Raw genomic sequence first — 60,948 nt, forward strand, 5'->3', positions numbered from 1 at the left:
GAGTTAGGAGTCTCTCATGTTCTATCTCCCTTTCTGATATTTCCCACTCATTTTTTCTCCTTTCCCCTTTATTCCCTTTCACTATTTTTTATATTCCCCAAATGAATGAGACCATTAGAAACAACAAATACCCACCATTTGCAAGATTTCATTCTTTTTTGATAGCTGAGTAATATTCCATTGTGTATATAAATATATAAACATCAATTGATGGACACTTGGGCTGCTTCCATATCTTGGCTATTGTAAATAATGACGCACATATCCCTTTGAATTAGTGTTCCTGTATTCTTTAGGTAAATACCCAGCACTGTACTTACTAGGTTGTAAGGTAGCTCTATTTTTTACTTTATGAGGAACCTCCACACTGTTTCTCAGAGTGGCTGTAACAGTTTGCATTCCCACCAACAATATAAGAGGGTTCCCCTTTCTCCGCATCCTCATCAACATCTGTTGTTTCCGGAGTTGTTAATTTTATCCATTCTGAGAGGTGAGAGGTGATATTGTAGTTTTGACTTGTATTTTCCTCATGATGAGTGATATTGAGCATCTTTTCATGTATCTGTTGGCCATCTGGACGTCTTCCTTGGAGAAATGTCTGTTCATGGCTTCAGCTCATTTTTTAATTTGGATTATTTGTGCTGTTATTTTTTTGTTGTTGAGTTTTAGAAGTTCTTTATATATTTTGGATACTAGCCCTTTATTGGATATGTCATTTGCAAATATCTTCTCCCATTTCATAGGTTCTTTTAGTTTTTATTGTTTCCTTAACTGTGCAGAAGCTTTTTATTTTGGTGTAGTTTCAGTAGTTTATTTTTGCTTTTGTTTCCCTTACCTCAGGAGACATATCATGAAAGAAGCTGCTACAGCCAATGTCAAAGAAGTTACTGCCTGTGTTCTCTTCTAAGATTTTTATGATCTTAGGTCTCACATTTAGGTCTTTCATCCAATTTGAATTTATTTTTGTGTATGGCGTAAGAAAGTGGCCCAGTTTCATTCTTTTACATCTTGCTGTCTAGTTTTCCCAACACCATTTGGTGAAGAGACTGTCTTGTTTCCATTGGATGATTTTTCCTGCTTTGTCAAAGATTAATTGACCAGAGAGTTATGGGTCCATTTCTGGGTTTTCTATTCTGTTCCATTGTTCTATGTGTCTGTTTTTGTGCCAGTATCACATTGTCTTGATTACTACAGATTCCCAATATAACTTGAAGTCTGGAACTGTGATGCCTCCAGCTTTTCTTTTCTTTTCAAGATTTCTTTGGCTTTTTGGGTCTTTTGTGGTTACATACAAATTTTAGGATTGTTTGATGTTATGTTTTTAAGATTTATTTATTCATGAAGACACACAGAGAGAGAAGCAGGCTCCATGCAGGGAGCCCGATGTGGGACTCGATCCCAGGACTCCAAGATCACGCCCTGGGCCAGAGGAAGACACTTAACCACTGAGCCACCAGGCGTCCCTCTAGTTCTATTTTATAAATGCTGTTCTTATTTTGATAGGGATTGGAATAAATGTGTAGATTGCTTTGGATAATACAGACATTTTAACAACAATCCCTGAGCATGAAATGTCTTTCCATTTCTTTGTGTCCTCTTCAATTTCTTTGATCAGCATTTTATAGTTTTCAGAGAACAAATCTTTCACCTCTTTGGTTAGGTTTATTCCTACGTATCTTATTATTTTTAGTGTAATTATAAACATTGTTTTCTTAATTTCTCTTTCTGCTGCTTCATCATTGGTGCATAGAAATGCAACAGATTTCTGGCCATTGATTTTTTATCCTGTAACTTTACTGAATTTGTTTATAAATTCTGGCAGTAGTCTGGTAGAGCCTTTCAGGTTTTCCACATAGAGTATCATGTCATCTGCATATCATGAAAGTTTTGTTTCTTCCTTACCAATTTGGATGACTTTTATTTTTGTTATTGTTGTCTGATTGCCATGGCCAGGACCTCCAGTACTAAGTTGAGTAAGATTGGTGAGAGTGAACATCCTTGTCTTGTTGCTCACCTTAGGGAAAAAGCTCTTGAGTTTTCCCCACTGAGGATGATGTGAGCTGTGGGTTTTTCATATATGGCCTTTATTATGTTGAGGTATGTTCCCTCTAATCCTACTTTATTGAGGGTTTTTTTTTAAGACTTGATTTATTTATGAGAGACACAGAGATGCAGAGACACAGGCGGAGGGAGAAGCAGGCTCCATGCAGGGAGCCTGAAGTGGGACTCGATCCCTGGACTCCCGGATCATGCCCTGGGCTGAAGGTGGCACTAAACCGCCGAGCCACCCAGGCTGCCCTATTGAGGGTTTTTTTTTTTTTAAATCATGAATGGGTGTTATACTTTGTCAAATATATCACGTTGATTGATTTGTGAATATTGAATCATCCTGGCAACCCAGGAATAAATCCCATTTGATCATGGTGAGTGACTTTTGTAATGCATTATTGAATTTTGTTTGCTAGTGATTTGTTGAGGATTTTTGCATCTATGTACATCAGGGATATTGGCCTGTAGTTCTCTTTTATAGTGAGGTCTTTATCTGGTTTAGGTATCAGGGTAATGCTGGTCTCATAGAATGAATTTGTAAGTTTTCCTTCCTCTTCTATTCTTCGGAATAGTTTGAGAAGAATAGGTCTTAACTCCTCTTTAAATATTTGGTAGATTTCCCCATTTGAAACCATCTGGTCCTGGACTTTTGTTTGTTTGGGGATTTTTGATTTCTGATTCAATTTCGTTGCTGGTTATCAGTATGTTCAAATTTTCTATTTCTTCCTGTTCCAGTTTTGGTAGTTTATATGTCTCTAGGAACTTATCAATTCCTTCTAGGTTGTCCAATTTGTTAAAATATAGTTTTTCATAATATTCTCTCATAATTGTTTGTATTTCTGTGGTATTGGTCATTACTTCTCTCTCATTTGTGATTTCATTTGAGTCCTTTCCCTTTTGCTTGGTAAGTCTGGCTAGAGGTTTATCAATTTTATTGATTTTTTTTTCAAAGAACCAGCTCCTGGTTTCATTAATCTATTGCTTTTTAAGTTTCTATGTCATTTATTTCTGCTGTAATCTTTATCATTTCCTTCCTTTTGCTTGCTTGGGGCTTCATTTGCTGTTCTTTTTTCAGCTCCTTTAGTTGTAAGGTTAGGTTGAGATTTTTCTTGTTTCTTGAGGTAGGCCTGTATTGCTACAAACTTCCCTCTTAGAACCACTTTTGCTACATCGCAAAGGTTTTGGACTATTGTGTTCTCACTTTCATTTGTTTCCATATACTTTTTTATTTCTTTTGTTTATGGTTGACCTGTGCATTGTTTAGTAGCCTGTCCTTTAACCTCCATGTATTTGTGGACTTTCCAGATTTTTTTCTTGTGGTTAACTTCTAGTTTCATAGCTTTGTGGTCAGAAAAGATGCATGGTATGACTTTGATCTTGAATTTGTTGAGGCTTGTTTTATGGACTAATACGTGATCTATTCTGGAGAATGTTCCATGTGCACTTCAAAAGACTGTGTATTTTGCTGTTTCAGGATGGAATGTTCTGAATATATCTGTAAAATCCATCTGTTCCAGTGTGTCTTTGAAAGCCATCGTTTCCTGGTTTATTTTCTGTTTAGATGATTTGTCCATTAATATAAGTGGAGTGTTAAAGTCCCCTTCTATTGTATTATTATCGATTAATTCTTTTATGTTTGTTATTAACTATTTTATGTATTTGAGTGCTCCTATGTTGGGGGCATAATATTTACAATTGTGAGATCTTCTTCTTGGATTGTTCCTCTTATTATTATATTGTGCCTCTCTTATTACAGTCTTTGTTTTAAAGTCTAGTTTGCAGATATAAGTATTGTTACCTGAGCTTTCTTTTGTCGTCCATTTGCATGATAGATGTTTCTCCATACCCTCACTTTCAATCTGCAGGTATCTTTAGGTCTAAAATGAGACTGACATCTTTCACTTTGGCTAACTCTGGCTGTACCTGCAAGAGGAGCCTGCTGTGACCTAGCAACATGGGGAAATGAGAGATCTCCCAGTGTTTTGCTGGATCTCCTCCTACTCTCTCTTCTCTTGTGTGCCCAATGTCAGAAGTACTATTGGACTGTGAACACAACAGATTTCCATCCTGTCTGATACTGTCCATTTAATACCCCTACCATCTTTTGCAATCTGCATTTCTCCAGCTTTTATTACAGGGACAATCCAAATTCTCTATATGCTAGATCAGATACTACAGCCTCAAGCTGAGATTTTAAAACTTTCTCAGAGGAAGAAAACAAAAGAAAAGCAGACTACTCTTTTCCCAAGTTTTCTAGCCTTGAGGAAGAACTATTTAATAACAGTCTGGATTTATTGACAACTGCTCCCTTGCCCCCAGTCTTAGCAGCATCCCATTCCAGCAAGATCATCTTCTCTAAGTAAAATCATGTGTGAAGTAAAACAAAGTACCTAACTTGTTAAAATTATACTTATTTTAATCCTTTAGGTAAAGTACCTGAAGGCAATTTCAGTTCAGTACACTTGCAGAATATAGATCATCACAGAAATGCCAAAACTTAGGTATCAATTGCTCAGACCCATTAAAAGTCCCAACACTATCTGATCTACCTGCCCAAAATGCATGCATATACTGAGTTATCTTTTAAACAAAACATCAGGCAGAAATTGTTTTCTTGGACCATTAACCAATGGAAGTTTCATGTTGCATTTACATATACAATTTTGGGTGGAGGGTCAAATTCCATGTAGAAAATAATTTCTAAATCCTTGTCCTCTGACCATCAATTAAAAGGAAAATTATTCACCTTCATAAATCACAAAGTTCAAAGATTCCAGCTGCCTTTGAAGGGGAACAGTTTAGTACACCTTTCACAAGAGTTACTTTTAACAGAAACTTTTAACTTGAAGCCCATTTCCTCCTTAGCCAGTTTTTCAGAGAAAGTTAATAAAAACAAAGCTTTTTAAACTTTACTGGTATTACTATTATCCATTCCTACATTTAAAACTTTAGGGGGATGCCTAGGTAGCTCAGTGATTGAGCATCTGCCTTCGGCTCAGGGCATGATTCTGGGGTCCTGGGATCGAGACCTGCATTGGGCTCCCTGAAGGAAGCCTGTTTCTCCCTCGGCCTGTGTCTCTACCTCTCTCTGTGTCTCTCATGAATAAATAAATGAAATCTTAAAAAAATAAAATAAAATAAAAAACTTTAGGTATCTATTTAAATTCCCTGATTTTGTAGTCTCCGTATTTCAGACCATTTCTACAAGGAATGAAAGTTAAAACTTTTTCGTCATTGCTGTCATCACTTATTTCCCACTTCTAAAAGCCCTGGATACTATCAAATCCCTGCCTGAAAAGTTAGCAACTGTTCATTTGTTGGGGTCACAAGGTGGTCCTCAAGACATCTCTAATTTCCTGTGTTATCATCTGCAGTAATAGGACCTGGGGGGCATCCATTTGAGGTACATATTCAGGCCCCTGGTTTGAATGTCTGGTTTCCCCTCCATTCAGAGTTCCAACTCCCTTTTGCTGTGAATAAAAAATACAAATGATACATAAAAAAGACTAAGCCAAAAAAAAAAAAAAGATTGCAGCAACATCAAGAGTGTACCAATGTCTCAGAATGGGAGACAACTTGCTTCTAAGTTCCACCTGGAGGTGCAGCTGCCAGTGGTACTTTCCCTATAGGCAGGATCCCCCCAGATCAGAGAAAGTGGCCAAATGATTGCTACACCACTGCCCTTTTATTCTCAAATTCACATCACATTCTGGACAATCTGAATAATCTGGGTGTTTTCCTTCAAGGCAAGGTTTACGAACATTGAGCTATCCTGATTCTCAACTGAAACTTGGCCCCAGCCAGGGCAGGGAGCAGAGTCATTGCCACGATGTCCCTGGGGAATACCTTATCCTGAGGCTTTCTGGTGTCCTGGAAAGCCCATTTCCCCTCAGTGACCCTTCCCAGTCCCTCAGTTGGGAAACTGGTGACCTCTTTCATGCTATAGACCCTGGTCTTTCTTCTCACAGGTCTCTACTGTGGACCCTCCCCCATCTGCTCCTTTTTGCTCCTCTTAGGCCTCCTACTAATTTGCACATTATATATGTGTCTGTCCTCGAAATGTCCTTTTATTTTCTCTCATGATTTCCATGTCTCTCTATTTTTGTATTTTGGGTTGATGTTCCAGGCCACAAAATTGTATCCCCACAGTGACTCTCCTTCAATTCATCTACTGTATTGTGTAGTTCGGAGATCCAGTTGTAGAGCTTTAGACTTCTCTTCTTGGTGCTCTTGAATATCCTCCAATGCTCTTGCTATTTTCCATACAACTTGTTTTGTTGCCTCTAGCAGGCCATTTACCTGAATGTGTCTTGATGGATCTTTTTCTCTGGCTCCTGTGCCCTGAGGTGATGGTTATTTTGTGTTATGGTTCCCTCTTTAGGGCTCAGTTCTGGATTTTAGAGAGCCCTAAATTGAGGTAGTCCTTCAGCTAGAAGCAAGTGAAGAAAAGATTCAGCCCCACAATCATGAACATAAGCAAACAGACTGCAAGTTCCCAGAAAGCAGGCACTGAAGATGACTCCATTTGACCACCAAGCTCGTCTTGGGATGTAAAGCATTCTTCCCCTAAGCCCAGGACTTCTGGCTACTGCTCAAGGTGTTTCAGTAGCCTGTAGAGGAGAAAGTCCCACAGCAGTTGTCTCCACTGGAACTCAGAGCCCAAAGGTTTACCTGCACTCAATAGCTGGAGGCATCAGCATCTGTCTCAAGAGGGAGAGATTGGAGTTGGGATCTGTATGTTCAAAGTCTCCCTCTCCAATTCCAAGACTTTGTAACACCACTAAAATTAAGGAATTTTTTATTTCAAGCTATAAATTGACTTTGAATTTTAAAACTCTGCCTGATTTTCTTCTAGATTTATTGCAAGCATTTTCAGAAATTCATTATGGTAAAGAAGTTTCTGATTTTAAAAATCACAAGATTGGTAACATTTTTTGGTGTTCTTCATATGGTCTTCTTATCACAACACTTAACTGTCAGTGATCAGATTGACACCAGCTCCAAACCCTAGTGCTGAAGAATTGATTTCTTCTGAATAATTAATTGGTCAGTTTCCATGAATAATAATGATGTTTAAAATGTAGCTTATTTTCTCTCTTAAAAGACAAGATCACCATTTACTTGAAGAAAGTAGCATTTTCAAATACACATCTTTCAAGCCAAACTGATTTTCATTTCCTTTTTTATCATTCTGTATTTTGGTCAGCATCCATGAGTCAGATTTCATGTACTAAAAGAACCCAGCAAGTAAGAATCAGTTCTACAGTGAGGCCTTGCAAAATGCGTTCTCATATAAACTGTGATTCTCGGGTCATATCAACCTCGATGTTAAAGGAAAGTTGCAATGGTGGTTGCATGTTAGTATTTCTCTGCCCCTGCTCTTATATAGTTCTGAGGAAATGCTGGCCTCTTCAGTACCTCAAACATACGTCTGTCTGGTGAGTCCCCTGGCTTTGCTTCATGTGTTTTCTTAGAACCAGCCTTCTTGGCTCTATGGCATTTTATATGCTCCTCTTCTCCCATATTGGTATCTCCTATCACTAAAACGATGCTACTGCTGCCAACTAGAAGCACCCCTGCTGATTCTTCTGCCCTCCAATCAGACCAATGATGCTTGGGCCCATTGCTGAAAGTGCTACAATAAGAAAATTAAGGATGCACACTCCCATCACTCTGAAAAAAGTTCGTGTCATGTCTCTATTGCTTGGAGAAAATCATGGGCCCTATGCAGTTGACACCTTACATCCCCTGTCGGCAAACTTTATGAGCCTTTTAATGTTTTTCTTATATCTAGAAATCTGGCATAATGCCAGGGATTCTAGAACTGGGATACACTCTCAATGACTGATATTGCACTATACTTAGAATTGGTCCTCTTGTCCCATGGTGGTCTCAGTCCTTGAATCACATTTCATTGATCTCTCCACCTCAAACATAAGTTCTGTCATAACAGTCTTTTCCTCATGAAAAACAGACTCATGGTGGGCCTTCCTCCCACCAGTTTTCTAGACATGCCTAAATTTGAGCTGTGAAAATACCTTACACTTGGACCCCATTCACTCTAATTACAGTTGCTGTTAATCAAATAGAAACACTTAGTTTGTCATGTAACCATTTTTCCTCCAACATTACCCTAATTTTTTCATGAACTTTTTATGTTGGAATAATTTTCAGTTTACAGAAAAGTTACAAAGGATAATGCATAGCTCCAATAAACACTCACCCAGTTTCCCCTAGCATTAACATACATATCGCCTTGTTACATTTGTCACAAGAAACCAACTTCTGTACACTTCTATTTTTTTTTTAATTTTTATTTAGTTATGATAGTCACAGAGAGAGAGAGAGAGAGAAAGAGGCAGAGACATAGGCAGAGAGAGAAGCAGGCTCCATGCACCGGAAGCCCGACGTGGGATTTGATCCCAGGTCTCCAGGATCGCGCCCTGGGCCAAAGGCAGGTGCTAAACCGCTGTGCCACCCAGGGATCCCTGTACACTTCTATTAACTAAACTATAGATTTTATTTGGATTTCACTAGTTTTTCTGCTACCTCTTTTATCTCTTCTAGGATCCAAACTAGGATACCACACTGCATTTTGTCATTATGTCATTTTAGTCACCTTTGGTCTATTACCATTCCTCAGTCTTTTCTTGTCCATATAATTTTTAAATGGTTAAAATATTTTTATGTCAGTTCTATAGGAAGAGTCTGAGCCCTGCTCTGCCTAGATACTAAAGGTTATGGAAAAGATTTTTTCCCATTAGGGATGCCTGGGTGGCTCAGCAGTTGAGCTTCTCTCTTTGGCTCATGATCTCTTTGGGCATGATCCTGGTCTGGAGATTGAGTCCCACATCGGGCTCCCTGCAAGGAGCTTACTTCTCCCTCTGTCTATGTCTCTGCCTCTTTCTCCGTGTCTCTCATGAATAAATAAATAAGACCTTAAAAAATATTTTTTCCCAGTTTTTCCCTTCTGAAAAGGTTGGTTTGCCATTAAAGAGAGAAGCAAGAAAGCTCTAGAATATAGCTTTACAATATAGCAATTACATAATTCTGAGTTTAGACTTTCCTTTACTCCTTCAAAACAGGCAACCTTTCCATAGAGGCCAGGCGCAAACATCTCTACATTTCACCAACACCCTTTGCTCTGTCAACTAGTTTGCAATTGTCAGCTCCTCAGTTATTATTGTTCCACAGTTGACACTATGGATTCAGAGTGTGGCACTCACAGCCACAGCCAGCTGCATACCCAATATCATTCCCATCTTCTTCCAAAATAAAACTCAAACAAACCCCAGTTTTGTTTAGAACTGCAATGTGTCTAGTTAAAAGATGGCAATCCTCAGGCTTCCTTGCAGCTATGTGTGCCCATGAAACATCACCCTGGCCAGTAACATGTCAGCAAAAGTCTACTGGATGGGGCTTTTGAAAAGCTAGTATTTTCCTAATTTTTTTTAAAAAGAAGCAGCTGGTATGTGCCTTGTGCATTCTATTCTTCCCTCTTTTTCCTGCATAAAATATAAACTTAAGGCCTGGAGAAGGAACAGTCAACTTGCAAGCATGAGGACATCAAGAACAGTAAGTGGAAAGCAGGAGGACTCCCCCCATACTAGCTCCACACTGCCTATCTCCAGGCTTCTCATTACATGAGGATAATAAATAAAATAATATTTTAAAAACCTTTATTAAGTATTTGTCAGGCTTAAGTGATATGTATACACATATAATAACACAGATAAACAGAGCCACACTTGTGACATGTACTGACCCAGTACAACGGTAGACAGTGACAGTTGATAACTTTTTAAAATAATCTCTGAGAAATTCAAGAGAATGAGAAAAATGCCAGGAGGCTGTAGATATCAATATTCCACATTTCAAGGAGGACATACAGACCTCCAAGCTTAGTCAATTCCTGAAATAATTCTAAACATGATTGTTACTAACAAATTCAGGCTTCCAAAAGACTTTACTTACTGCCCTCCAGGTTAAAGTTCACTTAATTTTTGCAGCTAATCGGGCCCAATGGTTAAATCAAGGTTCCATTGCAACTTAAGAAATGCTTCTCTGTCCTGCTATTAAGAGTCCTTCTTGGAAAAAAAAAAAGAGTCCTTCTTGGAGTACTCCTTGATGTATGAAGAACAAGCCAGTCATGTGTGCTGCACTCCAGAGTGAGGCAATGTTCTGTGTGAGTTTGTGGCTAGTAAGGCAGAGGGCTACGTCCACAATCCAGTTCTAACATTGTTGATACAATACTTCTGGTGTGCAGACAGCAGTTAAACTTTTCACATAGATTATCTCACTTAGTGCTCACAATGCCCCAGTGAGGGGCATACTATTATTATCCTCATTTTACAGATAGGGAAACTGAAGCACACAGAGATCCAATAAGCCCAAGGAGACTGGTTAAGGAAGAACCTCTTACCCCTAATTCAGATATTTTGAGAAATCTATCCTTTGTTTAATTTCATCTGTGCAGCACTGGGATACTACAATAGCTCCAATCTCCTTAAAAATTTCCCTTTTCTCATGCTACTGGTCACTGTGATTTTGAACTTACACAAAATCAACATTCCTTCCACATCTCACAAAATGTATGTGTAGAACAAATGGCAATCAGCAAAACTCTAGTCCCTGGTATTTCAACATTAAGACTAATCTTTGCTTTAGTTATTTGAATAGGTGGGTGTCAGCATTACACTCTCATAGTAGTCAAACTTTTTCCTGCTCTTTCTAGTGTTTATCTATCAGACTCATTTCTTGGTTTTATACCTCAGATTCCATATTGGTTAGGTGTTTCATGAGTTAGAAGTGCATTATATCTGTAGGTATAAAGCCACCTTAAGAAGGCTAAATCAAATAGAGGTTTATTTTTCTGACACAAGAAATCTGGTGATAGGTGGCTGCTGGCAATGGTTCACTGATGTTACTTGGTGATCCCCTCCTGATTTCCCTAGCTTTAGGTATCAAATCCACAATCAAGGCAGGCATTACAGAGGAAGTAGCAACACCAGCCAAATTTGTCCCCTTTTTTAAAAAAAAGCACTTTCTCAGAAACTTCCCAATAAACTCAGGTTTACATCTTATTTTTGAAAAGAAAAAGAAAGAAAGAAACCCTGTAGCCATTTTTTTGCCTCCAGGTAGCTGGAAAAAATGCATCTTTATGTTTTCTGGCCTCTAGGGTAGAGGCAGCCAAGGGGAGAATAAGGCTAGGAATGGAAGTGGAGTTAGCCAGCCCACTGCCTGCTATAGGTTGCATGCTAATTTGTTCTTAATGTATAAAAAGAAAATAATATAATTATCTCATTATGAAGTAGATACTTAACTGACCTTGAAAGTTAATACTTCTACTTGTGCAGGCTTATTGATGATGTTTGGGCTATGAATAGGATTTCTGACACACAACGCCAAGGTACAAGAGAAATTCCAACTCAAATGTCTAATATGGAGCTCTGACATGTAGAGAATGTGGAAGTTCTCACTCCTGGCCTCACAAGAAAGATGCTGAGCAAACAGAAAAGCAATGACTTTGTTTAGACCCAGAGAACTGAGGTCATAGGGCAGACTGCCAGCCTAAAATGCAGAAAGACAGGTGCCTACAGAGTATCAGAGCAGAGATCAGGTTACTTAAGGCTGAAGCTGCTGGAGCCAATTATTGGTAGGAACACTTAAACGGTGGTTTTAATGAATTACTTGAGGCTGGGTGTAGACTTGGTTGAGAGTTAAAAACTCCTGGGGACCAATCTTAAGGGGAGGCCTACATTTTCATAGGTTTTGCCTCTAGAAACCCACCAGATTCTCACAGTGAATATCAGTGAAAAAGTCCCTTCTGTTTCCTGAAGAAGATGGAGAAAAGCAACCATTCTAAAATACACCGCCTGTTCTCTACAACAGAGGCCTGCCTTCCAAGGGAAATTACTTACCAGAGCCAGTCCTAATTTGGCAGAGGGGTTATTTGCTAATGCTAGTCCCCTCTAACCTTCCTCTATCACCTAAAGGTTGGGGGGGAAAAGCTAAGAGATGCTTCTGAAGAACACAGGCCAGGGACTCAGGTGTACTAAAACTCTGGGAGTTAGTCATAAGATGATCAAATGCTTTCCCTCCCTAATACCTTGCCACAACTGTCAACAGGACTCCAGGGTAATAGTGGATTAGAACTAAGAAAGCTGAGTAGTAGACTATATAAGAAGGAGTTCTCAGGGAAACCCAAAGATAACAAAGGGGACCAAAAAAAAAAAAAAAAAAAAGCAAGGATACTGAAGGAAACCGAACTGTCACCTAAACTGCAACAATTAAACACAGCTCAGCTCCTAACCAAATTAACATAAAACCTCAAACTAAAAGCCTAATTAACTTGGTTCCTATTACTCAATACATCATTCCTTAATTTTATTTTATTTTTTTAAAGATTGTATTTATTTATTCATAAAGACATACAGAGAGAGAGAGAGAGAGAGAGGGAGGGAGAGAGGCAGAGAAGCAGGCTTCATGCAGGGAGCCCGACATGGGACTCAATCCGGGGTCTCCAGGATCCCACCCCTGGCTGCAGGTGGCGCCAAACCACTGTGCCACCGGGGCTGCCCTCATTCCTTAATTTTAACCAAAAATTGCAAAGTATGTGAAAAGGCAAGAAAAAAAACACAGTCTGAATAGTCAAAGTAAGCACAGGAATGAGACTTAAATATGATACTGGTTCTAGAATTATTAGATGGGGAATTTAAAATAACCATGAATTATATACGAAGATTCCAATGGAAAAAGGAGACAACATGCAAGAACAAATCAGTACTCAAAATCAGATACCACACACACTGGTGGTTTCCAGCTTATAATTTTTGCTATTATCTCTAATCATATTTTTCCTGCCCTTATACCTTAAAATGTCCAGCAGTATAGTTTTATTTTTTATTTTATTTTTTATTGGTGTTCAATTTGCCAACATATAGAATAACACCCAGTGCTCATCCCATCAAGTGCCCCCCTCAGTGCCTGTCGCCCAGTCACCCCCACCCCCTGCCCACCTCCCTTTCTACCACCCCTTGTTCATTTCCCAGAGTTAGGAGTCTTTCATGTTCTGTCTCCCTTTCTGATATTTCCCACTCATTTTTTCTCCTTTCCTCTTTATTCCCTTTCACTCTCTTTTATATTCCCCAAACGAATGAGACCATATAATGTTTGTCCTTCTCCGATTGACTTATTTCACTCAGCATCATACCCTCCAGTTCCATCCACGTCGAAGCAAATGGTAAGTATTTGTCCTTTCTGATGGCTGAGTAATATTCCATTGTATACATAGACCACATCTTCTTTATCCATTCATCTTTCGATGGACACCGAGGCTCCTTCCACAGCTTGGCTATTGTGGACATTGCTGCTATAAACATCGGGGTGCAGGTGTCCCGGCGTTTCATTGCATCTGTATCTTTGGGGTAAATCCCCAGCAGTAGCACTATAGTTTTAGTAGAAATTTGAGGAAAAATATTTTCATGAATGTTAGCAGTAATGGAATAAGCAGAAACAGAAGGAAATAAGAAAAACACAGTGTCATTCTCCAATATCACTACCGAAGATGTATAAACTGAATCTAGTATTGATAGAATACGAGATAAACTCAATTTGAGTGACAGTGTACAAAATATCTTATAATCCTGAAATGTGTCAAGGAGATTAAAACCAAGGTAAAATCAAGTAACTATTATATATATGTGGCAATCAAATGTCAAAGTATTATTGTAGACTGGATCCATTTGCTATCAATGGCTTTAGAGAGATAATTGGCCAAACTTGAATAGAATAATAGGATTGGATAGTAGTATTTTATTGATGTTAATTCTTGATTTTGATGGTGGTATTGTCATTATGCACAGAATGCCCTTGTTTGTAGGAAATATGCACTGAAGTATTTGGAAGTAATGGGCATCAGGTAAACAACTTACTTCCAAATAGTTCAGGAAGAAAAAAAGTCTCTGTAATGTAATCACAGTTTTTCCGTAAGTTTGATATTGTTTGATAATAGAAATAATAAAAAATGTGTATGTATAAAATATGAAAAATAATAAGTCAGTAGTGTAAGCAGAGGAATGAAATCTCTGAGAAAGAATAAAAAATTATGGAAATTAATAAAACCACAGTGTAACAGAAATGAAGAATGCCTTTGATAGGCTCATTGGTAGACTGGTCATAGCTGAGGAAAGAATCAGTGAGCTTGAAGATATGCAAATGAAAACTTCCCAAACGGAAATGCAAAAAGAAAAAAGTTGTGGAAGAAGAAAAAAAAACAAAAGAGAATACCTAAGAACAGTGGAACAATTGCAAAAGGTCTAACACTAGCATAATGGGAATACCAGAAGAGGAGAGAAAGGAGAAAAAATATTTGAACTAATACAGGCTAAGAATCTTTCAAAATTAATGACAGACAATAAACTACAGCTCCAGAAAGCTCAAAGGACATCAAGCTTAATAAATACCGAAAAATCCACACCTAGGCATATCATGTTCAAACTGAAGAAAAACTAAAGACGAAGAGAAAACTTGAAAGAAGTCAGGGGATGGTGGTGGTGGCATTTACCTATGGAGGCATAAGGAGAATTACCTCAGACTTCTCATAAGAAACTATATAAACAAAAAGAGTGCAATAAAATACTTGAAGTGTTGAAAGGAGAAAAAAGACATAGAATTCAGTACACAGTGAAATTATCTTTCAAAAGTGAAGAAGAAATAAAAATGTTCTTAGCTAAAGACTGACAGAATTTCAAACTAGTAGATCTACGTTGCAAGAAATGTTAAAACTTCTTCGCAGAAAAGGAAAGCGACGCAGGTTAGAAACTCAAATCTATAGAGAGACAGGAAGAGAAGGAATAAATGAAGGTAAAAAAAAAAACCTCTTGTTTTTCTTAATATTGATCTAAAATACATAAAACTATCTTTCAAACCAATAATAGCAACAATGTACTGGTGATTATTGAGCATAAATAGTGAAATTAAATGACAGGAGAGAAGAATTGAGAATACTATAATAAGGTACCTGCACTACCCATGAAGCCATATAGTGTTGTTTTAAAGTAAACTTAAATTAGTTATAAATATATATATTACAAATTCTAGAGAAACCACTATAAACATTTTAAATAAGTATAATTGATATCTTAAAGAGAGAACATAGAATCATATAAAATGCCCAATTAAAACCAGAGAAGGTAGAAAAAGAAGAAGATAAAAAAGAAACAAAGAACAAATGCAATGGATAGAAAACAGTTACAAACATGGTATATTAATCAAACTATATCAGTAACCACTCTAAATGTGAATAGTCTACAAAAATGAATTTAAAAACAGAGACTGTCACAGAAGATATGACATTTTGTCTACAAGATATCCATTTTAAATATAAACACAAATAGATTAAAAGTAAAGGGATGGAGAGAAATATACCATGCTAACACTAATCAAAAGAAAGATAGAGTAGGCATATTAATTTCAGATAAAGCCGACTTCAGAGCAAGGAACATTATCAAGGATAAAGAGGAGTATTACATAATGATAAAGAAGTCAATTCTCCAAGAAGACATAAAATTTCTTAAGGTCTATGCAGCTAACGACAGTGTGTCAAAATATCTGAGGCAAAAGCTGATAGACCTATAATGGAGAAATGGACCAATCGATTACTGTTTTTTTTTAATATTTTATTTATTTATTTATTCATGAGAGACACAGAGAGAGAGCAAGAGAGGCAGAGACACAGGCAGAGGGAGAAGCAGGCTCCATACAGGGAGCCTGACATGGGACCCAATCCTGGGGCTCCAGGATCATGCCCCAGGCCGAAGGCAGGCACTAAACCCACTGAGCCACTCAGGGATCCCTCGATTGCTATATTTAAAGACTTCAATACTATTCTCTCATTAATTGATAGACTGAGCAGCAGAAAATCTGTAAGGATATATAGTTGAACTGAACATCTCCATCCACCAACTCGATCTAACTGGCATCAATAGGCTACCTCATCCAACAGCAGCAGGATACTTTCTTCTCAAGTTCACATGGAACATTCACCATAACAGTCCACTGTCTGGTCCACAAAACATACCTTAACAAATTTGAAAGAACAGAAATCATATAATGTCTGTTCTCAGACAACAAAATTAGATCAGAAATCAATAGCAGAAAGACAACTGGAAAATCCTCAAATATTTGAAGATTAAACAACACATTTCTAAACAATACATGGGCAAAAGAAGTTTGAAAAGAAATTTAAAAATATTTTGGACTGGGATCCCTGGGTGGCGCAGCGGTTTGGCGCCTGCCTTTGGCCCAGGGCGTGATCCTGGAGACCCGGGATCGAGCCCCACGTCAGGCTCCTGGTGCATGGAGCCTGCTTCTCCCTCTGCCTGTGTCTCTGCCTCTCTCTCTCTCTGTGACTATCATAAATAAATAATAAATAAATAAATAAAAAATAAAAATATTTTGGACTAAATGAAAAAAATACAACTTATTAAGACTTATGGGTTGCAGCAAAAGCAGTGGTTAGAGAAAGATTTATATATAAGCAATGAACAACTGGAATTCGAAAACACAACACCATTTATATCAACACCAAAAAACATGAGATACTTAGTCATAAATCTCACAAAATATGTACCTATATGAGGAACACTACAAAACCTTGATGAAAGAAATATATGAAAATCTAAATGGAGGGATATTCCATGTTCATGGACAGAAGATTCAATATTTGTTATCATTTCTTCTCAACTTGATCTACAATGCAATTGCAATCAAATCCCAGCAAATTATTTTGTAGATATTGACAGACTGCTTCTGGAGTTTATATGGAAAGGCCAAAGACTCAGAATAGCAAACACAATACTGAAGAACAAAGTCAGAGGACTGACACTACCCAACTTTAAGATTTACTTTAAAGCTACAGTAATCAAGGGAGTATGGTATTAATGAAAGAATATACAAATCAATGAATGGGAGAGAGACCAGAATTAGACTCATAGAAATATAGTCAACTGATCTTTTCCAAAGGAGCAAAGGCAATTCAATGGAGAAAAAGGAGTCTTTTCAAAAAATGGTGATGGAATGATTGGATATCCATATGCAAGAAAAAAAAAAAAGAATCTAGACAGACCTTACACCTTTCACAAAAATTAACTGAAAATGAATCATAGACCTAAATGGAAACTGCAAAAAAAAAAAAAAAAAAAAAGGAAACTGCAAGACTATAAACTTCTAGAAGTTAACGGGGTAAATCTAGGTGAACTTAGGTTTGCTGAAGACTTTTTGGATACAACGCCAAAAGCATGATCCATGAGGAAAAAATTACTAAATTAGACTTTTTTAAAATTAAAAAATTCTGCTCTGTGAAAGACACTGTTAAGTGAATGAAAAGAGAAGCCAAAGACTGTGAGAAAATATTTGCAAAACACTATCTGATGAAGAGCTGTTATCCAAATAACTATTAGAACTCATCAATAAAAAAACAACTTAATTAAGAAATGAGCAAAAGATCTGAACAGAGACCTTATCAATGAAGATATACAGATGGCAACTAAACATAAAAAGGTGCTCAACATCATGAGTCATTAGGGAATTGCAAATCAAAAGAACAAGATTCCACTATACATTTATTAGAGTGTCCAAAATTCAAAACACTGATAATACCAAAAGCTTGTGGAGATGTGTAGCAACAGTAACTCTCATTCATTGTTGGTGGGAATACAAAATGATACAGCCACTTTGGAAGACAGCAATTTCTTACAAAGCCAAATACAGTCACCATACAATCCAGTTATTGCACTCCTAGATATTTACCCTAATGAGTTGAACACTTACGTCCACACAAACCTGCAAACGAATGTTTACAGCAGATTTTTTCATAATAGACAAAAACTAAAAGCAACCAAAATGTCCTCCAATTGGTGGATAAACAAACCATGTACATCAGATGATAGAATATTATTCCTCAATAAAAAGAAACATGCTATCAAGTCATGAAAAGACAGGAAGAATCTAAAATGAAGACAATATGAAAAGGCTCCATACTGTATGGAACCAACCATATGACATTCTGGAAAAGGCAAATCTATGGAGAAAGTAAAAAGATCAGTGGTTGCCAAAATCTAGTGGGTTCAGCTGATGTATGTAAGTGGAGTACAAGAGATTTTTAGGGGAGTGGGATTACTCTTTTTTATCTTTAAATTTAATTTAAATTCAATTTGCCAACATACAGTATAACGCTCGGTGCTCATCTCATCATGTACCCTCCTTAATTAATGCCCATCACCAGTTACCCTATCACCCCACCCCCCTCCCCTTCTGCAACCCTTTGTTTGTTTCCCAGTTAGGAGTCTCTCATTGTTTGTCTCCCTCTCTAATTTTTTCCCACTCAGTTTCCCCTTTCCGCTTATGATCCCCTTCCCTATTTATGCTGAGTGAAAGAAGTCAATCAGAATAATTCTATATACTATAATGGTGGATGCATTATGCATTTGTCAAAACCCATGCACTGCACAACAGAGTGAACCTCTAGGTAAGCTATGGACTTTAGTTAATAACTATGTATCAGGGATCCCTGGGTGGCACAGCGGTTTAGCGCCTGCCTTTGGCCCAGGGTGCGATCCTGGAGACCTGGGATCGATTCCCACATCGGGCTCCCGGTGCATGGAGCCTGCTTCTCCCTCTGCCTGTGTCTCTGCCTCTCTTTCTCTCTGTGTATCTCTGAGGAATAAATAAATAAAATCTTTAAAAAAAATAACTATGTATCAATACTGGCTCATCAATGACAACAAATGTAACAATATTATTAGATGTTCATAACAAAGGAAACGGGTGGGGGGAGTATCGGGGAACTGATATGGGAACTCTCTCCTATTGCTTCAATTTTCCTGTAAATCTAAAACTGTTCTAAAAGATAAGGAGTATTAATTTTTAAAAGTTTTTTAATATCTAGTTCAAAGGAGAGGTCAAATTGAGGAGAAATTGTGTGAGGGAGTGTCATGAAAGAAGTGAAGCTTTAGCTGGGTCCTAGAGGATACATAGGGTTTCTAGAATTAGAAAGGACAAAGGGCATTTCAGCTGGGATTGAGGCATGAAAAAGACTCAGAGGGCTCAAATTGCGAAGGAGCAGGAAATAACACAGAATAAATCAATGCAAAGACAACAGGCAGCAACTTAATGGAAGCTAGGGGCCAAGACAAGGCTAGAAGTGCTGAAGCATCAATTCCAGTATCAGATAAACATAGGCATGGGCGCGGACTCGATTTGAACTGGGTCCTCAACACATATTCACTCATATGTTCACTCAATAAATATTCATTCAATAAGCACCTGCTATGTTCCAAACACTGTGGTAGGCACTGGGGACAAGTGAATGAAAGAAACAAAGATCTCTGTTCTCAGTGAGCTTACGTTCTAGAGAGAAGAGACAGCCAGAACTTGCATGGTGTTTTCAAGAAACAGCAAACAAGCCAGTATGGCTGGAATAAAGGGGGAAGTAGAAGGTGAGATAGCTAACAGAGGTCAGAATAAATAAGCACTTTGGCTTTAACCCCGAGACGATCAGGGAACAACCGGAGGGGTTTTGAGTGGCAGAGTGCCTTGGCTGACACCTGAATAGGGTCACTGTGTCTTCTGTGTTCAGAATACACAAGACAGTAAGAGTGGCTGCCGGGAGACCAGCAAAGTTTTTGCTGTCATCCAGGTAAGAGAAGATGGGGGCTTGGAACATGGTCTTAGCAGTGCAAGTGGTGAAAAATAGATTGTAGACTCTGAAAGGATTTGCTCATGGGTTAGGTGTGTGGTGGAAACGGTAACAACGACTCAGTTTTAGGCCTGGAGGACTAACTTAAAGAGTTGCCAGTTACTAAGAGAGAGAACATATGGGAGGAGCAGGCTCACAAAGGGGACTGAGTTTGCATCTGGCTTCAGCTAAGCTTGTGTTGAAAGGGGGCTTTGCAAGAGCTAGAGATCAGAACAAGACTAAGAGCAGATACAGGAAGTGAAGCTAGGCAGGTATTCATTCATCAAACATTTCCTAAAATCAACCACCTTGTGCCAAGGATACAAAGAAAAATAAGACATCTTTCCTGCCTGGAAGCAACTCACAGTCCAATGAGGGAAACAGAAATATAAACAAGTGATTGTAGTACATTAAGCATCATAGGAGAGGTATCCAACATTTCCTGACTCCCTGCCATATGCCAAGCAGTGTGGTGACGAAGCAGGACGTGTGTACAAAGTTCTATGAGAGCACACACAAAAAAATTCGTAAAGACATTCACAAGGGTTTTCACCACAGTGTGACATCAGGGAGTTGGCAGTAGCCTAGAAGCCCATCACTAGGAAAATGTATCATCAGTAAAATCTATGGAATACTCAGCAGCGGTGAGAAGCCAAAAACTAGGTGTACACACAGCAACGTGGATATAACTCAAGAACACAGTATTGAGTGAAAACAGTGAGAAACACATTTCCAGTCCAATATCATCTCTTTAAATGTAAAGGCATACACAAAACACTGCAAGTCTTAAATTATCAAGGATCTAGATCAACACATCGCAGTTGGTATCTAGAGGAAGGATGAGAGTAGGTATTAAGACAATGAAAAATAATAACCACATAAAATAATAAAAATAAGAAGGGTTGGCAGTGACTGATGATGCTAATGTGCTAAGAATCGAGGAGCAAAGTTATTATTTTTTTTTTTGGTTGTTTTTGAGGAGCAAAGTTAACTCAACTCTCTGCACCTGAGGAAAAATAACTAGCTAATAGGAATCCATCCGAGGGGCACCTGAGTGGCTCAGCATCCAACTCCTGATTTTGGTTCAGGTCATGATCTCAGGGTCCTGGGATCGAGCCCTCAGTCAGGCTCTGCACTCAGTGTGCAGTCGGCTTGGGAGTCTCTCTCTCCCTCTCCCTCTGCCCCTCCCCTGGTCTCTATCTCTCTCTCTCTCTCTCTCAAATAAATCTTTTATTCATTCATTCATGAGAGACACACGGCGGGGGGGGGGGGGGGTGGACAGAGACACAGGCAGGCTCCATGCAGGAAGCCTGACGAACTGGATTCTGGTCTCTAAGATCAGGCCCTGGGCCGAAGGCAGTGCTAAACTGCTGAGCCACCCAGGCTCCCCTAAAATAAATCTTTCAAAAACGGAATCCATCTGATAACCCTAAGGAAAAGGGTAGTCCTGGGGAACCAGATGTGTGTGTAGAGACATGGAGGCATGAAGTGACTCCTAGATTCACGGAACAGCACCAGGTTTAGCAGGGCTTGTAGAAGTTTTGAAGAGCTGATAATGTCTGAAAGCCCTGGATGAACTGAACAACACCCTACATGTGGATGGTATAACCATTCGAGTCAATCTGTCCCCTTTAAGCACATTGGGGTTAAAGAGCAGGCTCCGCTCCCATCGAGCCCGTGGTGAGATTCTCTTTCAGTCACCCTGCAGTCTTCACAGCTTGTGACTACCCCAGAAACCCTATTCCAATGGTTCATTTTTGTGTACCGTGGCCTCAAGGAATGTGGCCTTTGATCCACTGCTTTAAAACTGGAGCCCCACCCCTACTGCTCTGGCTAGGAGTAGGGTGGGAAGGAAAGTGGAGGCCCAAGCATACCTCTAATTCTGGGGCACCTGCCTGGGGCGGTTCACCCAACCTCCACCAGCTCTCTCTGGTCACATTCCAGCTGGAGTCACTTCCCAGTTCTGACCACCCCTGTCCCACCCAGACTGGGTCCTGGCCACTATCATAGGTGTATCTAATTCTTCACAGCCCTTATCGCAGTTGCAACTCCACATTTACTTTTCTGATAATTTATGTCCATCAATGCCTCTACGTTCGTAGGTGAAATGCTGGCAACTTTTCTCTTTTTATTCCTCGCTAGCACTTAGCACAGTGCCTGGCATATAGTAGAGGCTCAATAAACTCCTCCGTAGGATACAGGCCGGTCAACGTGGATGCAAGCTCGGTGCAGAAACAGGAATAAGAAAGAGCTGAGGTTTGTTGTACTGTTGGGGGGGGGTGTAAAGAGGGAGAGCAGCACCGAAAACAGGCGCACTGGCCCCTGCAGAGAGGTCACCTGACTGCTGTCCACATGCGCACACTCCACCCTCTTATACAGGGTGGGCATACAGTAGGGGCCAAATAGTAGGAAAATAAATTGCAAAGAAATTTAACGAGTGTTTTAAGACATTTTTTTTTAAAGTCAAGTATGGAACTGAACCGAGGGAAGGGAAGTACCCGGGTCAGTGCTGGGTGTGAGGGCGGACTGACATTTCTGGAGGTCCTGACGCAGTCCGCTGCCCTCAGGGGGCCCCGGATGTAGCCACAGGACAGCCCCAAAGGTCTTGCGTTGGGAGCGGCGTGACCCCCACCTGCTGCCTCTAAGGGTCACACAAGGCTGGGTCACCGTGGAGGCCACTGTTACTAGTTCAAAGTCGTCTTCAGTGTGACTCTTCACCTTTAGTCTTGTCCCCTCCTGCACCGCCAGCTCAATGAGCCTCTGCCCCAGTTAAACGAACCCTCCAACCCAAGGCAGCCCGCACTCGGATAAGTGCATACACGTGACGCTGCGGAGCACCGTTCCCACGCCTCTGCTTGACCTTCCACAGGAACAGGCGCTCTGGCCCTCGCCGGGCGACGCCAAGCGACGCCAAGCGCCGCCGCCTCGGCCAGCGGCGCAACCTGTCACCGCCCTTCCCGCCTTCCCGCCCTCCGCCGAGCCCGCGCACGCCGAGCCCGCGCGCCTTACGTTGGGCCCGGCCCCCAGCCGGTGCCCCAGCAGCACGCATGCGCGCGCTCCTGGGCCCGCGGGGAGAAAGAGGGCGGGACCGTGGGGCCAAGCCCGCGGGGGGAGGGGCGGTGTCGGTCACGTGACGCGGTTTCACTGTTTACACGCGGAGCGGTCGGAGCTTTCGGCCTCAGTCAGGCGCTCGGCACCGTTTCGGTTTCACTTCCGGTGAGGGGCCGCCTCCGAGCGGGCGGTGAGCCGACGGCGAGCGCGGGTGGCGGCGGTGACGGCGGCGCCGCTGCCGGGGGGCGTGCGAGAGCGCGGCGGCGGCAGCGGCGGCGGCGGCGGCGGCGGCGGCGGCGGCTGGGCCTCCTGCGCCCGCAGCCCACCTCTCGGGGGCGGGCTCCCGGCGCGAGCAGGGCTTTCGAGAAGATGGAGGAGCTGGTGGTGGAAGTGCGGGGCTCCAATGGCGCTTTCTACAAGGTACTTGGCTCCAGGGCAGGCCCCATCTTCGCCCTCCTTTCCCTCCCTTTTCTTCTCGGCCTCGGCGGGAGCCAGGCCTGGGGCCCTCTTCCCGAGCGCCGCTCCCGGGGGCCGGGGAGCACTCGTTGGGATGGTGTTTGGGAGAGGAGGACTGGACTTGGGGCCTGTAGGAAGCCCCTCGAGCCCCGCTGCCTCTCCTGCGAGAGGCCCCGGTGCCTGTGGGAATGAGAGCGGGCGAGGAGACGAAGGTGTCCTCTCGGGAGCAGACGGAGAGCCGGGGATGGCCAAGGGCCGGCAGCAGGTACAGGATCCTGGCGGGAAGGGCCGGTATCCGCGCGAACTGCCGGCGACGGCTTATTTCCCTTTCCTAAATATCCTCTCCCAGTGGGATCCGGGCCTGACGTGTGGGTAGTTGCTGAGTAGCGGGGGGCGCTTCCGTCGAGCCGCCTCCTGCCTTGCCAAGAGCTTTTGAGATCTCCTTTGGCTTCTCTTTTCCGGTCCAGCATTGGGACTTCGGAGAGCTCCACTGTTCAGGGCAAGGGGTGTGGAGAAAGAGTAGTAAGAAGCTGTAGTCCGCACCGACTCACAATGGCAACTGATTTTTGGTGGCCTCTCTTTGTGGATTTCAGAAGAGATTTTAGATCCAAAAGTTTCAGGAAGACCCTGACATAACCGAGTAATGCATTAGAGAAGTTCGTTATCTTAAATATTCGCGTTCCCTCTCCCTTGTTGTAAATGCGGCCAAATCCAGGAATTCAGATGCTTCAGCATCTAAAAGCATTATAGCAACTCTGCTGCTTAAGGAAAAAAAAAAATTTAACCCTCCAAAGGCCTTGAATGTCTGCCACGAAACTTCAGGCAATTAACTGAGAGTGCATTATTACTAGAGAATTTTAAATCGTGAGTAGAGATAATTGTGTTGTGCTCCAAGTACTTGACTGTCTTCTCTGAATGTGTAATGTTGCAGTCGACGGTATTCAGGTTTTAAATAGACATGCATAGTATTACTGTGGATTTTTCTTTTTTACGTTACACCACTGCAGATCAACTAATAGCTTAGATTTTCAAAAGGAGGTTTAGAAATACGTTGATGTATCGGTTCTGCATCTCTTGATACATACTTAGTCTAGATCTCATAATTTATAGACTCTTGTTTTCTCTTGAATGTTCCTCTATAACTTCTGTAGGTAATATCCCACCTTAGTACAGTATTTTGGCAGTAAAAGGTACATATGGAAAGAAGCATGGAAATTAGTTATTGTTGTCCAACACAATTCTTAAATTTATTATAGCATAACTTACATGTTTCATATGAGACCCGTTTGCAATGGGAAAACTAACAATTGACTTCATGTTTACCAGTTCTGTGGAGGTATTTGGAGATCAGCATATTTCATAAGTGGGTAAACTATGTAAACTGTTCATACTTTGAGCCAAAAGATAAAACCTGTAGCTGTAAAAGGAAGAAACCCAGCGTTTATGTTAACATTCTCACCAATATAAAATTGTCTCAGTTGACTCTGCAGTCAAAATTTTGGTTGTATTTATTTCGGTGATCCATAGTGATTCCTGCTAGTTAGTGTAGAATCATCTGGTTCCTAGATTGGTACTTTTGCTCACCAGATTTGTGGTACTAACTGTAATAAATATAAGTAGCGATTAATGATTGAGCAGTATTCTAATAGGCCTGTAATATTTGGTAAGATTGGACACCACTGTTAACGTCTTCCAGTGGAGTTTGCCTGCTACAGGAGGGGCTACTAAGTAGCACATCGGGGTGTTGAAGGACATATTGTTCTCTTCCAGCAGCAACCAATGATTTGCTCTGGTGATTTTGTCTGCAAGGTGATTGGAATATAATAAGAATCCTCTATCTTTCCTATTAATCCCCCATTTTAATTGTCTTTAACAAATTTGCTTAATTTGAAGATGAATAACAAAAATGGATTGTCCCTTAGTTCCTTGAGAAATGTGAAACTTGGTCAAATATGCGTAGAGAAATTGCTATTACATTTACTTAAAGTTTATTTTTCAGAAAACTTCGAATGGTCTGTATTGGTAGAAAAAGGTTCAAGTTTTTATAGGACTCATTGTTGTGAGTTACAAAAGTAAAGCAAAAAGTAAACCGAGTTGCTTATCCAGTGAGATGGGCAAAAAATATGGGAAATAAAGACCAATAAAAAATGAACTACTGTGGAGAAATGTTACATTCATGAAAAAATAGGGACCTGTTCATCAAATTGATAGAAAAGCCTTTAAAAAACTGAACAACTCAGATGACTTCAGTATTAGTGAATTGGACTTTGATTTGCCTAACAGAACCACCATATTGCAAGGAATGATTCCCCATCTTCTGAGCACATGGTCCAAGTTTACAGTATAAACTGGATAAAGTATACTTGGACATATGTGGATTCTTTCTTTGCAAAATAAAGCTCAGGATTCAGAATTAACAGAACCATGAAACCTAAACCCTAAGATTGGACAGCTCATTTCTATTTTTCCTTCTGTTTATTCTTAAACACTTGAAAGTTAGATTTAGTAGTTGTCAGAGCCACTACTTTTGTGCTTAGGTATTACTTTGACTTAGAAAGTTAGTCTGTACACCTTAAACGCTTATGTTATTTAAGACATGAAGTCCCTTGGATAAACCTCACAAAATCTTTACGAAGTGTTTCCTAAATGCATAATGTTGAAATAAGGTCTTTATTCTAGGGACATCTACCTAAAATAGTATAGTGTTTTGCGGGGTTTTTTTTATGTTGGGGGTTTCTTTGGAGGGGGGACTTTAATTTTGGTGTACTGAGAATGAAAATGAATTTAACTCCATTTTATGTATAGAATGTATGTCATTCTGATATGAATATACTAGTATATCCTGATCCTTAGGTTTTGGGTACCAGTATGAAAATTGCTGAAGATGCATAAATCATGTGTTGGAAACATAAGGTTTAACACCTTTTTGTTTTCTGAAAATATAGTGACTGATATCTGATTCGTTATTGTAATATGGTGTGAGAAAGCTAAATTGTATTATTTTTAGATTTTCATCTAATATATCTTATGTTTTTAAGTTTGATATCAGGATAGCTTTCACATGGTGAGTAATATTATGGAACTAGCAGCTACCTATGACAAAATGTACAGTCAGGAGGAAATATTTTTAAGACATTAGTGGCCTAGCATGTCACGTTAGTTACCTAGCCTGCTAGAAATCAGTGTTTTACCACAAATAAACTTGCGTAAGGCATTATTCGTGTTTTCTCTGAAGTCTCTAGATCTAACTTTGCATACAGATGTTATTATGTACGTCAAGGAAGTGAATTATTCAGGTCAACCACATCTTTTTTTCTTCCCCAAGTCTAACTTTTTAATGTTTGGTGTCTTTGTGGAAGCATTATTTTTCCCCCATTGAACTGTGCATTTTCCAACTTCATGGTCACACATTCTGAAAAACCTCCAAATTATTAATTAAATGCAAAATTTAGTGATACAATAATTGAGTTTCTGATTCCTGTCCACTGTGGGAAGGTGCACCTGAGATGACTGCAGTCATGATCACAATAACTGAGAGCTTTCTAGGTGCCAGGCACTATTCTAGACATCTCTAAATAATTTACTTAATCCTCTACCACAATCCCGAGGTCCTGTTGTTATTTCCACTTCATAGATGAAGATGGAAATGTACAGAGAGATTAGGTAAGTGGCTTACTACTAAGCAGCAGAGCTAGTAAGGGTCCTCCGATCTGGAATTTGAGATCAGATAGATTGACTTCCTGAAATGATGAAATTTAGCTTGAGAAAATGAACTGCATTTGATTTCCTGCCTATTTTCTTATTTCATTATAATCCTTGATTATATTTTGTTGCTGTAACACCTCCTTAGCATTCTTTACAGTTGGAAGGTGATGCTGCCACTTTTTAGTATTGATGCAAAGATGTCATGACCTACTCAGCTTACCTATCTGCTTCCTCTTTTATTAACTCTCACAACTTGATGTATTATACTGTATTTCATCATATGAATGCCTACTAAGGAAAGAGAAAGTTGACAATCTCTGACCTTGCTATAAAATCTGCTTTTGTTATGTTGGAAACACATGAGAACTGAAGTATTAAAAAGTTAGAATACACACACACAGGAAAGTTCATACTATTCTCTCTCCCTCCCTGTGTGTTGTCTTGGGGTCAGGATGAATCAGAAAGAATGCATTTTTCTCAGAATTTGTGTTAAGTGCCCAAGTAAAGTCAAGTATTCCTGGACCTGTGCTGTGTGGTTTGAAAGGTTGTTGATGCTGTTAATTGTGCTTTTCCCTCTCCATTATTCATTCCTTTATGTTGTTAGTGCCTACAAACAAAGGTGGCAAAGTGGTAACTAATTTTATATGGGAAGCCTTGGGTTTGAATTATATATCCCTATCCTCTGGTCCTATCCCTGGCGTTTTCTTTAAGAGGGACATTTTGCACTGCTCTGCATTTTTTTCTAATGAGAGTTGTCATTACACTACATGTGTTGTCTTTAGTGATAATGTAGTAGTTGTAGTCAGTGGTGGTCAGGGGCTTATATTGAAATTTTGTCTGTACAAGTGCTCTTGTGACCAGTGACTCATTCATGAGTTTACTAAGTTAAGGGGTATGAGATTGATGGTGAGGGTTAAGAGTTCACCCAAATAAGGATGGACTTTTTAGTTTCATCAATCCTCATAATGTAATGTTTGAATTGGATAACTCTAGTCATTGCACACTTTGGTAAGTATGATTTTGTGATTGCTTCTTTGATCTATTTGCCAATAAGTTGGGGATCACATAATGACTTTTTGATTTCTTTATTCTCATGAGGAGCCTATATCTTTCTGCACTTTAGCACCTTTCTCAAACCCCAAAGATTTTTGTTACGTTTTTGTCTTCTCTGAGTCTGTAAACAACCTTCTAGTATTTCTTCGAGGAAATAGCCTTTTCTTTTTGTATCCCAATTTTTAAGTCTTTTTTTGTGTGTGTGCTTTAAGACGTAGCTTTCTCAACTGCAATAGTATTTATGGTTCTGCATCTTTTATAAAATATGCCCCTCTCTGCTTTACCTCCAATTTATTTAGTGCCAACTATGTGACATGCGGGCATTGTAGTAGACAATAGACATGTTTGATTTCATTACAGCACCCTTAGAAAGCAGGTCCAGTTCCCCTGTATCCTTTTGTACTTGCATTTGAGGAATCTGAGGCAGGGAGACCACTTGGAGAGTCGAGTCTCACAGCTTATCTTGTAGAACCAAAATTTTGAACCCAGGTCTCATTACCGACTCCTGTAAGATCCCTAGCTCTCATTCAGAACAGTGCAGCTCCTTTTGTGCATTCTATTCAAACTCATTCTGTTTGCCTTCTTTGGTAACCTCTCAGGAATCCCCTGAACCTGTCTTCTCCCCAAATACCAACTTTGCTTGGGATCAGAACAAAATGTAGTTTTCCTGATGGTGGCAGGTGGGGTGATGGTGCTCTGGCGATACCCAGGGAACAAGGGGAAGAGTATTGGAGTAAGGGAGGGGTGGCTAAAAGAACAGCTGTTGGAGAAAGTGTGATGAGCAGCAGGAGGATGGGACCTTTGTTGGAAGTGGGTGACAGTTTAGTAAAAAGGCGTTAGAGGTGTTTGTCCTTGGTGTGAGTGCAGGAGAGATGTAACCAATAGTTTGTTTTAGTCAGTGTATTACAGTAGCAAGGAGAAGGTATTACTTAACCTTCTGTATTTACTTAATATACAAAGTGACTAAAAATGACTGATTTTGGAACAATTGTGCAAACATCCACATATAGATAAGCCTCATTAACTTGAAGGCCATGAGCTAGTAGGCCGTATGATTATTCAAACTGTTTCTGACACTCTACATCCGGAATTGCTTTCCGAAGCCTTTGGTTGTTAATAGTCACAACAGTTGCAGACCTTCCTCCTTTGAGGGAATGTTTGATATTAGGAACTAGGCAAATGTGATGAATGAGTATGATTAAACTATGCAATAACTTTGTGACAGAAAAATGCAGCTATAAAGTAATAAGACTTTTAGAATGCTTTTAAGGTGGGTTTGAAATCAGTCCCCCATGTTTGGAAAATTTTTAATACTATTATTATTTTTTAGAGAGGGAAGTAGGGGGGAGGGAAGGAGAATCCTAAGGATGCTCTATGCCCAGTGCAGAGCCTGAGGTGGGGCTCGATCCCACAACCTGAGATGAACCGAGCTGAAACCAAGAGTTGGACACTTAACCGACTTGAGCCACCCAGGCGCCCCTGTAAATGTTTTAGATCAGTGCCATACAATGGAATTTTCTGCAGTATTGGAAATGGTCTCTACCTATGCTATTCACTACAGTAGGCACTCTAAGCCCTATGTGGCAATAATTGAGCACTTGAAATGTGGCAAGTATAACCGGGAGACTGCTTTTTCATTTTATTTAATTGTAATTAATTTAAATTTAATCACATATGGCCAATGGCTGCTATAGTGGAATAGATAGAATAGTTTTAGACAAGGTCAGTGGTAGTGGAAAGATGCCTGATTAAGTGAGAACAGTTCCTCACTTAGCTGTAACAAGGTTCCCTTAACTGACTAAAGGACTTAACATTTTCAGCATAATATACAATAAGGAACTTACGTTAATTACTGCCAAGACATGCAAACATAAACCTTCAGACAAGAATGAAAACAGAAGCAATGGCCTTTCATGGTACATAAGGGATCACTCCTAATAGGAGTCTTGATTTTAGCCCATGGTGGACTCCCTTCCCCTAAAAGCAGATTGTTAATTCGGTATTAGCTATCAGGTAAAGAGAAGGGAGAAATGGGGCTGGGGGGGGGGGTCTGTTATTCCTATTCTTCATAATTTGGGGAGCTTACTTTTTAAAATTAAGATTAACCAAGAACTAACCAGAGCTAGAACTATAAACAAGCAAGTGATCCAATGAAAATGTCTTGGTAAACATCTTCAGAGACTTGAAGTTTGAGCAGAGTCTGCTTCTCTTTCTCCCTCTGCAGCTCTTCCTCTACATGCGCTTGCGCGCTCTCTCTCTCTCTCTCTCTCATGCTCCCTCAAATAGATTTATTTGAAAATTCAAAAATTTATTTGAAAGTCCCATCTTTTTGGCATCTAAGAAAAACAAAAATGTAACAAAGTGCCCTGGTGGGGACATGCTGATGTCATCTCAAATAATGCCTGAAAAACATGTCTGAGAATGAATTAAGGAAAGGAAAAAATGCCCTCCAGATAATGGAAAACCAGCCTCCCTCATAGAATCTAAACACTGATTTTTAAGTTGTCCTTATTGTATGTGCCACTAAGAGAGAACATTAAACTATGACCTATAGTAACTATTAAAAAAAAAAAGACTTGAAGTTGATTTTTGTATGTGGTCTGACGTAAGGGTCAAAAATTTATTCTTTTGCACGTGGATATGCAGTTGTCCCGGCACCATTTGTTAAAAATACTGTTCTTTTTCCCCATCGAATTGTGTGGGCTTCCTTGCCCACAAAGGATTTATTTCTACCATACCCTAAACTGTGTGTCCAGGTCAGAGCTTTTGTTCCTACCCCTCCCCCTTAGGCCTGGCCGACCTCTCCTATCCTCCACTCCCTTTTGTGTGGCTAATTCTTTCTCAGCCTTCAAAGTTTCATAAGGAAACTCACCTTCTTCAATTTGTCTTCCCTGATGAACATAACACCACGGTATGCTTTTCCTCAAAGGGTAGGATAGGAACCCCTTAGGCAGTGATCCATTTGATAACTACTCACGGAGTTCTTAGTAGGCACTCTGAAGCCCAACTAAATATTAAGACCTTAGAAAACTTACTCTTAATGGGGAAATAATAATAATATGGTGGGGTAAGTTTATGGTAGGGATAAGCATGGGATATGCTATAAGAATGCAAAGGACGGAATTTAATCTAATCTGGGTTTTCCCCTAGGTGGTGACATCTGAACTGAAACCTAAGAGACTAATAGGATGTAGCTAGATGAAAAGAGGGGAAGGACAATGAGAAAGAAGGAACAGCATTTAGGGAGAGAGGCCCAGTAGTTTAGCACTTTGCTGGATCATAGCCTCCAGGGATGTGAAAGATGAAACTTGGAGAGGTGAGGGGTGGGGCCAGGTCTTGAAGGGCCTTTTACAGCCAGAAAAGGAGTTTGGCCATAATCCCACAGGCAGGGAGAAACCAAGGAAGGAGAGAAACGTGTACAGAACACTTTTGAGTAAGAAGCTTAAATCTCTCAAGCCATTTTAAAATGAATTAAGAGATAAAGCCCCTTGGGTTTCTTTATGCTTTACCCTACTCCTCTAATTGTCAAAACAAAAGCAAAACCTCCTTTCCTGCACCTATTAAAAACTTAATTTTATAGAATTACAGACAGCATGCTGCTTAAAGAATTCTTGATAATTAGTTAGCTATTACTTTAGTTATGTCATTTTATAGAATTACGGACGGCATGCTGATTAAAGAATTCTTGATAATTAGTTAGCTATTACTTCTGTTATGTCTTTCTGCAGATTACTAGCAATTGCGTCATCAGATTTAAAAGATTTAAACCTCTACTTTGTATTACTGTTTTTTCCTTCAAGTGCCTCTGAGATTGAGAATTTAATTAAACTCTGGTAATTGGACATTTTAGTGGTATTAGCAGCATATTGTTGTTAAGGAAAATTTAGTGTGCTTGTATATACCTAGATTTGAGATTATATTTGGTCATTTACTGTGGTATTCTCCTAAAAATTTATTAAGGAGAAAAAGATAAGTTACAACAGACCTATACAGGCTGGCACGTGGCTTGTGGAAAAAATTTCTTTGTTTTCAATAATTCTAGCCTAAAGTGCACCTCCAGGTTTGTACTCACCACCTGCATTGTAATTTTCAATTATTTTGCTCTCTCACTCTCTCATTAGATGCTGAAATCTGGAGCAGTCTTTTTCATGTTTTGTTTTAATTAATCTGTATTCCTAGGGCCTCACACATAGTAGGTGGCTAAATAAAGATGTGATCCACGAATGGGTCATCCTCACAAACAGACAAACTCTCATTTGAAGCTCCATTTTTTTCTTAAACAGAAAATATTTGATATCTCTATAAAATTAAATAAAAACATGGTCTTAAGCTTAGAAGTTAATTTACCTGGTGTTTTTCTTACAGGCATTTGTAAAGGATGTTCATGAAGATTCAATAACAGTTGCATTTGAAAACAAGTAAGTGTCTTGCTATAATGTTAATGTTCAGGTTCTTAAATATTTTTATAGTAATTATTCTTTTTATTCCTCATTTAAAATATTTCAGGTCTAGTTTGAGTGTTTTTCAGGAGTGGATCTTCATGTTACTGACCAGGAAGTTCCTGAACAACTCCATGATAAAACCAATGGAATGACTGTTCCGCCTAATGACCTTAGAGATCCCTTTCGTTTAACCTTGATGCCTACATTTCCGTCCCCTTGAATGTGAAAAAGAAACCAGATACTTCTGTATTAATAACTGAGAGTTTGGATAGAAATCTTTGTTACAAGATGAAAATGAATGAATTCATGAGTATTGGTAAAATTAATGTGGGTTTTATAATGTTAAATCTAAAATCGATGGTTTTAGTTGTCTAGTATATTTTATCAGGAATAATCATATTATTTTACATCTATTTTCATGTATTTATAATCAGTAACAGGGGTAACCAATCTTTTCTGCTACAAGAGTAAATAGAAATACTTATAGGCCTACGAATGTTAGCCATATGAAGACATATAGATGTTAGCATTTTATCAAGAGAGACAAATTTCTTGACTTAAATTTTTTGAAAAGTAATAAGGGCTATTTTCAGAGTAGCAATTCAAGATTCTAAAGTACGTATAAACAGCTTAGCCAGAGTGTTGATGTGATCATGATCTTAGGATCATATTGAACTCTGAAGAATGGTCAACAACTACAACATTTTGGATTTTGTGTACTAAGAGAATTGATAGTATCCCAAAAGCAGGTTGCAAATCTATAGAGAAAAGAAATAGATTAGTAGTTGCTTGGGGGTGGGGGGTGGGGAGAATCATAACTAAAGGGCATAGGATTTCCTTTGGAGTTGATGAAAATGTTCTTAAATGCGGCTGGTGATGGTTGTACATATCTGTTAATATACTTAAAACCACTGAATTGTACATGCACAAGTGGATTATATGGTATGTGAGTTACATCAGTAAATTTGTTAAAAAATCATATCTTACCCAGACATACTATAATTTGACTGTTAGATTCTTTTAGCTACCAAGAGGACAAAGTAGTAGTATTCTTGGATGCCTGTAACACATTCAGGGGACAGAGATAAAAGGATTTAGAATATCCAACCCTATTCTCAGCTCTAGTCTAGTCTCAATCCAGAATATAAGTATGAATAACTTTTTCAGAATGCATAGAGCCAAAAGTTCCAGAATTTGCCTCTGCTGTTTCTAGTATCCATGGATTTGTGTGGTTATACACTAGACTGCAATATCACTCTTTTAACAGGACAATCTTTGATAACTTGAGAGTAATTTTTTTTTGTAATTATACTTTTATCTGCTTGCTCCCATTATTAGATAAACACTTTCCCATAAAAGAAGAGTTCTCTCTATTTTCCACTTTTAATTTCTCCTATAGTGTTTAAAGTGTTAAGCAAACACTCATTTCCTCCATGCATTTAAGAATGTGTCTGGTTAATATACTAACTCATCAGATCAGTTTCTCTTTTGTTTTCAGATTTCTACTATAAACCTAGAATAATTCTACATTCGGACCTTCTAATTCTCTTCTGTATTATAGCTGCATAAAAGTTTCTCTTCAAGATGTCGTCCTGAGAATTTGAAACAAATAAGCTGTTTTCCTTGTGTACATGAAGTATGTTTGAAATTCAACACTGGGTTTGAGCACATCACTAGGGTATGATAGGTCTCTACCAAAGTAGTTTCTGCCCTTTCTTGGGCATTTTCTTTTTGTTTTTCTGTTAAAAAAAACTAATGTTTTATAGAACTTTGGACTGTATTTACCCTTTCTTTCCTTTCAGTCATAAATTCCTATTACTATAATACCATTTTATTTTAGATGCTATGTTTTTAACTTCCATATTTCACATTTTTGAATGAAGAATTTGAATTTTTCTGTGTACACTTAAGACTTAAAATAAATCATCCTTTAGAATATTATGTATTTTTTTGAATCACATTTAGCAATGAATTTATAACATATTAAAAGTCATTGATTTTCGGTAAATATAAAAAGGCTTTTCTGAAGTAAAGACAATGTTTTCTAAAGCTTAATAGTTTTCACATGTGTATAATTCAGAGAAAGGGTTCCATATAATACAGGCCTAATTGGATTTCCACAAGTTCTGACTTAATTACCTACCCTTCTTATATATGGCTCTTCTTTAAAAAAAAAAAAAAATTAGGGGTACCTGGATGGCTCAGTTGTGTAAGCATCTGACTCTTGGTTTTGGTTCAGCTCATGATCTCAGAGTCCTGAGAGTGAGCCCCAAGTCGAGCTCTGTACTCAGCAGAGTCTGCTTGAAATTCTCTCCCTCTCCCCCTCCATACTTCTCCCTCCTCCACCCCCCACCCCTGCACACTTGCTCTCAAATAAATAAATAAAATCTTTTAAAAAAAATTAGCACTTTTTTCAGTCCAATTTTACTAAAGAAAGCTTTTCAGAAAACAAGAAATGACTGCTGCAGCAGTTGAATCCTCCAATGTTTTTGCAGTTTGTCTTTTAATATTTAATATCATTTTGGATATAAAAGAATAATTTGGTGTTTTTCAAAATTGTTCCATATCATTTTAAATTTAAAAACATAGGCAACTTACCAAACTCCTATAGGCTGTCTCCATCGGGTTTCTGTGGTTTAGCAGACCCCACGAGGCCATGCTGATCAGCAGCCAGCTATCCATGGCAAGAATTGACCACCTCGTGGGATCTAAAATTTAAAGGGGGAAAAGTGAGTTGTGAATTGCTGATGTGCTGACTGCCCCATTTTGCTTGGGAATTAGAGGGCATTTAGGACCAGTTTCTGTGGTCCTTAGAATGTGCTTAAAATTCTTTTGCAAGTGGAAGTATGGTGATGATGTTACTAACACTTACTAACATTTAATTTAAGCATCAGACGAAATTGCTGTTGTGGCCTTGCATTTAGCACTCTTAGAGGTTGATATTACTGAAAGAAAGACTTGTTTGGAAAATTGTAATGTTGATCTGTTGTGTTTAGAGGACTATTCCAAACAGAACTACAAGGCTGCTATGCTGCATGCATACTTTGTTGAAATGTCTCTACATTGCCATTATGCCCGACTCAGCAGAACACTGACTGTTTTCAAAGCATTTGCCTCTTTAAACTAGAAAAACAGAGGGTCACACTTAACCAAGAGTTGATGGCAGTGTGGTCATTATTTCCATCAAACCAAAAAGAATGTTAATTATGTATTTGCTTATTTGCAGCTGGCAGCCAGAGAGGCAGATTCCATTCCATGATGTGAGATTCCCACCACCTGTAGGTTATAATAAAGATATAAACGAAAGTGATGAAGTTGAGGTAAGTTTCCCCTGCCCTCAAGTTACTAAGCACTGGAGTGGGAAGCATTGAATTTGCCTGTGTGTTTTATACCCCTCCTATTTAACACTGCTTAAACTACCTTGAAAATTATAGCTGTGATGGACATGTGCTTTTGACTGAGCCACCTTAATAATGATCTGAAAATACCCCGTGATGTTTATATGTGGCTTCTTAAGCAGCACTGAGGGCACATCATTGAAAGTCAGTACTGATTTCCTTTGCCTGCTAGGAAATTCCTTTTGCCTTTTCCTTGAATCTCTGAATCTTTATTTGAATAATGTATTGTTGGCTTACAACTTTGTCTCCATTTTAAACAAAATGGATTAGGAAAATTAGTTTCATAAAGGAGAAGAAATCATGCCTTATAATAGAGCAGCATTCTAGAGTTTCTTTAAGTAGCAGTAAATCCTCCTGGTGTATTATGAAAAATTCATCTGTGAGTTTTAGTATAAACACATATAGGGAAAACATCTTTTCACTGGACATGCTGTGAACCACCTGCACATGTGCCATTGATGTCTTTGATCAAAATGTGCTATAGAGATATAACACATTAACAGAAACATTGTGTTTATAATTTCTCTAGCCACTGAAAATTGTTTGAGTACTTAAAGCACTCGGAGTCTGTTTTATATTGTAGTTGATCTGTGTAGTGTCCTCTCCTTCCTCCCTTTTCACACCATTTTAAGCTGCTTCTCTTCTTTTTTCCACAAGGCCTATTAATAGTTGCAAATTCATGAATATTTGTGGTATGAAGGAGGCAGCTAAGTAGACATTTATATACAGGTAAGGTAAAGTGTACTAGGTCCTTGAATTCTTCTTTCCTGTGCAAGGGTACAGATGGTATAGTGAAACAGAAGAGTCCCCTGCCTTTGATGAGGTCACATTCTAGTCAGGGTAGCTAATATCATGGCAGATGGAAGGAAAAAAGTAAGAGGATGCAAGGTGATAATAGGGGCAGGAGTAGTATTCTAGGCAATACTCAGGGAAGGCCTCTTGATGTCCAGGCCTGTGTTCTTTTCTCTTTCTAAAGTGGAATAGAATAAAGTACTATTTAGTTACCAAAAATGTACTCAGTATCTATTAGATATAAGGGAGTGGGCTTGGTGTTGTGAGGGATCCTAGTAGGAAACACATTGTACTTGAGGACCTTTAGTTGTCTGCTTCCCTAGGAGACTATAGGCTTCCTGAAGGCAAGGACATTTGATCTATGTCAGAAATGCTCTGATAATGTTGGGGTGGACAGCAGAGACTTTTTCCCAACTGAGTCACATAACAGGTGGAGACCAATGAAATACTTTGCTAGAGTGGCCTTACAGTATCACTTGACAATGATACATAACTGAGATTGTTGCTCTAGCTAGAACAGAGATGAAAGGGATTGATGGTGGCAAGAGGGAAAGGTAGGTTAAATTGTGTTAGTCACTGTATTTTATAACCATTAACTTAGACTATAAAAGGGACACAAGACACCGGGTCTTTTGGTCTGTCTGTATCAGGAATGCTCATGGTAGCAACTGATTGAGAGAACTCCCCCCCCCCCAATTTTGTCACATAAAGATGGGTGACCAGTGAGTTGCTGTTGCCACGATGACCTCCCTGTATTACTTAACAATTAACTGGGTTATTTCTTTGGCTAGAGCAGAATTGAGACGAAGTGATGGGGGCAAGAGAGAAAGGGCAGGTTAAGCTGTATTTAGTCACTGTGTTGTGTGACTGTTAACTTCAATTGTAAAAGGAGGCAAGAACTGCCCCCTTCAGTTACTCATCACCCTTAGGCTCTGACCTCTCTCTCCTTTCCTCTCTTATCCTCCTTGTCTCCCTGCTTCTTTCTGCTTCTGAGTATTTGTTTCTCTCTCCATGAATACTGTCCCATTAATTTTGATTTGCTAGTGTCTTTACAAAAGGTTCCATGCTGCACATCGTAAGTGAACTTTCATGTGATCACCAGAGAGATTGGTTAGAAGAACTGATCCAGTATGTGAGAGCAGGAGGGTGGTATCCACAGGATTGCCAGGATGGAGTTGTCCATTTTAGCGGAGAGAGAAAGCGGACAGGAGACCAGAGAGTGACCAGGAATCTGTTCATTTAGGCACCAGGAGACATGAATGCCGGGGAGGTATCCTTAGTGGACTGAGTAGTCAGAGGTCTCACCTATTTAGTGACCACGCAGTAGGCCAGGGTCAATAATTTCCAATTAGTTATTTGCTTATTAGAGAAAAAGAAAAACAAGTATATACATTTTTAGATATGTTTTCATAGCTCACAAAGTATCCAAGCAAAGTATGCCCAGGTTTATGAACAATCTGCTTTTCTTGAGCATTCATATACAGAGGACTGATTATTACTGACCTGAAACAAAGAAAATAGTAAAGTGCTTTGTACAGGGCTCTCCCAGGTAATCAAGCAGTTTCTGATTATGTTTCTCTGCCTAGCTATAGGGTTGCAGTCTACTTTAAGGTATATAACAAATGGGTTTGAGAGATACCTGGCTCATTTTAAGAATTTTCTTCAATGTCTGATAATCTGTAGATTTCTGAATGATGTTAATTATGAAATAATCTATGTTGTAATTTTTGTGTAGGTTTATTCCAGAGCAAATGAAAAAGAACCTTGCTGTTGGTGGTTAGCTAAAGTGAGGATGATAAAGGGTGAGGTAGGAAACTGCATATTTAAAATTTTTTATACTATTTGCGTTTTCTAAACCCAGGTATTACATTTCAGTGTGGATGTCTGTTTTAAAGGAATATCTAACTTGTCATTTTATTAAAATGTTTTCTCTACATGTTCATTATGTTTCATGTGTTTTACTTAATTGAGCAAATAGAGTTTTTTTCTTCCCTTTGGAGAACTTAAAAATAACTGTATAGGTATAGCTTATTGTTCTTACTTTAAAAAATGACCAGGAATGACTTTTATCTATTTCTCTCAGTTTTATGTGATAGAATATGCAGCATGTGATGCTACATACAATGAAATTGTCACAATTGAACGTCTACGATCAGTTAATCCCAACAAACCTGCCACAAAAGATACTTTCCATAAAATCAAACTGGACGTGCCAGAAGACTTACGACAAATGTAAGTTGGTATGCAAGAAGTGCTGAGAACTTACAGGTGATATGCAATTAATTTAAAAGAATATGAATTTTAAAATAATAGAAAACACTTTTTAAATTCAATGACCTTTGGCAAAAATGATTTGCAAAAGTAGTGAAAAAAATGTCTTTAGCTTTTCAGCTGTATAATCAAGCCAGTACTGCACTTGTCTAAACTTAGTTGGCTAGATACATAGCTAGTATACATTTGTTTTCTAAAATTAACTTTATACATAGAATTTTGAAATTTTAAAACTGAGTAGTACAGATCTGTCATAAGTTACAAATCAAAATCTAGACAATGAAGACTTCCCCAGGTCTTTTTCCTTTAAGTTAGTATTTTCAGATAAATATGTAATAGGTGTTTACGAAGCTTCCAGAGGTCATCTCCATCTTTTAATTCTTGGTCTGGAGTAATGGTTAAGACTTTTTAGATAAGAGATTCCTTTTTAAAGGTTTCATCAAAGGGGTATACTAGGGACACCTGGGTGGCTCAGCAGTTGAGCGTCTGCCTTTGGCTTAGGGCGTGATCCCAGAGTCCCGGGATTGAGTCCCACATCAGTCCCCCTGCATGGAGTCTGCTTCTCCCTCCGCCTGTGTCTCTGTCTCTCTCTCTGTGTCTCTCATGAATAAATAAAATCTTTAAAAAAAGGGGGGGGTATACTGAGTTTGATTTGGATGTGTCATACTTCAGATAAACATTAACCTGCAGTTCACAGTACATAGGAATCCTGCTTTTTTGATTGGAGAGATTGCATATATGTATAAATTTTTGTGCTTTCTGACTCCTATACATTTCCTTCTCCCCCTTAAATTAGTCAGAAGTTTTTCTATAGAAAAGAAGCAGCAAAACAAAATTGAGTACCCTGTAGTTATCCCCAAAGGTTAAGAAAATTGCTAATCATATGTAACTGAAATAAGGAAACTTGCAGAGGAGAGTGACTCTCCTGAATAATGTCACCTTTGGTAATCTAGAACCACAAGCAATCCCTTAAGAGCATAACTGTTTTTTTCCTCTCTGTAATCTCAGATCCTTGATAGGGCTGAGTATTACAGAGATGAATAGCAAAGGAACCTTTTTTGTAATCTCAAATACTTGAGTAGGCTAAAAGTATTTCAGAGATGCACAGCAAAGGAACTAAACTTTTTAATGGATATATAACATTTTGCATGCATCATGTTTAGTATGAATTCACAGTTCTTTACTAAGTACAAATCTCTGCATATACTTAGGCCTGTAGTTGGTAATTATTCATCTTAACTTCACAGTGGATATTATTTTTATTTCTAGGTGTGCCAAAGAATCGGCACATAAGGACTTTAAAAAGGCAGTTGGTGCCTTTTCTGTAACTTATGATCCAGAGAATTATCAGCTTGTCATTTTGGTGAGTGTTTTTGACTTCTCTATTTTGAATACTCATTTGGAGTATTTGCTTTGATAATAATTGTGTTAAATTATGTCCTTTAGTCCATTAATGAAGTCACCTCGAAACGAGCACACATGCTAATTGACATGCACTTTCGGAGTCTGCGCACTAAGCTGTCTCTGATACTGAGAAACGAAGAAGCCAGTAAGCAGCTAGAGGTATGTGGCTTTCCCTAGCGCTGCTTGTGTAAGGCTATCTAGAAATGATAACTGTGGAGTTACAAAACTTGAATATGGGCAGGTTGTCCTTTATTTACTGTTTTTTTTTTTTTAGCAATTCCCTATATTTTATATTTTGAAAAATTAAATTATACAAAGCCTAATCATACTAAACTTTTTTATGCCTAAGGTTTCAGAATTAAGCAGCAGTTGATGTATATTAAGGAACTTCTTGGTCAACTCACTTTTTCTAGAAGTTCATCAAAGCTGCTAATAAAATGAGGCAATGCTTCTTCCATATAACATGTTATCATTTAAGTACTAGAGAGTATTTAAATATCTAATCATATTCCTTTCATTATGTATGTTTATCTCTGTTTAAAAGGGTATAGAACTTCTTCATTCTAATTGGTTGTCACTCTTTAAAACTCCTGTCTTCAGATTCCTGCCAGAGGCTATTTCCCTAACTTACTATTTCGTCTCTTAAGGTGCATTTTATCTACTTTTATTAATCTTCCAATAATTTCCATCACCATACATTTATTTTCATTGATAACTATCTAGTACTTCCATCCATTACCATAGAAACTAAATGGATTTTAATGTCCCAACTCAAGTGTATTACTGTCACGTTCCAGAGTTCCTTGTCATTATTCATTTCATTAGAGGGAAGAGACTTATGCAGTTGAAATAATAAAGACAAAAAGTTGCAAATTGCATATTAAGAGAAGGAAGTCAAGGCTATATTCTTGTAAAACTTGCCACCTTCCCACTTGATGTCTGATTGCTGAACTCTTAGCAGGAGAGGAGACACTCATACCTCCTTTTGCTACTTTGTTTTCCTTACGGCCATGGAGGTCTGTTTAATTGGTTTTTACTCTCATTCTTTCTTGATGTCCCTATGTTCACACATTGTGGTTTCTTTAGTAATTCTCTCATAACTTTTAGGCCAGAAAGAGCGCCCGGATAGCTTAGTCGGTAGAGCATCAAACTTTTAGGCCAGAACAGCCTCCTTATTTTCATTGTATTATGCAAAATATACTCATGCCTCTTCTTAAACATCTAATTCTTCTTAAATGATCTGTTATGATACCTTTGACTTACCATTTATCAGTGAAAAGAATAAACCAGGTGAATGAACCAGGATTCAAAAAACAAGACTTCTTGAAAAGTCCTAGGAACATTTGATACATTTTGTTACTCTGATACGCAAAGTGGATGATTAGACTTTTAAGAATTGTTTACAGTAGTTACACTCATACATTCAAATTAGCAGGTATGTTGAATACTGAGAAACTAGTGTGCATGCCTATCTTTCCTCACTACTAATATTAGAGAGATCCACATATTCAGATAAGAAATTTCCATTTTTCAACATGAGCCACTAATATGTTTGGTTTTCATTAATGGCATGCTAGAACTAAACATTAAATTTTGATGATGCTGTTTAAAGAGAGAGCAATTATCCACAAGTTTGAGGTGTCAAGTATAACATAGTTCAGTCATTACTGAATATTTGAAAGAATTCATCATACTTGTGGATCCAGACCACAAGGTCTTACAGACTCCCATATTAGGTTGCAGGTGCGTATGCAAGATAAGTTGTAAATCTTTGGCATTCTGTAATCATTTGATTTCATGACTGCACCAACAATTGTTTTGATTCTGTTCTTCAGGTTGGGGAGGTAGGGGAAGAAGGAGAGTATTGTTTTAATGTCACCATTTCATCAGAGGGATATCTAGATCACAATATCTAATGATAAGTTACATAAATGGTGCAGTTTCCAGGAAAAAAACTGAGAAAAATATATATGTATATGTATCCTTTAAATAAAAACGAATACGATTTTCTGTAAAGATGATATTTAAATTTTTATTTTACTTAAATAACATTGAGTCTGTCAGATCTGGTGAGCTGGTTTTTATTTGGGAACATTTGATCTGCTTCTTAAGTATTACATTATTGATATCATTGGTTAACTAAGGCAGCCTTGCAAATAGGTTTTCGAAAGTTACCTTGTAAACTTGACAATAAGCCTTTTCCTATTAACAAAAATATATCAAATGGTATAGACCTTCAGGAACCTAAAAAGTACTTATGCCATGGAAGGTATTTTCTAAAACCTGTTAGTTTACAATTGAAACTAATTTATAGGCCCCCAATATATAGGGTCAAGATAATTTATATGGCTGACCTAAATACAGTTGTCTTAATAGGTGATAAAGCATATTAATCAGATGTGCATTTCTCTTTAGAGTTCAAGGCAACTTGCCTCAAGGTTTCATGAACAGTTTATCGTACGAGAAGATCTGATGGGTCTAGCTATTGGTACTCATGGTGCTAATATTCAGCAAGCTAGAAAAGTACCTGGGGTCACTGCCATTGATCTAGATGAAGATACCTGCACATTTCATATTTATGGAGAGGTAAATATTTTACAATACAGCTTTTTTTCTAAAATAACAAACAATATTTCGCATGGCTCATCTTTTGTCCTATTTTTTTCCCTTTTTTGTTAGGATCAGGATGCAGTGAAAAAGGCTAGAAGCTTTCTTGAATTTGCTGAAGATGTCATACAAGTTCCAAGGAACTTAGTTGGTGAGTCAGAAATTACTGTTGACATACACTACAAAACACCATTTAGAAACAATTTAGTTAATACTGATAGCATTCCATGTTCATATACTTGGGGGAGTGTCATTTAATTGAAGCTTAAGCTTTGAAATATGGTCTGCTGTTACAGTGTACAGAAAATATATGATAAATACAATACTTAAAAATTAGAAGGTATGTAAGATACTGCTTTGCTAGTTCAAACCTATTAGTGCCTGGAAGGATAGATTTTGTACAGCCTCTTGAGCGTATATTTTCTATATCTTAAAATTAAACATTTTTTTCAAAGGGTGCGTGGGTGGCTCAGTCAGTTAAGTGTCCAACTCTTGATTTTGGGCTCAGGTCATGATCTCGGGGTCCTGAGATCAAGGCCCTGTGTTGGGCTCTGTGCTCAGCAGGGGGTCTGCTTCTCTCCTTCTCTTTCTGCCCCTCCCCTAACTCGCATTCTTGTGCTCACTTTCTCTCTCTGAAATACATAAATCTTTAGGAGCCCTGTGGGGGGGGGGTGGATAGTTGGTTAAGGATCCAGCTCTTGGTTTCAGCTCAGGTGGTGATCTCAGGTTTGTGGGATTGAGCCCTGCATCGGACCCTGCGCTCTGTGTAGAGTCTGCTTGGGACTTTCTCCCTCTTTCAAATAAATAAATAAATCTTTTAAATAATCAATCTTAAACATTTTTTCAAAATGAATTGATATTTGAGGGCTTTATAATTTGGAGGATACTGGTATTTATTTGATCTAAGGGGTCTATAAAATCCTAGCATTTTGAGTTGAAGGTCTGAATGTCAGTTACTTAAATTTAGTAAGTTACAAACCTAAAAGTAACTGAATGTCTCTGGGGCTTTTTGCAACATCAATAGTAATTCTTCATTTTGACTTTGAATATTGTTTTATTACTATCACCATCACAAGTACCAGCAAATACCAGAAACTCTCTACCAATACTTTCAGGTGCTGCAGACACTGTTAGCAGAACATATCAAAACAAGTTGCAGTTTTTATCAAGAATATTACCTATGTCTTTAATTTATACATAAGATTGTGACATACTGCCTATACATTTTTTTAATTTTCTGAACTTGATATCACAACTGATTATAAAAAGTAGCACACACCCTTTGGAAGATTTGAAGAATGAGAAAATACGGCCTTCCTGTGCATTTTTGTTCCCATAGTTTCTGTCCTGCTTAACCTGCTTTTATTTTTTGTCAGCATAGAATTAATCAGCATCTTCCTCTGCCATTAAAAACACTTGGAATAATATTTTTCTCTTGAAGAAAATTAGTTCAAGGATAAAGACTAGTGAAATGAATGCAGGATTATTCATTTGGCTGTGTTCTACAGACAGCTAAAGAATGCAATGTTATTGAGATAACTTGGACACAGTTGTGTGTATAGCACTGTTCTGATTACTTCAGAGTAAGCAGGGTTTTAAATAATTATTTTCTTTTTATTTATAGTTTGTCAAGTAATTGCATACATTTTGTAGTTAGAAAAGTTATTTTAAATTTAGAAATTCTTATAAAATATAGCCAGAAGACAGGTTTTTTTTTTTTTCTCAGTAATTACCAAACAGAAACTTAGGTGTCAGATTCACTAAAATTCATTTGGGAGAAGGCATGATGCCTCTAGGGGAACGTTCTTGGGTGTTGGAGTTGAAGTTGGATTTAGATTTCAGTCTCTAATTCACTTTTTGGTAGCTATTTGACCTTGTAATTGATTCTGCCCCCTTGAATCTTATTTTTCTTACCTCTAAAAAAATGTTAATAATCGTGTCCACCTTACAGAGTTGCTGTGATAACTAAACAGATTGTAGATAGAAAGGTATAGATAGATGTACATTGCCTAAGCTTTGGACGTAGTAGGGGACCCTGTTAATGTTACTTCTCTTTTCTCCTCCTGATTCAGAACAATTCCAGTTTAGTGGAGCAGAATTGTAGTAAGCTGTCAGTTGAAACTTGAAAATAATTGTGTGGAGTAGAATTACATCATCTGCTATTAAAAATAGGTTCTACCTGTGGTCATACCTGAAGAGAAGAGGGTCCCAGCAGTGATCTTTCACCAGAAAGCCTGCTGAAGTACAATCAGCCTGGGTTTTGTTTTGTTTCTAGTGAGTAAAATAAAACAGTTCTGTTTTAGAGATTGTCTACTATGACACTGGCAGTGTTGAGTTTTTTGAGAAAGCATTTTTATATAATAGATTTGGCAAGGCAAATCTTTAGGGAGAGGTCTAATTAGTATTGCGTGAGTTTTCTTTGAGTCCCACAGTATGATTTGTGTTCTCTTTTATTTTCACAAACTCTCTAGTACTGACACAGATTTGTCATTCTTTTCTAAAAATTTGCTTGTTTTTCATCCACTTTGACAGTGAATTGGTTTAATTATTCAGTTAACTATAGTTAACATGTAATACCTAGGATAGTTGAGATATTAGCAACATGTGCCAAGTTCATTTTTCTTTTTCCTAACTCATTTAGACCTTTATTAAAATCACATTAATTCAAAAAATGTAAGTAACATAGATTAAAAACAAACTGTGGGACAACTCCATGTAACTTCTCTCTCCCCCCACCTCTTTTCCTTTGAAGACAAGAGGAGCAGAAACAATTGACAAAAGGACCTCCCTATATTGGGAGTCCTGATTTAGTATCGGTTCTTTTCCCTGACCGCCAACCAGTCAAAGGAGATTATAGGGGTGAGGCTGCCAGACATGGCAAGAGTGCCAAGGTTTTGCTGATTAGAAGAACCACAAGATCTTGTCGTGAGTCTTTCCCTGAGTTCTTCTGTAGGATAGACTCGAAGCAAATTTTGGCTTTCAATTTTTTCCCTATCCTTGCCTTAGACGAGATGGTGGAACAAGCACATGATGAGTTTGGCTGGTATAAGGGTGCTTTAGGTACCTTGAGAGGGCTCCTGGAAGCCAATGTGATTCACATGTAGATTTCTAGAACCAATAGTTCTTTTTTTGTTTGTAGAGTCTTGGTTTACACTAATGCATGATGATGGCTATGAAAGTGGTCATTTCCCAGTTAAGGATATGATTCAATTTTATAAAATGAGGGAAACAATGCCTGTTGATTAGCAGTATTCAAAGTCTTTGGAGTTAGAACAGATGGTATTGAATAATACTTAATCTTGAACTGGTTATAAGTTTTTTCATCGTGGTTTTGAGTTACCTTAAAGTGTGATTTCTTAATCTTTTATTCTGTGACTGTGACTAGAGATTAAGAAGTCATACTTGACCTTTTAATATACTGATACAAGCTAAGAGTGATACACAGGAGTAGTATTATATTTAACACATTGGCCTGAAAAATGTGCCTTTCTTTTAGTGTATGTTTAGCTGCTTAATTCCTTTTCAACTTAGAGTATCTTTTATAAATGTGACATATAAGATTCTAAAAATATTTACCACAGGCAAAGAAGCAGATTTAAATCAGATACAGACAGAACTAAAATTGTTGAATGAATAAACGAATATATTTTCTATTATCTGTCCTTTCCCTTCATTACTTTTACAGAACTTTGCAGAGTGATACAAACCACACAGTGACAACCTAGTAAAACATAAAGCCAGGTTAACTCTGTCTTTATGAAAAGAGTTTCTGTTTGGGTTTTGAAATCTTACAGTTTTATATGATAGTTTACAGTGGGGTGTGCTTACTGGTTTGAGATAACATGTTTTTAAAATCAAACATGAATTATTCATTTCTTAGGCAAGGTAATAGGAAAGAATGGAAAACTGATTCAGGAAATTGTGGACAAGTCAGGAGTTGTGAGGGTGAGAATTGAAGCTGAAAATGAGAAAAGTGTTCCACAAGAAGAGGTATGTTATAGTCATGTGTTTCTGATTTGTTTGATAAAAGTTTCGTATTGTTTTATTCAGCATGTTAATTTAGAGCCCTCTACTGTGCACATGCTGGGAATGTGAAAATTCTGACCATTAGTCATGCCAAACGTTGTTATAGCTGGAAAGTGACTTGGGACTAGTCACTTGAACACCTTCAAATCTTCTTTCTCAATCTTTAAAATGAATGTTCATAAATTTAAAAAAAAGTATAAAGCATTTTTCAAATATTGTTTGATATTGCTGACAGATCAAGTTGGGACACTAGTTAGGTTTTCTGCCTTTTGTTCTCTGTCCTTTTCAGTTTGTGTATGTATGTGTGTTTATTTTGTGGTTGCTTTCAATTTTTATCTGGGCATAATGTCTCTTCCCAGTCTTTAAATTGTATAATCTCCACTTTTATCTTCATGAATATATGCTTTTTGGTAGCAGCTTGTAAAGTATTTGTGTGGGTTGGGGGAGGTAAGGGTGTGCTCTTCTATACAGCAATACCGTTTAAAAATAAAATCCCCCTTAATTGCCATGTTTTTCACATATTGACTAGTCTTCTTTTGTGCAAGGTTCTTTTAGCTGATGTTAGATCTTTTGGGGGTTTTACTGCATAATATTTGCATTCTGTAATTCCATGTGCCAAAAATGTTTATAGTAATTTATATTCTTAAAATATGTTCATTGATACAAAAATGGAGCTAAATAAAGTCTTTTAAATTGGTCCTTTTTTCTCTGTTTTGTGTTTTTTACCAAGGAAATTATGCCACCAAATTCCCTACCTTCCAGTAACTCAAGGGTTGGACCTACTCCCTCAGAAGAAAAAAAACATATAGATATAAAGGAAAACAGCACTCATTTTTCTCAACCTAACAGTACAAAAGTCCAGAGGGTAAGAAATATTTGTCACTCTGAATTATACTACAAGTAATTTCTTTGACCCAGATGTCACAGTTGGTGTTTTGGGTGTTTTCTCTGATTAGGCTTATAGGCTACTCATTTTTTTGGTGTTTTTTTTTTTTTTTTGAAATCTAATTGCCAGCTTATGAAAGATTACAAACCAAAGTGATACCTACTTCTCAGTTTACTCACAGTGACAAATATGATGCTATAAACCTAAAATATGGGGTTACAATTAATCACATTTTTTCTTTTGAGGGTGGTCTTTCATTTTTACATGCTGTATCTTTTAAATTTTGCAGGTTGTGGTAGCTCAAAATGTACCTTCTGTTAGATACATTAGTTACTACTTAGAACCATATTTTAGAAAGTGGTTTTCAATATTTGAACTAACCTAACTGTTTAGAAATGGGTTTAGAAGTCCTACAGTGAAAGTCCTGCGTTCAGGCTTCTGTGTATCATTTGTTATAGTTAATGACATCACTTGCATTCCTTATACTGCTTTAGGTGTTAGTGGTTTCATCAATTGTAGCAGGGGAATCCCAGAAACCTGAACTCAAGGCTTGGCAGGTAGGAAAACATTCCTTGAAAAATAATTTTAATTTTATATTTTAATGTTTATTCCCCTTGTTAAGAAAGGCCATCAGGGTTGGGGGATGGTGGAAGAGTGTTTTGGGGTATGTTCATCAATTGCCCTGGGGAAAAAGCTCAAGTTCCTTCCTGTTGGCTTATCAGGCCTTTCTTTGATGCTCACCTGTCCAGTGTCATCTCTTATCACTCCGCCCTCCTTTACCCTCCAGAGCAGCTTGAACCATACTGAAGTCCTTAGAGTTCTCTGAACACTGTTATCTCTGTGTACATATGTTTCCTCCATCGGAGTGCCTTTTACCCTCCAACTTGCCATCTTGCTTGGACCTTGCTCCTGTGCAGCTTTCCTTGTGTACTTGCCACAGGTCCCCTCCCCCTAGCTGGTTCGAGGGCCTTGTCCCCTTCTGTGTTCCAGTGTGCTCATCCCTCTTGGTAGCACTTACTACATACACTTTCACTTGTTAATCTCTTTGGCCACATCATTAGTTATTTGGGGGCAGGACCCACTCTGTGCCCATGAGAACTATTTATGGGAAAAATGTTATGGCTCACCAGAGATGAAAAGCAAAACCTACCATTTTATAAAGAGAAATACAACCACAAGTGGATTGGATATTCCTCTCTGCCGGGCAGCTCAGTTCTTATCCTAGTCAAGGAATCCCTTTGTCCTGGTGTCCATATTGAAGGCCCCCCTTTGTGCTCTTGGCCCTTTTTCATTTTACTATTCTGGTCCCCTAGTGATGTGCTCAAATTAGAATAGCACTTGGGTACCACAACAGTTTGGATGTGGGGAAAGAGAATATGTTTTAAAATTATTTGCTCCAGAGTGATCAGACTAAATCTGGGACTTAGGGTTTTAAAGTTTATTTTAGACATACATGATCTAGAGGGAAGAGTGTAGCATTTCATCATATGACATTTTGGAAAATAATAAGGTTTAACTGCTTTGTAACAACATTAGTTGGGGGAAAAATAGTTAAAAAGTGTTTTTGAGAAACGGAGGTCTGATTCATAAGCCTGATTATTTCCACAGTACATATATTATTCAATGCAAAAAAAAATCTGTATGAAGCCCATGGGTTTTCAGTGGCACCTAACTCTTCAGGTGATCATTGCACTAGGAAGCAGTGCCTTGCCTATCAGATACAGGTCATTTGACAAACATTATTTCCTCATTGTTCAGTTTTGTTCCCCATCAGCAGCCATGTTCATGTGGAAAGGTGGGGGGAACCTGTTCAGCCCCATAATGCATTTAAGATGCTGTTTCCTGAATGCAGGCAAGCAAAAGCAGCCCAGCAGTAGCCACACCTATCAAATGAATGCTCTTTGTAATTTAAAGGGGTGATACTTGCTAAAGACACAGCTTCTTGGTTTTTCACACTTAAAAACTTTGCCTAGGAAATTTTATCCTCATCAAAGCTGTATGGTTTTCTATAGTCACATGTGAATATAAGTAACCATGTACATTTCTTCGGTCGCAAAATATTGACGTCTTCTCCACTTCAGATGTCATCATTGCTAGCTATCTGCACAATACCTAGGCTTCCCTAGAACTTCTGACAAGAAATTTTTTTTTCTCCTTTGTATTCATGGGCTAGAAGTATAAATTTTTCAGTATATTCCTTTCTGAAAATCTACATTAAAGTAGTGTCATGGGGAAAAGATCAAACTTCCCTTATGAAGTTTGAAGCCTTCTATAATTTTTAGAGTACATTACTGAAATTTATTGAAATGCTAAATTTTGTGCTCATGGACCTGCCTCTTTACCCCATTCCCCCGCACAGATTAATTAGTGCATTTTAATTTATCCTAATTCTTTTTGTGTTTTGTTTTTACTCTCTTGACTTGGTTAGCAAAATGGATTTAGTTTTTACTTCTGTGCCCTAGTATTTAACTTTGAATTTCTCTTTAAAGAATTTGATCTAGATTCAGCCTGTAGTGTATGAATTAAAGTACTTTAAAATATTTGTTTTGTTTATGCATCTCATGTCAGAGCTTGTATAATTTTGAATTACATAATTTGTGATTTTGCCAACATTTAATAGTAGCATTTAAAACATAACAATATGGTACACTCATGGGGTTGCTGTATTGATCTGTCGTTATTCACAGTAGATGTGTAAAATCTGCCAACTACTTTTGTTTCCATGTATTGATTTATATTTTCAACAAACCTTTGTATACCTTCTGTTTGTCAGGCCCTGTGTTAGGGATTTAGTCACTATTTGCATTTTTGTCAAATAATCCATTATTGATGTTATAGGATCATTGTTGCCATTTATTTTTCAGGGTATGGTACCATTTGTTTTTGTGGGAACAAAGGACAGCATTGCTAATGCCACTGTTCTTCTGGATTATCACCTGAACTATTTAAAGGTGAGAACAAGAAGAACTTTAACTTCTAATCCTTTTGTACTAAAATATAAAAACTCCACAGTCAGGCAGTCTTTCAGCAGTGAAGGTTCATTCTAGCCTGTACGTTACAATGAATGACCTGTAAAAGGTAATAGAGAAAATACTTTGTTTTGCTTATTATATTCCTTCTGAAAACACAAGTCCATTTTCTGTCATTACAAATTTAAGGACCAATATCCCAGTTCTTAGTAAATTCCCCTATTTTCCATTATTCTTCTGTTGTTATTCTTCTGTTCTATTCTTACACTCAATTTAGGCACTCCTGTACATAGCCTTTTCATTCAGTTGATCCTTTCTAGCCTTTGTGAGTTTTTTCCAGGCCAAATTTTGTGTCTGTTAACACTTGCCTTTGTTTGTCCCTTTTATGTCATATATCAAGGAAATCTCAGTGTTTCATGAAGTCGTCTGTTTAAATGTTTACCCTTTGTATTTTTCTCTATACTCTGTTATACAAAATATAAACAACTTATGTCTTTTAGATGCTCGTTTTAGTTAGTGTTTGTACAGTTAGGCTTCCTCTAGATTGCAAACTGGAAATCAGGAACTAGGAAGCTACAGGATATAGTGGAAGGAGCACTGGATTGGCAGTCCAGTGACTTGCTTCTAGTCTGTCTTCTATCATGGACTGGTTTATGTGACTTTAGGCAAGTCACTTCTGCCTATATTGGATGCTTTTCTAAGATTTCCTGTGGCCAAAATGTTCTATAATTCAATGAAATGAGATCTTACCCATGTCACTTTTATAATTTCTTCTTTTTATATCTGTATGCATCAAAATTACAAGTGATTGGTACTAAATAGTATTTAAAAATAATCCAGCTTTCTATTTTATGTATGATCCTATCTTAATAAGAATATTTTTGCTGATTTCTTAAAAGAAATAAACAATTTTGACCTGGATGCAAATAAGGGGAACAAAAGTGCAGTAGTTAGGCATTTCACTCATCTTATGGTGGTCACGTAATAATTGAAAATGGGAAGGTTTCATCCAGCAAGGTTTGCATGGGTAGGATACCCCATTGGTTTGCTTTTTATTTTTGTTTTAAGGTGTGTTTTATTTGTAATCTGTTGTATGTGTTTTTCTTTATATTCTTAGCTTAAATAATTATGATGACCTGGAGAGTTAGGGTTGCATTATAATCAATCCCTTGTTCTTTTGACTAATGTTCTTTTTAAGATCCTTTTATTTATTCTTCACAATTGAATCTTTTTTGGTTATCAGCAGTTGTCCTGTTGCTATTCTTTCCATCACTAGATCTTCCCTTGATTGGGCCTGGCATCTCTCACCAAAAGGTGACTGCTTTGCCCCATTGGGATAACCTGGACTACCATTCTGTTTTGCAAGATACACCCATTCCATGAGCTATAACTACTCACTCAGTCTCTCCTTTGCTCAAGTCCTTTGTAAAACAGAAAATTTGGTTCAGAGCACAGATTAAACCTATCTGCCCTTTCTTTGCCAGAAGCATCCACAACCAAGATTTTAAGAACTTAGCTTAACAGGGGCTTATCCAGTGACTGTCCATGTAGGCAGTCCCTATGATGGCCACTGCTTTCCTCAGACACCCAGTACTATTAGAGTTATGGATCCAGTTCCCTATAGCCAGTAAAGGAGATGTTTTTTGGGTAGATTGCAAGGACAAGGGTTAGAATTGAAGCTTCATCTGAATTTGACAGAACCCAGCATATCAGAAGCACTGTGTGTAAGGGTCTGTCAATGGAGCCCAGGTGTATATTTTGATCAACATTAATACTGTTTTGTTGTACTTGTTCTAGCACAGTTGTAGTCGTTAAGAGCTTTCAAGGCATGATGTTAAGTCTAACTTTTTTGGTAAGCTCTTAAATAGTCATATCCCCCTCCCCTACCATATAAGGAAAAGGAGCATTTTCAGTTTGCTGAAAATAATTTTTCCTTAATTGTGTGATCATATCCAAAGACCTACCATAATATATGTTCCTTGAAAGCAGAAGATGGCCCAAACGCAGTGCTTCATAAATTAAGATACGAACTGGCAAATATATTTCAGTTAAGATTATTTACAGTGTGTGATTTTTAGGGTTAGCTGGTTAAACCTTAAATGTCATTTACCTGTATTTTAGAGTTGCTTTATTCAACATCCTATCATCAAGAAGTCCCCAAACTAGCATATCTGTGCCTTAACAGATTCTATTGGATAATAGTACCAAATCGAACAACTTTAAATACTATACAGTAGAATTCTAATGCTGAGTATTTTTGTTATCTCTAATTATGGACATCGATAATCTGTTATCTATAGTAATTTTTCTTTTTAAGGAGACCATTCAATTTCCTGATAATTCTGTGTAACAGTGTTTACTATAAATTTAGAACTGAAATTGAAATATTTCCAGTATATTTTTATCTGATGAAAAGGAGAAAGGTATTATTAAGTAAAATGTCAAATTATTTTTACTGTTATCTTGTATATTTTAAATAGGAAGTAGACCAGTTGCGTTTGGAGAGATTACAAATTGATGAGCAGTTGCGACAGATTGGAGCTAGTTCTAGACCACCACCAAATCGTACAGATAAGGAAAAAGGCTATGTGACTGATGATGGTCAAGGAATGGGTCGAGGTAGTAGACCTTACAGAAATAGGGGGCACGGCAGACGCGGTCCTGGATATACTTCAGGTACAAACTAAGCATTTTACTCAGTAACTTTATCTGTTCCTAGACTTAATAGCTGCTAATCTCTAATATTCATTAGAACCCCATTATAACGGTTTCTCACTACATGGTTTCCGATTCACAGTGGGTCAAATTGTGTTGCAAGAGACATACAGAGTTAAAACATGATAATAACACACAGAGTTTACAGGGCAGGTGTGAGTTCTGTCCACGTTCTGACTGGGGATAAATCTGCTTAAGCCCTTGTGTGTTGATGACTTTCTTAAGGCCTTTCCTGATTTTATTACTGTATAGCCAAAATTTTTTTCATTTGTGTACTGTGGCTCATTTTTTTGTCAGGCATGTGCTGGTCATACTTGCTGGATGGACTGTGTAAATCAGGGCTCTGCATCCTATGGCTCATAAGGTGATTTTGAGTGTCATGGCCAAAGTCAGCCCCAGGCACAGTCAAGAAGTAGGCAAAGCTTCTCTTTGCCTTCCCAGCTTTTCTGTCAGTGCTTCTTTCTTCTCTCCCAGTACCTTCCATTGAACACTGTCCCCACCTGCCAGTTCCTACTGTCTTTCTTGCTCAACTGTGTATCTACTATGTAACTTGCTAATGATGGTATAAGGTATAATCCATCTCACAAATATTTGCATTTCAAAAAGGAACTCTTTAAGATGGAAAAGCCTTCAAGATCCACAGGAAAGAAGCTATAATGGTGAAGCTATAATTGGTCATTAGCTCCAACAGAGGAAGAGAGAGAGGTAGTAGAGTTGATATTCTGGAGTGGGGGAGAGAGACACCTACTCCTAAGGCCAACCTTGAACCTAACCCCTAACCCCTCTCCCAACAGTCTGTTCTTTTTGCTGTTGAAGTCCCACCTCACCATAGAGCTCTATTCCCCCACTCCCATCCCCCCTATATCATTAACCCACCCCCCCATGCATAATGAGTTTATCTTAATAATTCCTTTATTAATGATAAATTATTTCAGTGGGAGTGGGAGGGAAGGTTGTGGACCAAGCATCAGGCAAGCCTATCCCCTTTCAGCTAAATTCAATCCCTCATCCCACAAAAGACCCTTCGCTGACACAGTTGCCATGGTGGCCTTTGCCACCCTCTCAGAGGTGACCAAAATGTATGCATTCCCCTCTGTCCCTGGGCCAAACCTTGTTAAAAGGAACTCTCTTTATAGAGGTTTTGTTTATCAAGGTATTGCATTTAACTGTTGTAGACAACTTTTCCTCCAGAGAGCGCAGATGTTTAAAGGAGCACAGCTGTTTAATGATGTGGCATACTCAGGTTTGAACTTAGATGGCTAATAAAATACCTTTTATTTTTTTTTAACGAGAACCAAAAACATTTAAAATCAAAATTACCTCAAATATTGTGAAACCCTTCATTTTGAATTTAAGATAATTTGTTTTACAAAATGGAAGGTGATAATACTCTTTGGGCTTGTAAAATTGGGAAGAATATTGGATTGCCCCTGAAACGTCTCTGGAAGCTTCTGTTAACCTAACTTTTTTTTTTAAGTCGGACAACGGTATATAACTTTTAACTCTTGATAGGAACTAATTCTGAAGCATCAAATGCTTCTGAAACAGAATCTGACCACAGAGACGAACTCAGTGATTGGTCATTAGCTCCAACAGAGGAAGAGAGGGAGAACTTTCTGCGCAGAGGAGACGGACGGCGACGTGGTGGTGGAGGAAGAGGACAGGGAGGAAGAGGACGTGGAGGCGGCTTCAAAGGTACAGAGGTGTTCTTTTCTAATAATAAAAGGTGAATTTTAACAACTGTCTGAAGTCCTGTGAAAGATCGTAGTGATTCAAGGACGTATTACTAAAACCCTCTTTTCCTGTTATATACTGGTCACCAGAGGAAAGGCTCAGCAGTAATCAACAGAACATTAGCCTTTCCCTGGTGTGTGTAGAATACACAAATAAACACTGATGACTAGTTCAGCTTCTTTGGGGATTCTGTGCATAACCTGTGATCATTAGCTCAGGCTGACTGTAGCATAATTGATGCAGAATTGTAATGCCTATTTTCTCCTGCTTGGTACCATGCTAGATTTCTGAGCATTATGTACCTCAAATCACTAGATTGTTGATTATATTTTAGATTCTGTGCTCTAAATAAGTTGAGAATGTGGGAATAAAGAACTTCCAGTAAGCACGTCAGAATCAGTAACTGTTGAATGTCTTAAAAATGACCTATAGGAAATGACGATCACTCCCGAACAGATAATCGCCCGCGTAATCCAAGAGAGGCTAAAGGAAGAACAGCTGATGGATCCCTCCAGGTAAACCTGTGTACCACTTTTCATCTAAATTATTTGAATTACTGTAGTTTGAGACTTACAAGTTTATTTTAATTTTTAAACATATTCAAAAGTCGTAAAATTGGTACATGTGAAAGATTTTCAACATTACATTGTGGGCAATCCTAGTTTTTCATGACAAGTATACAAAGATTTCCCTAGAGAATATGCGGTCTTAAGCATTTGTAAAGACTTTGCTCATCAGGACTTTAGTTCCAAGTTGGTGGTTCTCCCCGAATTCCCTGAAGAAAAGGGACATCCTGGAATATACTGAGAGAGAGAGACCTCAGTAAACCCTGTTGATCCCTCTTCCCCTTAGTTGCAGGGATAGGGTGATCTCTTTGAGTGGAAAGTAAGGAAAAGAAGGTGTCTGTCTCATAGGTAATATGATAGGGCTGATGATGCTCTCAGCTAGTACATGCTGAATCAGCCAGCTGTTTGTTTATAACCAGTCTCTATTCTGGGAATCCCATTTCAGTTGGTTATGACCTATGCTGACCCCATTGTTAAATAATTTTAAAATTACCTCTGGGGGATGTCAGACACCGTTGCTAAGTGGTTTGTGTGTGTTGTGTTATCTCATTTAATCTTTCAGCAGCCCCTGAGGTAAGTAGTTTTATTTTTCTATTCTTTAGGTGAGTAAACTGAAGCTTTTAGAAAGATTCAGTCCTTTGTCTGTGGTCACATAGTGAGCATACATATAGTAGAGTGATATTTGAGCCCTGGTGTCTGATTCCCAGAACCCATAGTCTCCTCTGCTCCTTTAACTCTCAGTTCTTAGTCTAAGTAGTTAGGGTTCCTTACTGACTACAGATTGGTTTGGGACCAACACCAACATTAGTGGGATGCTTTTTAAGAGCAGATACTTCATGACAGAATATTCCTTAGGAGTCATAGCAATTGTAAGTAAGTGTTAACTATTGGCAAGTTCCCAAGGAATAGAAAAGACCTTAAATCGAGATAAAGAGATGATGAAATGATGTACGTATGTGTGCTTTACAAAGATGTAAGGCATTTATCTGTTGGCCTTGTAATTCCCCACTTAAAGTGTGTTCCATGAATTTGGCAATCTGGTCATATTGGTTAAAAGGATGCATGTTCATAATTATATTTATAATTAAAACAGGACATCAAGTAAAAAGGTTGTGTTTTCTGTGTAGGAGAATAGATCCAAGTCAGAGCACTAAGTCCTTGACAGCCAAACATTTAAAACATACACTGACCTCTCTCTCTCTCTCTCTTTGTGTCTCTCATGAATAAATAAATAAAATCTTTTTTAAAAAACATACACTGAGGGATGCCTGGGTGGCTCAGTGGTTGAGCCTCTGCCTTTGGCTCAGGGCGTGATCCTGGGATCTAGTCCCACATTGGGTTCCCTGCAGGGAGCCTGCTTCTCCCTCTGCCTATGCCTCTGCCTCTGCATCTCGTGTATAAATAAATAAAATAAATAAACACACTGAGACACCCAACATGTGAACACACTTTGAAATTACAGCAAACCATTTTGAGATATACGTAGCATTTGTACTGGAAGCAGATCAATATTTGTAGTTGTTTTAAGCCCACTGGTCAATATTATCTTCCTTTTATACAGCATCTGGAATTGTTAGTGTTTTAAGTGTTCCATGTTGGCACTTATAAGTGTTCCATGTTGGCACTTATATTCCAAGATTTATACGATACTTTTATTTTCTGAATTGCATTCATCTTTACACATGTCTTGGGATTCCACTCCTTCCACATATTAGTATTGTCAAATTTCCCTATACCATCATATTCTTCAGACAGAGCTCAAGTTGTATTACCATCTGACTTCCCTTACCCAAAATACAAGCTATAAGAAAGCAATGCTCAAATTTTTCTCGTGTGAGACAGTGGGAGCCTCAGTATAGAGAAAGTTAATCATACCTATGGTAGACAATTCAGGTGTTAACTAAAGGCTAGTTACATAACAAGTTAGTTGACTTCTTATTCTGGTAAAGGTGGAATAGGAAGGCAATGATTTGGGCCCCGCCCCCTTGGGTTTCATAGTCTTTAAAGAATAATCCATTCTTTTGAACTCTGGTATTACATAGGTATATATTATCTCATAATTAGTAATAGTAATTCATTAACTATTTCTCATTATTTTATTCTGCTTAGAAGAAGACACGGTAGGATTGTGAGTTTTTAATCTAACTTTGGACGCAATGAGATGACCAGTGTGTTCCGGTTAAAGAAGAGAAGAGTGTTTTAAAATCATAAACTAAATAAAAAATCCTACCTGACCTTAATTTCTTGTACCTGACCTTAATTTCTTATACTACTTCTATCCTCACTCCCATTTCCCCTTTTAACATGTGGAACTTACACTTCAGGCTTAAATTTCTTATCAGGCCAATTACAGATTACAATAGGATATGGTCTGTGTATATAACAACTATAACTTGTTTTAGATCAGAGTTGACTGCAATAATGAAAGGAGTGTCCACACTAAAACATTACAGAATACCTCCAGTGAAGGTAATCGGCTGCGCACGGGTAAAGATCGTAACCAGAAGAAGGAGAAGCCAGACAACGTGGATGGTCAGCAACCACTTGTGAACGGAGTACCCTAAACTGCATAATTCTGAAGTTATATTTCCTAAACCATTTCCATAACTCTTATTCCATATTAGAAAACTTTGTTAGGCCAAAGACAAATAGTAGGCAAGATGGCACAGGGCATGAAATGAACACAAATTCTGTTTAGGAAATTTATTTTTTTCGTATTGGCCATAAGCAACAATTTTCAAATTTGCACAAAAAGACGTTGAAATTTTGAAACATTGCTTTTAAGTAATACTTTAGCATTTCAGGGCAGGATTTTAGTTTGGTTTATTTTTTAAAGTACTGAGCAGTGATTTTTTGTTGTTGTTGTTGTTGATTTGGACCATTTTCCTGCATCGGGTGATGACTCGCCGGTACATTTCAGTTTTTCTGAATAAATAGCATTTTTGGTAATCATATTACACTTCCGTTTTCAATCTCCTATAGAAGTCCATGAAAATACTATGTCATTTCATGTCCTGTGTCAGTTTATGTTTGGTCCACTTTTCCAGTATTTTAGTGGACCCTGAGATGTGTGTGATGTGACGTTTGTCATTTTCATTAGCAAAAAAAAAAAAAAGTTGTATGATCTGTGCCTTTTTTATATCTTGGCAGGTAGGAATATTATATTTGGATGCAGAGTTCAGGGAAGATAAGTTGGAAACACTAAATGTTAAAGATGTAGCAAACCCTGTCAAACATTAGTACTTTATAGAAGAATGCATGCTTTCCATATTTTTTTCCTTACAGAAACATCAGGTTAGGCAGTATAAAGAATAGAACTTGTTTTTGTTTTCGTTTTGTTGCACTGAAGTTTGACAAATAGTGTTATTGAGAGGGATGTGTAATTTTTCTGTATAGACAGGAGAAGAAATAACTATCTTTTCATTTGAGAGAGGCTAAAATGTTTTCAGCTAGGAACAAATCTTCCTGGTCGAAAGTTAGTAGGATATGCCTGCTCTTTGGCCTGATGACCAATTTTAACTTAGAGCCTTTTTTATTTTGTCCTCCCCAAGTTTTGTGAAGTTTTTCATATTTTAATTTCAAGGTTATTTGGGGGAGATAGGAAGGTCATTTTCATGTGTGCATAATAATCCTGTGAAGTACAGGTACTTTGTCTAAGAAACATTGGAAGCAGGTTAAATGTTTTGTAAGCTTTGAAATGTTAGGTCTAATGTATAAGTGGGATTGGAAAGCAGACTAGAATTGGTTAACAAATACTTCTTTCCTTTAGTTTTTTTTTTCTTTTGTTTTTTGATGTGTTGGGTTTTGGTTCTGTTTTTGAGTCTTTTTTATGAATGAAATTTACTGAGGAAAAATATGTGAAGGACCTTCACTCTTAAGATGTTATATTTTTCTTAAAAAATAACTCCAAGTAGGGGTACCACTGAATCTGTACAGAGCCGTGCAAACCGAAGTTCTGCCTCTGATGTATTTTGTGAGTTTGTTTCTTTGAATTTTCATTTTACAGTTACTTTTCCTTGCATACAAATAAGCATATAAAAATGGCAACAAACTGCACATGATTTCAAGAATATTAAAAAGTCTTTTAAAAGTATTGCCAAACATTAATGTTGATTTTTAGTTATTTATTCTGGGAATGTATAGTATTTGAAAACAGAAATTGGTACCTTGCACACATCATCTGTAAGCTGTTTGGTTTAAAATACTGTAGATAATTAACCAAGGTAGAATGACCTTGTAATGTAACTGCTCTTGGGCAATATTCTCTGTACATATTAGCGACAACAGATTGGATTTTATGTTGACATTTGTTTGGTTATAGTGCAATATATTTTGTATGCAAGCAGTTTCAATAAAGTTTGATCTTCCTCTGCTAAATTGATGTTGATGCAATCCTTACAAATGATTGCTTTTAAAATTTTAAGATAGGAAAAGAAATCTATAGGAAGTGTTCTGTTACAAAATGTAACTGTTACCACTGGAAGTTTCACATGTCATAGGAAGTTAGCTGTTATCTACCAACTTTCAAGAACTTGATCTTGTTTAATAAGGTGGAAAAAAAAATCAACAAAATGGTACAAAAGCACATTGTGCCATTACAATATGCACTAAGTCTCTTTTTTTTACAAAGGCTGAATTCAGCAAGGCGCTAACTTGCTTAAATGTGAATTACTAACTTCTAAAACTGTAATTTGATTCACATGTTTTCAAATGGAGTTGGAGTTGATTCGTATTACAATATTTGTGTGCTAAACGTGTATGTTTTTCAGTTCTAAGTCATGATGTTTTTAAAATCTTATTAAAGTTTCAAAAATCTGAAGATTGTTTATCTAGATGTAAATTTTTATTAAAAAGTTGCACTTATGAAAAAGCAAAAAATTAGTCTGAAAGATGTTTGCTCCTGGTCTTAAATTTCTAAATATAGCAAATATTAGCAGTATCTGGGGGGGAGGGGGAATTATGTATCATGCAAAGCATATATGCCTTGCAAATAATGTTTTATGTGCCCTTAAAGGGCAAAAACATAACTATTGGAAAGTGATTCTCCATATTCCCAGTTATAAGATTTCAACACACTAATTACATAG

The 60,948-nt window shown here is 38.0% G+C and overlaps 1 protein-coding gene across 16 annotated transcripts; it reads left to right on the forward strand.

Annotated features, from left to right (window-relative positions):
* The first annotated feature begins 22,927 nt into the window (after window positions 1-22,927).
* On the forward strand, window positions 22,928-60,680 carry FMR1 (FMRP translational regulator 1). Of its 16 annotated transcripts, none has more exons than XM_041741162.1 (17): window positions 22,930-23,257; window positions 32,417-32,469; window positions 35,720-35,813; window positions 38,419-38,490; window positions 38,767-38,915; window positions 40,224-40,317; window positions 40,401-40,517; window positions 42,774-42,944; window positions 43,038-43,116; window positions 46,846-46,955; window positions 47,722-47,856; window positions 48,372-48,434; window positions 50,742-50,828; window positions 53,327-53,522; window positions 55,074-55,256; window positions 55,728-55,810; window positions 58,264-60,680. In XM_041741162.1, exons 1-17 carry the CDS (start codon window positions 23,207-23,209, stop codon window positions 58,423-58,425), a joined length of 1,899 nt encoding a protein of 632 aa, XP_041597096.1. In that variant the 5' UTR covers window positions 22,930-23,206; the 3' UTR covers window positions 58,426-60,680. The 16 variants fall into 16 exon arrangements, with proteins under 16 accessions (XP_041597103.1, XP_041597094.1, XP_041597095.1 ...); XM_041741163.1 differs by having other exon boundaries at window positions 55,110-55,256; XM_041741167.1 differs by having other exon boundaries at window positions 55,149-55,256.
* The last annotated feature ends 268 nt before the right edge of the window (window positions 60,681-60,948 follow it).

This window comes from Vulpes lagopus, chromosome X (assembly GCF_018345385.1).
Source record: "Vulpes lagopus strain Blue_001 chromosome X, ASM1834538v1, whole genome shotgun sequence".
In the NCBI taxonomy this organism is placed as follows: Eukaryota; Metazoa; Chordata; class Mammalia; order Carnivora; family Canidae; genus Vulpes; species Vulpes lagopus.

Coding starts and splice junctions, on each gene's coding strand:
- FMR1 (XM_041741160.1), top strand. CDS start 23,207: ATGGAGGAGCTGGTGGTGGAAGTGCGGGGCTCCAATGGCGCTTTCTAC. Junction 46,956..47,721: donor AAAGTGTTCCACAAGAAGAG/GTATGTTATAGT, acceptor TTTTTTACCAAG/GAAATTATGCCACCAAATTC. Junction 53,523..54,243: donor CGGTCCTGGATATACTTCAG/GTACAAACTAAG, acceptor ATTGGTCATTAG/CTCCAACAGAGGAAGAGAGA.